This window comes from Mercenaria mercenaria, chromosome 9, assembly GCF_021730395.1.
Source record: "Mercenaria mercenaria strain notata chromosome 9, MADL_Memer_1, whole genome shotgun sequence".
Classification (NCBI taxonomy): Eukaryota; Metazoa; Mollusca; class Bivalvia; order Venerida; family Veneridae; genus Mercenaria; species Mercenaria mercenaria.
Window position 1 is genome coordinate 78,031,420 of NC_069369.1, and position 52,532 is coordinate 78,083,951.

The 52,532-nt window shown below is 34.1% G+C and overlaps 1 protein-coding gene across 1 annotated transcript; it reads right to left on the reverse strand.

Annotated features, from left to right (window-relative positions):
• Nucleotides 1-1,228: 1,228 nt before the first annotated feature.
• On the reverse strand, nucleotides 1,229-49,741 carry LOC123547528 (sodium- and chloride-dependent transporter XTRP3B-like). Its single transcript, XM_053550665.1, has 8 exons — nucleotides 49,255-49,741; nucleotides 15,452-15,586; nucleotides 11,209-11,353; nucleotides 10,765-10,806; nucleotides 7,464-7,596; nucleotides 6,778-6,969; nucleotides 5,742-5,848; nucleotides 1,229-1,328 (listed from the first exon to the last, which is right to left on the reverse strand). The coding sequence occupies exons 1-8, from the start codon at nucleotides 49,394-49,396 to the stop codon at nucleotides 1,229-1,231; spliced, it is 996 nt and encodes a 331-aa protein (XP_053406640.1). The 5' UTR covers nucleotides 49,397-49,741.
• Nucleotides 49,742-52,532: the final 2,791 nt, after the last annotated feature.

Genomic DNA, 52,532 nt, shown 5'->3' on the forward strand with positions numbered 1-52,532 from the left:
AAGTATCATTTTTAGATGTAGATGTTAGTATAGATGATGAACATAACATCAGCACCAATGTACATGTCAAACCTACCAATATTCACCAGTATGTTGATTATAGTTCGTGCCATCCTAAAGCATGTAAGGATGGTATACCTTACAGTCAAGCTAAACGGTATCGCCGAATATGTTCTGATGAGAATCAATTTTTTGGTAATATCGAACAGCTTCGGCAACACTTCCTTGTTAGAAACTACCCAGAGTCTGTTATTAATACAGCATTTGAGAAAGTTATGTGTATGTCACAAGATGATGCACTTAGAGCCTCTGTAAAACAAGATCAACATATTGTGCCTTTTGTAGTTGAGTACAACACATCTCTTCCTAATATTGGCAACATTATTAACAAATACTGGGATTTACTTCAGCTGTCAGATAATCCTGCTGTTAAAATGGTACATTTGTGTAAACCTACCATGGCTTTTAAACGTCCTAAGAATTTGAAGGACATTCTAGTTAAAACTGACTTTCATATGTTGTCTAATGTTAATTTTACATCGTTTTGATATTACAAGTTTCATCGATCCTGCATTTTCTAGTCATGTAGCAATTCATTTTAATCAAAATGGTCATAGCTTAAATGACTTTAGCTTTATGCCTATTGATGTTATCCATGATGATATGAGGAGGCTTCTAAAGGAAACTTACTGGATTCACAAACTAGATACTATTTTTCCAAAAGGAATGAATTCAAAAGTAATGTATAATTTTTCCTAAATTTCTTTACTTCATAGTGTTTTCTGTTATGTAACACAAACTGTGGTTTTCTTAATGTCAGTTAGTACTGTTTTTGCTGGTATTTTCTTTTTTTGTCTATAACACAATTTACCCAGTGATTTCTTATCTTTGTGATCCTGTACTTACTGTTATTATGATTATTAACATTATTATTTTAAATAATGTCTATAATCTTACTATGTATTAAGTATAACCACTTTTAATTTTACTTTTGTCATAATATACTTTAAACAGTACTTTAGATATACATTTGTGTAAACATTATGTAGCCTATTGTACATTGTAATTTTTACGCCAAAACGTTTGTAACGTAACGTCATCTTTTATGACGTCATATATTCATGACGTTGTTTATTTCATATCATATTTGTTAACTTCCTGAAGAAGACTAATAAAAATAGTCGAAACGTTGAATGAAAATGGAGTTAGCTTTGTAATTCTCCTGTTATCACATGTTACGGAATTTATTCTTAATGAACTGTACACGCTTACGCGAGAAGTACGGATCATCGTTGTGTATAGGTGTATAAAATACCTTAAACGTAGATCTCGGGGAATAAACAAAAGATTTATTTATCAGTAAGTGTACTGGTGGAAAAATACATTGATATAAACTGCATGAACTTTTAAGATAATCAGTACATTGATATAAACCGCTTGAATGTTTAAGAAAAGCAATACACTGATAAAAACCACTTAAATTTTCAAGAAAAGCAATACATTGATATAAACCGCTTGAACTTTTAAGAAAAGCAATACATTGACATAAACCGCTTAAACTTTTAAGAAAGCAATACATTGACATAAACCGCTTGAACTTTTAAGAAAATCAATACATTGACATAAACCGCTTGAACTTTTAAGAAATGCAATACATTGACATAAACCGCTTAAACTTTTAAGAAAAGCAATACATTGATATAAACCACTTGAACTTTTAAGAAAATCAATACAGTGATATAAACCGCTTGAACTTTTAAACAAGAGGACCATGATGGTCCTGAATCGCTCACCTGTCCCAACATGACCCAGTTTTGAACTGAGTATGATGTCGATTTTTCTATTATTTGACATAGTGACCTAGTTTTTGAGCTCATGTGACCCAGTTTTGAACCTGACCTAGATATCATCAAGATAAAAATTCTGACCAACTTTCATGAATATCCATTGAAAAATATGGCCTCTAGAGAGGTCACAAGGTTTTTTATTATATGACCTACTGACCTATTTATTGACGGTACGTGACCCAGTTTCGAATTTGACTAGATATCATCAAGGTAAACATTCTGACCAACTTTCATGAATTTCCATTGAAAAGTATGGCCTCTAGAGAGGTCACAAGGTTTTTCTATTTTTAGACCTACTGACCTAGTTTTTGACTGCAGTTGACCCAGTTTCAAAATTAACTAGATATCATCAAGATGAACATTCAGACCAACTTTCATACAGATCCCATGAAAAATATGGCCTCTAGAGAGGTCACAAGGTTTTTATATTATTTAATCTACTGACCTAGTTATTAATGGCACGTAACCCAGTTTCAAAACTGTCCTAGATATCATGAAGAAGAACATTCTGACCAATTTTCATGAAGATCCATTGAAAAATATGGCCTCTAGAGAGGTCACAAGGTTTTTCTATTTTCAGACCTACTGACCTAGCTTTTAAACACAGTTGACCAAGTTTCAAATTTTATCTTGATATCATCAAGATGAACATTCAGACCAACTTTCATACAGATCCCTTGAAAAATATGGCCTCTAGAGAGGTCACAAGGTTTTTTTATTATTAGACCTACTGACTTAGTTATTGACGGCACGTGACCCAGTTTCAAATCTGACCTAGATATCATCAAGGTAAACATTCTGACCAATTATTATGAAGATCCATTCACAAGTATGGCCTCTAGAGAGGTCACAAGGTTTTTCTATTTTTAGACCTACTGACCTAGTTTTAACTACACGTGACCCAGTTTCAAACTTGATCTAGATATCATCAAGATGAACATTCAGACCAACTTTCATACAGATCCCATGAAAAATATGGCCTCTAGAGAGGTCACAAGGTTTTTTCTATTATTTGACCTACTGACCTAGTTTTTGATGGCACGTGACCCAGTTTCAAAATTAATCTGGAAATCATCAAGATAAACATTCTGACCAATTTTCATGAAGATTTTTTGAAAAATATGGCCTCTAGAGAGGTCACAATGTTTTTCTATTTTTAGACCTACTGACCTAGTTTTTGACCGCACGTGATCTAGTTTCGAATCTGACCTAGATATCATCAAGGTGAACATTCTAACCAATTTTTATAAAGACCCCATGAAAAATGTGACCTCTAGAGTGGTCACAAGCAAAAGTTTACGCACGGACGCACGGACGACGGACGCTGCGCGATCACAAAACCTCACCTTGTCACTTTGTGACAGGTGAGCTAAAAAAGCAATACATTGATATAAACCGCTTGATAAACCGCTTGAACTTTCAAGAAAAGCAATACATTGATATAAACACAAACTGCTTGAACTTTTAAGAAATTCTTTTTTACTTTACCCATTTTATAAGAAAAAGTGTATAAATGCACATCTATCAATCATTTGTTCCCCAATAAAGACTCCGTATTACTAACCATCTTGAATTATTCTCTAGTAAATCTAGATAATCCTTTAGAAAATACGGGTGTTAAACGTTTTTCAGTCTCGTTAGTCTTATTGATATGCTGTACATGACTGTGTAGGGTAAAACGATTTAATTTAAATTTCTACAAAGCTGTGTTGGTTGGAATTCAATTCTCATCTAGTATCACCTTCAAATAAAATTCTTACTTAAGGTAGTTCTGCACGTTTGAAAAACCGGAAGTGATGGCGTAACGTCATTTATCCGGAAAACGTAGAATAAAGCCTGGATTCGGCGTACGGAAATGAAAATCAATTTATGAATTAATCGAAACATGTGAGTAAATTTGTTATAATGGCACTGTTGCTATATTTCTAAAGTCAAAATATGATATTAAAACATATGACACGTTAAAAAAATTAAAATAATTTCTTAAAATTAACGTGAAATGCCCGGTTCCCTTTAATCATGGTAAAATATCTCAAAAGTAAGCACACGGACCTATACATTTTATTTCACCAAATTATAGGCCATGTGTTTATTTACAATTGTGAGAAGTTTCATCAAATGTTACCATGGAAACGAAGCCCGTGACCTATGTATCTAAATGTAAAATTCAAAAGCGTTGACACTGGTCTATTTCAGAAACACAGCTTCGGCTTTAATTTTCATTTCAACAATATCCATGAGAATAATAGCAGCACGCTGAACGATTTTTCCATGAAAAATGGCAGACGAGGGGTACTGCTGTACGTATTCTAAGCTATGAAATTTGTTTGAATAAATGCAAATAGCACGAAAATGTAACCTACGTTAGAAATAATATGTTTTAAAGCTACATCAACCAGAAAGATAATCTTATTCAATATTTTTTTTAAAGAAATTACGATAAACAGCAAGATATAAGCTATTTTAAACATCTCTGTTACCATGGTTACTTTAAAATTTAAGAAAAATAGGGTACCATATAAAGTGCTTGGTATTGTGCTAATAATATTACCCAAATATTTCATGTTGGTCATTAACAGAATGGCACTGAAGCCGTCGAAAACCCCTATTTTTATACATAGTTGTTTAAAAATGAGAGAAAATGCGTTACCATGGAAACACGAGCCCCGCGACATATACATTTTAAGCTTATATTAGAAAGATAACGTGCATACCAGTAAAATTATCAATTATGCAGACTTCTACGGATATCAATGAAACTAAAATACACTGAAAAGTGTTTAATATCCGTATTTTCCTTCTTCTTTCAATATGAAATACCTTTGGAGGGTCATGTTCTTCAAACCTGGATAAAAATTGAACTTGAAGGGACAGAGACAAACAAAATTGAGATTGTAGCAGTTAAAACTTCATATTACACGAAATACAAAAACATGCTGCGGTTCAACTAATTTGAATTTACCCTTGTAACAAGGTATCCTACCTCCTTAACATATATAATTGAGAAATAGATAGCGTTTATAACACACAGTTAGTAGACATAAAACAAGTTCACACTAATTAAAATAGCGTTCTTATATTAAACCAACAGCACTTAATGACATCGGATAAATGATTGGCAGGAGACAGTGTCAAGTCTTGCCGAGACCGAAAAATTTATAGAGATAATTTTCAGATTGATTTAATGCTGAATGCCACTGAGACGAAGCCTTTCTCGTATCCAAATAATTTACAAGACATTGTGTCGCATCTTGCGAAGAACTAAAAACGTAAAAATTGCATAACTTGAACTCTAGACAGTATTCACGCGGCATCAAAAAGGTTTGACATCCGTCTTGATCAAGCATTCTGTCTGAATTTACATAATGGTAATTCAGAGAAAATGGTTTAAAAGAAACAAGTTTTTCTCGTGTCAGTATGAAAAATCTTGATATAGAACGCGTAACAAGTAATTCGCAGTCAATTCGAAAATAAAACAGTAGCTTTCAGTACCACAGTCGTTGACATAGCGTTTTGTTTGATTTTTTTTAGAAAAAAAGTTCAGATCTCTTTTACGACTTTCAGGAAACGAAAGTCTATTGAATTCAAAGTTAAAATGACTATCCTGATACAACATTTGACTACATCTGCTAAAAACAGACATGGATTCATATATTTCCAAAAGAAAGCACGGAAAAGACAGGGGTCTATACGTGTAGTTCACTTTGCTTACTAGAGTTTTACAAAAGTAACATAAACTTGAAGTAAAATTCTACCTCAGAAAAGAGCCATATTGCATTCGCCATACTGAAACATGTTCAGTACAGCAATGTGGCTGATTTCCTTGAGGCAAATGGTCTAAAATGATTGTTTTTTTTTTCACGGCGATCTCAGAATGTAGAAGTACAAACTTACGCATTGACGACATATTTTCTGTTGAAGACAAGCGTTCCTAGTGTGGGCAAAACGCCAGACCACAATCCAACACTGTTGATATGTAAATTCAGTGCGTCGATCCAAGGCTAAAAGAATTGCAAACATTCATAAATAAAATGAAACTATTATATTATCATAAAAATATTTGTTTCTCTTTTGTTAAAGTTCGAGTAATTTATCGCTAAAATAAGGTGAATTTCAATTTCTATACATACATACCTGACTGAGACAAAAGAAATTTGGAAAAAGACTAAACAAATATAAAACGTTAATAAATGCCTGTTTTAATTTTGCAAAACATCAATGCTGTGATTCTAACACAAGAAATAATGTAAAAGGTTATAACTACGTGGAAGAGTTAAAAACGTAACTTTGATGCACATAAATATAGATATGAAAGAATGATATTAGTAGAAGTACTATTGCAAGAAATAATAAAAAGGGCTATAATTATGTGAAAAGGTTGAAGACGGAACGTTGTTACACCTAGCTATGAGAAGAATGATAGCAGTGGAAATACAGACCTCCACATACATAGTGTTAAGTAACGTTTTCAAGAGAGATTCAGGTAAACCCTCTTCTTAAAGGAAACCGGGTAGTTGAGATAATCATAACCTTTAACTAAATACAGTTGGAACTCGATATTTCAAACTTGCCTATCTCAATATTCCGGCTTTTTCGAAGACATTTTTTAAGTCCCATTCCGAAAACACGTGCACGAAATATCATTTCAGTCTAATTTCGGTTATCTCGAAAGGTAAAACGCTCGATCCCTTGGAATTCGAGATATCGATCCCTTGGAATTCGAGATTCCGAGATTCAACTCTATCTGTATTGTAAAAAAATACATGAAGAACAACGATCCGTGCACACGGCTTCTTCATACACTACTAGCATTGTAGCACTTTTTCTACAAAGTAGAAAATACGTTACGTGTTTGGTTAAGTGTTGAGATAACTTAAATATTAATTTGGAGAAGTTAAAGCCAGTATCTATAGACATGATGGACTCTTACCCCGGGATGTCCCAGCTTGTAGTTAACTTCATTGTTGAGGAAGAAGTATTGTGTTGGTGTGTATTCGATCTTTTCTCCCCGGCTGGTCAGGAGCCTGTTTACGGCTGTTGAAGCATTGGGTATCGCAGCATAACCATAGATCATCACGACTAATAACGTGAAAATTGTGGTTGGTGTCAGGATATAGGCGATCTGGTAAAGAAGATAATAAACATGGTGAAATCGAGAGAAATCAGAAAGAAATAATAAAGTTCTCTAATCTAATTCGAAACAAATGTTTAATATTTATTCTCATTTAAAACAAAAACAGGAGTGAGGTAAATAAAAAATGCATATGTACAAAATTATTAATAAAATCTGTAAAAAGATCCTTTGCGCACTTGTATGTAAGAGCTTACTCTTCAGTAATGCATGACTACAATCCTCTTTATACATTTCTTTATCTCTTTTAATGATTTAAAACTCTAAAGCCGTCATTTTTATCAGGAGCATGCATAGTTATCTTATATATAGATGAATTTACACTCGGCCCGTTCCTTCGTAACGGAAGTAAAAATTCGGGCATGCACACTCTACGTAGTGCAAAAGACATGGCCAAAGAGTTTTAATTCTCCATCAAGTTACAATGAACCAGAAACGTCAATATTTTTACACAATTATGTTACAATAAAAAATTGAAAATGTACCTTTGCAATTAGAGACGTCCCTCTAAATGTAAGGAAATATATAGCGACCCATGTTGCCAACAGACACAACGCAATATACCATACAATGTAACCACCTTCTCCAATATGTTCCGACTTTTGTAGGAAATCCTCACTGTAAATTGCAATATAAAACATTTTGTGTAAGAACCATTGGTGAATTCAGCATTTAATTGTATATACTTGAAAAGTCGAAATCGAAAATACAGTAAAGTCAATCTGTTCAGCTTGTTTTACTACTATTAAACATTCGTATATTAAACAGTTATTAATTTAGTTTAATCTAAACTAATTCATTTTAGCTCGATGTGATGAAAGCTTTAAGCTTATTTCAACAACCTTTCCTGGGAAAAAACCAGTACTGGTGTCCTTTGAGAAGACGTGGTCGTGACCAAAGTAGGGCACGAACTAAGACCTCCGGGTTTAACGACCGACACTTTAACCAATAGACCACCATTCCCTTTCAAACAGTTATTGTATAAATGGGGAAAATCCAAATTTTTGGACCTGACCAGTCGAACTCTGTAAATTCCATAGATTTTGATATTCACCAATATTATCATACAGCAGTAAGTATTTTATTATATGACTCACCGAAAAATGAACAATATAATCAGACTAAAATGATTACAGGCAGTTAGCCCTGTTCTATTCAAACTAGAAATGCAGAGAAAACATTCATCGTCAAATATTATATCACCCCATTTGGTTTGTTAAAAAGAATATCATTTTTTGTTGTGAATGCCACTATGTAACCGACCAATGGGATAAGCGGGATTTACGGGTTGTAAAATAATCCTTTTAATAAAGCGATTCACAGTATTGTTTGGCCAAATTCCAAATTTCTGAATGAAAGTTTTTTCTTCCATATAGGAGAAAAGTGTTAGACGGCGCATTGCGTAAATCATTTCTTGGAGATATCTTTGAGGCAGCAAATGTACATAATTCATGGTGAAGCGAAAGTGTCTTGTCCCTGAAATTCAGAATTTATCTACAGCACCTTGCTTTGCTGCTTCGACAGTTTAATCTGTTTATCGATTTTAGCTGCCCTAGCAAAACGAAACAATGGGCGAAAACTTTGGGCTTCGAGAATACTTGTACAAATTATGGATGACCATCTCTAGGAATATTTGTATGTTAGAGGTCAGTACTGGTTTCTTCCTCTTGTGTATCGGTTATCGATGCCATACACCGGACACGTTAAAGAACCAGATTGTTTATTCGCAAAGAGCTAGGCTAAGTTAGCCGGACAGGACCCAGTTATTCGAAATATAAACAGTTGATAAAGGTAACGGTCGATTAACTTTAAAGGTTACAACTCTACATTTTAGCAGACTCAGTAAAACAAATCTGCGAGTCAAGGATTATGAACAATAAAATGTCTTTTCAGTTAAAGTAAAACATCAAACATGCTTTGACCATCAAGTCAAAATTTAACTGACGGTTAGTTTAACAGCCGGTTAAAGCTTAGGACAACTGGACCCAGGCCTGTATCTAAAGGATTTCTGTCTCTCTGTTCTGAGGGCATTCTCTCATTCTGTCCCTCGCTCTGTGTCTGTACTAGTATAGGATGAATTAGGCGCCCTGAGTGGCTGCCTTTGCTCTATGTAAAGCGCATTTGAACGTGTTTATCACGAAAAGGGCGCTATATTGATCCTGTATAAAAATGGTAATAATAATTATGTGTAGTTGAACTGACAATGGTTACCTACATGACAAAATTTTGAGAGACAAAAAAAACTAAGTAAAACTACTTAAGAGACTGCGGATGATAATGTATGCCGCTATCATTTTAGCAAGTTATTGAATGCTTTTTGTTAAAACGACTAAAGCAGCTGCTGTTAAATCGCACTAACTCTCTAGGGGGACATCAACCATAAAAAACTAGACCAGTATGTCTAAAAGCGGAATAATTGCAACAAATGTTTTTTATTTTACGGCACAGCTTCACATCTGAAACATTTACTTAAAATTTCTTTGACATATATTAGTCTTTAATGGTCGCGATTGACACGGGAAGTGAAAAACAAATGACTGAATTATTTTTTCTGTTTATTCTGTTATTTCACTGCGCCAGTCAAATATAAGACATTGGTGAAAACTATCACACAAATAGTTGAAAGTAAGACATTTCAAGGTGTTTTTTGTGCAGTTTTAGTATGAAATTATGTTTACAGTTGCCTGAAAATTGCAATTTAATTATATTGCGTAAAAGAATTGTTCAAAATGATTTACACTTGAGGGGTTTGAAAAAAAAGTACGAAAGTGTTTCGTCATCCCGTATATTCAATTTAACGAGGACATAAATCTTACGTTTTAACACCAACAGACGAAGGAATACGTAATGGAAGGGAAATTGATTGACTTTAGAGGCCCACATCCTTAAGACATTAGTTTCATGAAGAAAATGGAAACCTTTGTTGTTCACTCCCATTTCGACAACTAATAATCACTATGTTAATGCCTAAGCTCTTTTAAACTTTAACGATTTCTATTAATTAGTATTAAAGTACAAAACTCCAAATTTCAAATGTCAATAGAACCTCCTATTAATGCCATATTAAGATACTGGAAGGAAATCAGCAGCCTTTCCCTCCCATTAGAGAGCAATTTCGTTGCTGATATCACAGATGGAGGCGTAATGTCGAATATTTATAACTTTCCCCATTATTGTTAAAATAGATTTTACAATCTTTATAAAGATATGGAAGCTAATAATGTGATATAAATGACAATAGAAGTTAAAATGTCTTAAACACAAGCTGTATGAAACTATAATTAAAACCTTTTCTAGAAACCTGTGTTCGTCAATTGAGTTAGAATGTGCAAAGACGATGAGATAGTATCAATTTGTATCATTACTCGTTAGCAATTAAATGTTCCATAACAACTTAATAATATTAATTTATCCCGGCCTTCCAGGAATAATTCGCTTAGGCTGTTTCTCTTTTTTTTCCCAGAGAAAACGCTAGAAGTTTACGTACTTACATAAACATAATACAACTTCAGTGGCAAACATAACGGAATATGCTATGTTGTTCAAAAGTATGTCTTATTTGAAAAATACTCTGAAACGAATTATGTCTTGTGAAAAAATTTCAAACTCGGCTTCAATAGGAACATTATCAGTCTTTCAAAAATCTACAAAAAATGACAGCTATTTCGTACCATGGCAATGTAAATTAAAATAGCGGATTCAACTTTATTTCAAATATACACATACACATACTTCAAGTCTCAATGGATGAAAAAAGAGGATTAAAATTGTTATTGAGATACTCACTGGAAGTACTTGTCGGCAGGTCGGTGGTGAAATTTCAGTTCACTGAAAAACAGAAAAAAGAAGTTATATGTTTATTTGAAAAAAAAATAGTTTAGTCATATCACAAACGATGTACAGTAAATCAAACAACGTCATGTAAAAATCCTCAAACTGGAAGTCAAAATTTCTGTGTCGACATCTCAAGATAATTCTCTATAGATTTTCTTTTATAAAATGAAAATATCGATTTTTCATGCATATTTCCTTTTTACACTATTTTTTAACGGAAATACACAATATAACTGCAATTGTTCACTGTAACATAGTTATATTCATTGATTACTTTTAGTTTTAGTAAATACGCCGTTTCAATCATTATAAAGAAACTTTTCGTTTGTTCAAAACTTCAGCTTTTATATTTTAACACGAGTTTACTAATGTATTTTGCATACATAATGCTATTACCTTATTGTATTGTTCACACCAGTTTGCGCTGCCCACGGATACGGCCACTGCAATGATGCAAATGCAAAGTATAGGGCGTAACTTAGTTCCACCCCGTGTAACAAACACCGGATATATGTGAGTACAAGAATAGACACTGCAGCTCCTGAAAAATAATTATGACAGAAATGAAATTTAGTTCCACCCAGTACATCGGATACACTTGAGAGAGAGCATTGGCTACGAAGGTACCTAATGGTCATATAATGGGGCGTTTTGGTGTGGGATGGGGATGGTGGAGAGGTGGTGGTTGGTGGGGATGGGGCAAGAGACTGAATGCTCTGGTGAATATCTAGAATTTGCCCTGTTTGTTCAGGAACATTACGATGTATACTACTAAGTATGTAACACGTGATAGCACTTAGAATTTGCAGTTTTGCTTATTTTTATCTGAATTTCAAAGTGATAACTTTAAGAACAAACTCTCCGATGTTTTCCACGGAAGGCGCGCGTTGTGATGCAAGGTCAAAACATTTGTTATTTCAACGGTGGATAGTAGTGGACGATGGTGTTGTTTCAGAGATTCATGACTTTAAATGGATTCAGTGCTGAATCAAATAAATCAAGATTATCATTAAGAAAGCAGAAACATGTAGGTACTAGTTTTTCAACTACCATCTGTATATAAGATACATTGGACTGATTAAAGTAAGCATGAAGGCCACATAGACTACAAACGGTGTAGAATATTTTACATCCAGATGGTTATTACATACCTTAAATAAATGTGACGGAAGCATTTACAAAACGCTTCCAGATTAATGTCATTCGTTTAAGGTACTTGTTCTGTAATGCCATTCGGAAATTTAGTTATATAACGTTTCCGCCAGACGGGACAGACTTTGCGGAAAACATAATAGCATCTGCGTAACTAATAATTGAAAAATGGGGACAATACACCTGAGAGTACGAAGTCGATCCAGGATAACCGGTTGGCAGTGTGGACCAACTGCCGTATATTTCAAACTCACTTGTGCAGCATGTAAAGTGTATAGACCTGATCGGTGGGGAAGGATCGTAAAATATATGCACACCAACAATATTAACAGTATTTAGTTCCTATTAGTTCCAAGTTTTAAACAATTTCAAGCATTTTCATCTGATATAAAAATGTTTGATTTTCTGACATAATTCTAGAGGGATCTGCTTTAAAAGCATGAGCAATAACCCAATGCCAAGGATAACCCTCATTCATTATATAAAATTAATTTCCGTAGATTAAGTGACCCTTGGGAGAGACATAGTTCTGTTGTTCGCTGGAAGATTAATCGACGTAATGTCTGTAGCGTCATTTTCCATTTATATCCATTGACTAATGCAGGCTCGGTACAGATTCTGAGCACTATCACTGCAGGCGGTTATTATGTTTAGAGAAGCGCCTACATTTTGAAACATAACCGAAATATGTAATGTTGCCATATTTGATAAGGCGATAGGAATTGCAATTATAAAACGCATTCAGATAAAAATGCATGAGTGAAGATTTCTTGATAAATAAGGAAGAATGAGCATGCATGAAAAAATTGAGAACGCTTCGACAGTTTTCCAGTTATGTGAAACAAAAGTTGTTTTTTATCAAAAGTTATTGAGAAGTAATTTACCTGCTTCAGAAAGAAACAAACCGCGACAGGGGAAGTCGTATGATGGCCTAACTCTTAAAAACAATAATTATCCTTGTGAAGAGAATTAAAAGACTGAGTCTAGCCAAATATCTAAAATCTAGCATTTGGCACAGTTTGAAAAACCGACTATTTTGTGTTCTCGGCACCAGGTTTTTTCCTGTAATTTGTTACTCAAAAAGACCTGGTCGGGAGACTCCGTTTAAATGTAATTCTGAAACCCGTTAAATGCAATTTCTAAATCAAGGAAGCCAACTAAAATAAACGCAATTTTCGGCACCAACGTCAATGTTCCCTACCGATGACGCCTATGTGACGGAAGATAAAGCACTTAACCTACCGGAAATCCCGTTTCTAAAAGACTTTTATTAATGATAAAAAAAACAACACCAAGCTATATGACCTGCCAACACAATACTCTTTTTAAACAGACTTTCATTTTTAATGTAAAAAAAAAAAAAAAAAAAAAAAAAAAAAACTAGCGAAACTTCCGATAATGGAAAAAGATGCCGTAGTTAACAGGTGTTCCATGTTTCATTGAATGTAAAATTACGCGGCTAAACAGGGAGATTTAGTGATTTGTTGGGTTACTCATTAAGAGGCGCTCTTGGAAGGTTGCCTTGTTCAACCATTTTTGACGGATAAAGCATTTTTAAAACTTAAGTGTCATATTTTTGTTAATTCGCAGGCGCCCTGGACAATTTGGTTTTATTTGTTTAGAGATTTAAAAAGCCATTCCAAAATATTAAGGTTTACATAAAAAACGATGCATTTATTTGTAACCTTTAGCGAATAAGATTAATTTTCATCACGCATATGAAGCCAACTGGAAGAGCTTTTAGTGTAGGTTGTTGCCGTCAATATAATTCTTGTTTTTATATTTTGTTTTATACACAGCGCAAAGTCAATAAACGAGAATTGACAAAAACACTACTGATATCTAGAATACAAGACCTTTCGTCCTAAGTAATATTTAAACTGAAACTTCCTGCATCAAAACATGAGAAAACCGTAGAGAAAATGCTGTTGTACTTTCTTTATCGAATACCCTGTACGCATCCTCGTTTAAATGTTTTAATTAATACCTTGAAATATTAATATTGGTTTTCTATTATAGAAGATGTATATTGCCAAGTTTCCGTAGTACTTTGAAGGTTGCCCACGGGGACTATATTCAGAAGAAAATGAATAGGAGAAAATCAATATTAATTTACGTACATCTATAACTTGCTTTAAACAGTGAGATAGATCGCGTGCTTCGGGGACGGCATCAATAATGCAGTTTGCATATTTTGTAAACAAGTTTCAATGCAGGCAAGCATAATGGAAGTGCACTTTTAAGGGTAGCACGCTTTCAAATTCTTTGTTATTAAACTAGAGATTATTTTACACGAAAAACATATGACTCCCTCCACATGCCACGCAGAAATTGTAAAATGACACAAATTAAGGGCCATAACTCCAATAAAATTCACTGAACTTTAACATTCCAACGAAGTACACAAAAAGGTTTGGCAGTCATAACTCCTGTGAAGTTTGGTGGAGTTCCAACTAGTAGTTAAGGAGCAGTAGCACAAATAAAAATATTTGACAAATCAATGGTGATTCATCAGAAAATGACGACTATATGCACAACTACGCTTCACACTAATCACTCGTCAGGTTTGGTGAAATTTAACATAGATATACTTGTTTACAGCAAGTAGTGTAAAAAAAGTGTCAAATATGAAAAATCAAGAGCCATAACTTTGCTGCTGAAAATCAATGAACCCGAACATGTCGATAACATTATCACTAGCTCTGGCACTGATTATTCGTGTAAGGTTCGGTGGAACTCTGTCCAACGGTGTAAGAAAATATGCCAAATATAAAAAGATCAGCAAATAAAGGGCCATAACTCTCCTGAAAATCACTGACGATGATATGCATAAAAACGCCAGGGAACAAATCCGCCCTATTATAGAAGGGAATTGGCTAAAACATCATAAGATTTGACGAATCAAAGGCCATGAAACAGCAAACTGGAACATATCCAAGATTATGCATAACTGGGCTTTGCAATGATACCTTTTATGAAATTTGCTGTAATTCCTCTTGGTAGTATCGCAACAGTTGCCCGTTCAAGGTAAAATACGACGAATCAAGGTCTATAACTCTAAAATCACTACTAAAACACTAAAAATAAATGAAATCGAACATGCAAATATCAAGCACAATAAGGCTTGGCACTGATCATTCCTGTAAGGTTTGATGGAAATCTGCCAAATAATACAAAAGAAATGAGTAAAACATCATAAAATTTGATGAACCAAGGACCATATCTCCGCTGAAAATCATCGAACCAGATAATGTCGACGATATGGATAACTAGACTTGGAACTGATCACTTTGTGATTTTTGTGTAAAAGTTTGTGAGATACATAGTCCCCCACATTATAATTAGCAATTTACAGTGATTTTGTACTTTAATTTGAAATCGTTACAAAACACATTTAAAGTAAGAATCAGATAAATGTACGTTTTCATACATTTAACACGTAAGCAAGAAGGCTTATCAGCTTATAAATTACTGCGCAATAACTTACCTTTCAAAATGGGTACAAGAATGCTGAATATACCGACGATTCCTCTCTTGAACAAAGCGCCAAGTTTAATCTGCACATAACAAACTGGTATGCAAATTAGGACCATTAACACGTAGAATGCTACCAGAAAAAGACCTGCAAACAGAAAAAAGTAAATGTTCTACTTCATTACAAAATGTGTTTAATATTAAATCGCCGCTATTCAGCAATTACTGCCTGCATTAAAAGTAAACACTTAAATACTTCAACTTTCTGAAATATTATCCTATAGACTGACTTTTGCCTCTTTGATAGCACTTTTAGACAAATTTTTAGTTAATTTACCTCTTTTAGATATAACACTAAATTCATTGTTATATATGTGTTAATGCCGACAAGCATTGAAATGGCGGGTGTCATTATTTGGAATAAGATAAACTTATGTCATTGATGAAACCAAACCTAAGAAGTGATAAGTTTTTCACATTATGACATGTTTCATATGTGTGCAGTATTTGACAATATTTGTTTCATTTGATATGTAGTGTTATTTAACGCCTTTCTCTCCAATCACGTAACAGATGTAAACCGAGTAACATCATTAATGCAAAAATTCTCAGATATGTTGTACATGTTTTATTATTATTTTTTATTTTTGCAAAAGTATGCTTTCCGATACAAAAGTAGATCCAGTATAATTAAATATACATGTATGTTTCGATTTTGGATGTTTGTTTACGTCAGAGACTATTGAAAAAGCTACACCCTGCCTAATCCATTTAGAGGCAAAAGTAGCGACAATGTTCAAAGAAAATGTATAAAGAACATTTCGGTCAATATTTCTGTGCTATTCACCTTAAATTGGTTTAATTAAGTAGTTCCGTCATTTCATAAGGTGTTTTGTTTAGATTGACAAAATTTCATACTTTTTTTGTGAGTAGCCTTGCAGTTTCTTTAAGGTATTTCGTGCTACAGGACAAGTTATTATATCATATCACTGGATGCAGCTAAAAGTATAATATTTGAGCCGTGCCATGAGAAAACCAACATAGTGGGTTTGCGACCAGCAAGGATCCAGACCAGCCTGCGCATCCGCGCAGTCTGGTCAGGATCCATGCTGTTCGCTAACAGTTTCTCCAATTCTAGTAGGCTTTAAAAGCGAACAGCATGGAGCCTGACCAGACTGCGCGGATGCGCAGGCTGGTCTGGATCCATGCTGGTCGCAAACCTACTATGTTGGTTTTCTCATGGCACGGCTCATTTAACATGTTATAATATTATATATACACATTAAATACACATGTATACAGATTGCAGCTATACAGGTGTAAGAATTGATGCATTTAAAACATACTCTATTAATCGTTTAGAAATTTTAATGAAATAAGATCAGAAACTGAACATTATGCTAACGACAATTATGTCGACCATGTTTTAGAAACAGCCACCATCTTCATAAAATAATCTTCCTTAACTTTTTTCAATATCAAAATCAAGTTACTTCACATATTTGAAACCCTGTACAGCTAAATTTAAGCCATTTAATTACCCAGACGGCCAACTTGAAAATGGCGTCCACATTAGAATTATCTGCTAAATAAAGTTATTTCATCCGTTATTCATGTAACGTCTATCGACATACGGTTGGTATTTCCGACAAAAGCAGTTAATACTACTGTAGGGACAACTTTAATACATTCATTTTTTTTTTCGGCTTAAATAACTCTTTTTTAGAAAATGATACTTTAGATATTTTTCAGACTGAGCTCTTTGTAGCAGTTACCTACACACATATCTAAAATAAGTAGGCCTACTTGAAATTTGTAGTTTCAGTTCCACTGCCTAACTCGTATTAATTTCAGCTTTATTTCCACAATTTCTGTCCCATTTAGAGCTCCATACTACTGACGTTATTATTGTTTCGCTCGAGATTGAATACTTTACCTGTTTATAGAAACCATTATTGTTTATACATTGTTACATAATTGCCTGTATCGATATTCGCGGCTAGCAGTTGCAGAAGTATGCTGCGCAAATTTTAATTGCATTACACTCGGTAAACACAAGCTGTTTCTTTTTATCTATTTTACAAGAAAGAAAATATGGCTGCTCTGTACAGATCGGATGTATATCAGTCTGGGAACATTCTTTTTGTATTCATTTTCTTCAGACAAAACTGAGGAAAACGATATTACAAGCCAAAACTTGTGTCCCGTTGATTTAGCTATGATCTAGCTATGATCTTTATTCTTTATATGAGCCGTGCCATGAGAAAACCAACATAGTGGCTTTGCGGCCAGGATCCATGCTGTTCGCTAACAGTTTCTCTAATTCCAATAGGCTTTGAAAGCGAACAGCATGGATCCTGGCCAGACTGCGCGGATGCGCAGGCTGGTCTAGATCCATGCTGGTCGCAAAGCCACTATGTTGGTTTTCTCATGGCGAGGCTCAATTATTTATAATTAAATCTAGTTCATTCTAAAAAACGTTTTCATCAATATTCATGTCTATATTTATTTGATCAAAAAGAAAAACAATCGCATGTACATGAACTGTTAAACAAGTCATAACTGAATTTAAAAAATATTTGTTGATGTGACAGCATTCGAAATTTTAATTCGAGGAGCAGTTTAGAAGGGTGACGTTGAATTAAGTTATCGCACCTTTAAGTCGACACGGAATTCATTCATTCATTTTTACTGGCAAATCGGTAAAATACATTACTTTTGCCCATTTACAAAATTATTTGACAAATATGGCCAAGGCAATCAACACAAACGTGAAAATTACATACATTGTAAGTTTCAAGAGATATAAAATTCAATTCTTAAGGATAATATCACAAATAATACAAGAAAATCAAATCAGGAAGCAGTTACATGGTCACGAGAAAGCCGCCTCGTTCTAAATGCCTCTTTAACATAGTGAGCACAATTAAGCATAAGTTTTTTGCTATTTGTTGACAATATATTTGCAAACTTTTTTGCCAAGTGGGCCATGGATTATATCCTAAATATTTATTTCTTATATCTACATATTTTGGACAACAGAGAAGAAAATGATATTCTGATTCAACAGCGTTACATGTACATAATTTGCATTTGCGATCATTTCGTTCAATATTTAAATATCTGCCAGAATCTATTTCTAAGTTATGAGTACCTAGTCTTAGACATGTGAGTTCTTTTCTCAACGAGCAGTTGGATACAATATCTAAATATTTTTCATAACAGAATTGTGTTTTGAATTTTCTGAAATAATCAAGCTTGGGCATATTCTGAATACAGGTATTCCAGTTTTGAATATATTGATCTCGTAGACGCTGCTTTAACAAAGGCAAATAGTTAACATTCGTATCATAGTTTAACCACACGTCACTAAAACCTAGACTGTCTAGTAAACGTTTTACATTGTTTGCCCAAGTAACATCAATATTACTACTACATTGATCTACAAACATTTTATACACGGGTGTACTCTGGTTTTTCATTACCAGTATTTCAGAACCCTTTCTTTACAAATAACAGAAAGGGGAAATCTACCTAACTCTCCAAAAACAGCTACATTTGGTGTTTGTTGGCGTACGCTAAGAATATTTTTACAAAACTTTACATGGATTTTGTCAATTTCTTTATAATCAAAAATGCCTCATACCTCTGCGTTGTACAACAAAATTGGTAACACCATAGAGTCAAAAAGTGATAATTTAGTTCTTATATCTAAATTAACCCTACTAAATAATGCTTGCAAAAAATTATATGCTTACAAGTATTGATCGGACAATGACTTAAATTTTTCATACTTCCAGTAAAAGTAAAATTAACACCTAGATAACAAAAGTGATCCGCCACTTCAATTGATTCGCCGTTTACGAACCATTGTTGGTCGTGTCTCTGTCTACGTTTTTCAAATATACATATTTTAGTTTTATTAACATTAATGTTCAATCCCCACTTTAAAGAATAACTATACACTGAATCTAGCTGGGCTTGTAAAGTACGTGGATCAGTTGTGAATAACGCTATATCATCTACAAAAAGTAAAAAATACATAGATAACTGGTTGAGATCATTCTCTGTTAAAGCTTTGAAGTCGATGGTGTCACATATATCATTAACAAAAAGGATAAATAAAATCGGCGAGAGTGGTTTCCCTTGTTTTAAGCCGAGGGTTACATCGAAAAAATCAGATAAAGACATTGATGAAGAAAGTTTCACACAAGAGGTAACAGAAGCATATATCGATTTCAACATTATTATCATCTTAGAGCTAACGCCTGATTTCGACAGCTTTAACCACAGTGCATCTCTAACAATAGTATCAAAAGCTTTTTCATAATCATTAAAAGCACAGTATAATTTAGATTTACAATTAAAAACATTTTGAATAATTGGGTGGAGTAAAAATACACAATCAGCTGTGGACCAATTATCTCTAAAACCGAATTGTGATTCGTTTAAAATATTCTGTTCTTCACACCATCTATTTAATCTATTTCTAAGAGCTAGTGAATTTTTTAGCAAATATGCTGACAAGGGCGGACCCCCGATAATTGGCTGGGTTTGAAGTATCACCCTTTTTATGTATCGGTACAATAATACCTTTGCACCAAGCCTGTGGGTAGATTCCAGAATCAAAAATTTTGTTGAAAAGTGTTACAAGATATGGTGAAATAAATGCATTCGAATCAATGAAAAATTCCGCTACTATTCTGCTATTATCAGCACTTTTATGTCTCTGCATTGACCGTATAGTTTTTGAAATTTCCTCAGCTGTAAAAGCGCAGTCTTATGTCTCAATCAAAAGTGGTTCAGATTGTATATTAGGTTCTACTTCCTCGAAATATTTTTAAAATGATCTACAAAATCAGCCATACTGACATCAGATATATTTCCCGTACCATTATTCCTAAATTCATCAATGTATTTCCAAAATTTTCTTGGGTTATTTTTGCTCATAGCAGACAGCTTAACCTTTTCACTGTAATTAAAACTACGCTTTGCTCTCCTTTTTACTGCGCAAAAGTTACTTCTGCTGTCCAAAAAGTTGGTTCTATTCTCTTCAGAAGAATTACAATGAAAAATTCTTTTATTTGTTAAAAACAATGCTTTCGCCTGTTTGCAGTTATCATCAAACCATGGCGCCCTTTTTATAATTCGTTTTGTATTCTTCGTGGAACAAGTTCTGCCGTGTATTTTAAAAGAAATATCATATACAATATCAGAAAAAGCTATACACATATCAATATCAATTTCATCAGATATCAATTTATGAGTTATCATCAAATAACATCCTATTATCATTCAACAATGCCTGAAATATATCCGGATCAGTATCTTTCCAGAAAATTTTATCATATGTTAATATATCGGTATGATGAAATATCATATGCTCATATTCTAAAGAAATTACAAGTGGGCAGTGATCAGAAAATTCTGTCATTTCTAAAACATTCATATTTGATATACTTGAGAAATTTCTATAAGTAGTTAATAAATAGTCAACTACACTGGCTGCTCTCCTGTTTCGGATAGTATTATAGCACGTAAAGTCTCCACGCTCAAGGCGACCGTTTATAATTAAAATGCCGTTTAAGGTCGAGATCACAGAAAACCAACTTAAGTACACCACACTCAAACATATTCTAACTTACAGGACAATACAGATGAAAGCGTGTGACAACACGTTAGAATATGCAAAACTTCAAAATATATAATGGCAAGAGTACCATAGGGCCTACCGTTTTTACAGCAAGTTCAAATATGAGAAATGAACATGTCATGAAAATGAAATAAAAAAATATACTTGTTTATGCTATTGGAAAGGCTAAACTGTTCAAGTGAAAACACCATTTTTACAAGACAAGGTAGACTATATTTATGGTAATTGTTTGGGATGATGTTACGTGACTATCCATTTAGTCTCTAAAAGCAGAGATGATTTAGAGAGGAAATTACGTCTGATAGCGTCCAGTAATCTGATTTCTGTTCATTACGAATTTGCCACCAACCAACAAAATCTCTTTAGAGCGGGTTTATTGTAATTGGAATGACATGTTGTTCTCAGACAAATGAAAAGCTAAGAAGCACGATTTTTTATGTCAGTTTCTGTTCAGCCAAGATCTTTTATGCTGAACGATAGGTAGTATTCATGTCTCCAAGGCTCCAAGCCTCCTAGTGTATACCAAAATATTAGATACATTTCACTCTTTTTCAAAAATGCACTGAAAACATGTTTTTGAAGTCTTATCATCATTACCATCAGTCTCATCATTAGTTTCACTGTCATTTATTATAGTCATCATCTGCGCATCCGTCATTTTATTTTAATATTTTCATCATTATTAGTTTAATTACAATAATAATAACAATAATAATCATCATCATCGTCGTCATCATCATCATCATCATCTTCGTCGTCGTCGTCATCATCATCATCATCATCATCAACAACAACACCAACGTCATCGTCATCAGCATCATCATCACATGGGGGTTGGGATGCGCTGGTTATGGAGGATAGGGGGAGGGGTTGGGACTGAAGAGTGCTGAACTGTTCATTACTTCTGCAGTCTGTAAGTGCCTTGTGGCGCGGTCATAAAAAAAGTCGCCCCTGACTGGAACTTTGTGTTGTGATTAGTTCAGGTTCTTTTGAAGAATTGAGTTCTTTCTATGGTCAGCTCAAATAAATGCTTTGGGCATGGTGGGCGCTGCACATTTCAGAACTTCTCACGAAAAGACAAATCAATCAAATCGAATCCACTATTACTTTGCTTGACTGCGCTGTATGCTCCCAAAATCTGTTTGTTCAACAAAATTGTTATGAATGTCTACTGCATTTCAGACTCGACTAATGATCTAGTCTTGTCCCTGCTAGGATTTATCCATTGTACCAAAAACTCGAGACCTAGATTCATAGTTCTTTTCCTCTGACTTCAGAAATGTACGCCGTTGCAGTTAGACTGTACATGTATTCCATCTTGTAAAGTATAAACTTTTTGTCAGGATTGCGCACTTAGAAACTGCATTACCCTCTGGAAACACGAGTGGTTAGTTTTCATTTATTCCACTTGAAAGAAAATCTGGCTCCATCGCACAAATTTGATTTGAAGCTGTCTGTTAGCCTCCAGATGTTTTGATCGAGCTTTATTTTTCTTTGGAAAAAAGAAGACAAGATATATATACTATATAAAGTAGTGTCGGTGAATTGATTCACATCGCTACAAAGACACTACAAGAACACAATATGGCTGTTTAACGCCAATAGCTGCTTAAGACAAATAGATATTATAGCAGAAAGTCCATTTGGAAAGTAAGCTGTCTGGCTCCTTCAGGCAAGTGGCTGCGAAACTGCTAAATAAATAAAGATGGCCGTAAAGACAGGTTCAACCGCTAAATCGATAACACTTATCTGCTCAATAAATAGTTATACCCTACCAAAAGTGTTTTTATACAGGTAACGTATGCACAGATAGTTCAAAGATATCAGTATTGGCGAAAAATGCCGTCTTCAGAGTGGACGCGTGATGAAATAAAGTAAAAAAAACCTTATGTGTACTTTATTTACGGTAATGGATTGTGATAATGTTATGTGTCTATCCACTGAGTCTTTTAAAGTAGAGATTTAGGGCGTAAATTATGTCTGATAGCGACCAGTACTCTTGTTTTAGTTCATTACAAAGTTGCCGCAAACAAGCAAAATATGTTTATGGCGGATAGACAGAATAACCAGAAGAAACAGTGGAATAACTAATGTATTTGAATGATATATAGCTCTCAGACAAAAACGAAGAGCGGAAAAAATGTTGTCTCTCATATATTTGGCCGAAATCCCATATGCTGAACACTTTAATATAAAAGTTACATGTCACAGTTTCGTGTTCTCATCGAAATGTCAAAATAATTTAAACATATGAACTCGGTTTCTCTGTTTCATATAAATTAGAATATAAACATAATTGGATAAATTTGTTTGACATACTGGTACTACTATAATTCTTTCTATCTATATAACTATTGTATCCAGTGGTCGTAACTTTATTATATACCTTTCATATATGCTACTCGAGGTTTTATTTGTCTCGTTTAAAATTCTGCCTGCAATTCAATCTCAGTAATTGTGATATCTGGTTTATAATTAGTTGTTCATGTATTCATTGGAAGTGCTTACAAGAAGTTTTACTGCGGCAAAGGGAAATCACGTTGGCCGTTGCTGAATGCAATACTCAGTCACATTCTTTCAATTGCATTTGTATATTCTTGGAGTTTTATACTGTCATGTATCTGACATGGTTAGCTATACGTGGTTGATCAATGAAAATGACACAATCTTTGAACATTCTTAAGAAAATAAAAATATTAAATTAAGTATACTACATCATGAGATTCTAACAATAACGTTCATTGTACTGGATTCTTGGCGTTTTATCATATATAATTAAGTGCCATGTAATATTTTCCGGCACGGTGTAGATACGTACAGTTAATCAATAAAAACAACAACCCATTCCTAGAACAGTCTTAAGAGTGAACATATCAAATATAAACATTCAAGTATGTTGAATGCCACATCGTGAGTTTTTTTAATCATTTCTTTAATTACTTATTCGATTAGATTACAGTTTTGATATACGTTGTATTTTATGCAGTTCTGAAAGGCCGACTGCTGAACAATTTGATAAACGAAACTGTATATTATATGGCTGCTATACCCTGTACACAGGAGAGTTGGTCATCTTATTACAAAAGATTTGTAGAAAATGAGTTTCCTTAAATAGGAGCTGACAAATGTATGTATAATTCGTTTTAACAAATTCTGTCTGGATACTGACAAAAATCCATCTAATGTCTCGCGTAGGAATAATTTAGCCGTACAATGAAAAAACTAACATAGTGCATTTGCGTCCAGCATGGATCCAGACCAGCCTGCACATCCGTGCAGTCTGGTCAGGAGCCATGTTGTTCGCTTTCAAAGCGTACTGCAATTAGAGACACCGTTAGCGAACAGCATGGATCCTGTCCCGACTGCGCTGATGCGCAGGCTGGTCTGGGTCCATGCTGATCGCAAATGCACTATGTTGGTTTTTTTCATTGTACGGCTAAATTATTCCTACGCGAGACATTAGATGGATTTTTGGTTTTCTCATGGTGCGGCTCAATTACTTTCGCAGACATCTAGATTCTCAACAAAAAAAGTACATTATCAATAAACAGAAATGACAGCTATAAAAAGTCATTTTTTTTGGATGAAATAAAAGGGACTTTAATACAATCATGGCTGTGATTTTAGTTCTTTGCAACGAGTGTAAAATTAATATGATTCTATTTTGTATAATACGTACATTTTGTGAATATTCATTGTTGAGAGTTGCTCTAGTATGCTTCTGAAGTTACTGACAATGCACGCATTTTTGCTGTATACCATCTGCCTCCACTGCACAAATGGGTTTCATATTGATTTAATTAGTTAGCCTGAAAATGTTTTGACTTTTTTTTCATGTATTTATTTTCATTTTAAAGAAAAAAAGACGAAAACAATAACACTGGTAAAGTTTCGTGTTCATATGACATCTCTTCTTTCGGATATGAAGAACTATAAACGTGTACTCGGCCTAGCCCCATTTCCTTAATGAACAGTTTGAAGCATGCAACTTTAATAACATGGCTTCCTGCAAACTGATTTTCGGTTAAGCGAAATCCGAGATAAGAGAAATGAAATCTGTTTCTCTCTTCATTTGTCTGAAAGCGATATGTCATTCAAAGGCATATTTTTCCCCTCTATATCTTTTTGCTATTTTATAGTCCCGCCCAAAGGAGACTTTGCTTGATAATTGTAATAAAATCAGATTACTACACGCTATCAGTCGTAATTTTCTCCCTAAATCATTTCCTCTTTTAAAGACTTAAAGGATAGTCACCTAACAGCAGTAATTGTCCCAAGTTCTAATCATCTTTATCTGTCATAAATGGTGTTTTCACGTGCCAAATGTAAGGTCCAGTGTCTAAGCTTAGACAGTTGAAACTCCAAGGAATCGAGCGTTTTATTTCCAGATAACCGAAATTCGACTTAAAATTATATTTTGTGTGCGTGGTTTCGGGACGGGACTTTAAAATATCTTCGAGATAACCGGAATTTCGGGTTTGAGGTAAGCGAGCTCGAGATGTTGAGTTCCCACTGTATTTACAGTGTCCTTGTCAATTTCTTATGTATGTCCTGTATCTTTTAGTAAAACAATCTCAAACAACGAAGATTGACTTCTAACATTGTCTCGCACGCTTTTCATACTATTCACGTTGGTTTAACGAACTCATCAACACCTTTTCTCAAGATTCAAACAAAAATTTCGAATACTGTCAACAAAGTATCACTGCTTGCCTCCGGAAACAATTCGAGAGGCTGTTGCCCTGAACCTCAGTCTAAGTAGTTTTCTATTTTGTTTAAAATTGCCAGTACCTGCACTTTACATATTCAAAGTGATTTCCCAAAGTCAAAGAAGACATAGAGTCTAGTGACATTCTACCGTGGTGGTAGACCAGCTCAGTCTTAATCCAGTTTCTCACGTGATGTTTAATGTAATAATTTGAAGTTATATATATATATACAAGGATAACATAAAAGTCATTTTGGTAATTTTTCAATCTAAATCCAGCATGTTTTTCACGCTCAGTGCACTAGTTTGAAATCATTCTTAAATATAACATAAAAGCCAGTTTGAGCATTGTTCTTGGCCATGTTTTCTCATATCATCTTAGTACGGAGCTATTTTCGGCACAGTTACGCTTAAAACATGTAAAGTCAATTAAAGGTAATAGAAATAACAAACCATTAGAAAACATTGGCATTTAAAAAAATATCAATATATGTTTAAGTTCAAAATAGGTGGAATTCAGCAAATGAGATTCTAATGAGTACTATAATAGTTTATTATTCCATTATTTTGTTTTAATTTCTCCGAGTGCTAACTGGTTCAGTAAATCAAATGTGCTTTATATAGCTTGAATATGCTGCAGACGGGAGATTTTGTAATCTTATTACGACTGAGTTGACAAAGGGGGGGGGGGGGGGGGTCCCAGTTAGGTGTCTGCGCAAAATGTTTTTTGATTTTATTTATACTTTGTGGTAATATACATACATGTATTAAGTTTCATTAACAAGTGTTACTGTTACCAGTTTTGACTTACTTTTATAGATATTCACATTTAAAGTGTGTGGGGTAATCTGACATGTGACCAGCCAGGAACACAATTTCTGTTATTTTTTAAAAAATGGTTTTTACCTGAACCTTTTATGATAAAAAAAAAAACAATGCAATGGAAATTCACACAACATGTTGCATTTTAAATTGTACTGAATACTTTTTTCAGCACAGAGCCACAAAGTGGTCTAATCAAATTTACTGATTTTCAATGGACGAACTTTACCAAAAAGCTAAAACATTTTTTATTAGTTGAGATATTAAGGTATTATTTTCAGCAGATATTGTAAACTAAATAAACATAAAAATGACAGTATATCAGTACACTCTGTTTAATATTGGAAGAGTGGTACACTCTCAAACTGGGAAAAAGTGGGTGGGGTAAATAAATATTCGAAGCAACACTACAAAAATTGTGCAGTTGTTAAGAAATGGCCTCAGATTGTCTATTACTATCTTAATTTTATTAAATACAGCATTGATTGATAAATTAACAAAAAAATTCCCACTTTATACATGTGTGTCATGGAAAAAGCATGGACCTTGAACATGACATGTAGACAAACCAAATTAACCCTGAAAGCTCAAAGTATTTAACAAAAGGTTTTGCCTGAGGCAGTATATTTTGGGGAAAGCTATTGTTCAAATTAACATTAAATTTTCTGCATTGATTTTTCCATGGCACACATGTATAAAATCTTATTAAAGAGAAATATTTTTGTTAAAATTTATCAACAAAGTCTGTATTTAATAAAACTAGAATGTGTCTGTAGGACACATGGTGTGCCCCCCCCCCCCCACCCCCGACTGGTACATTTGTCACAAATAAGGGGAAATAATTCAAATGTTTGCAGTCTTAATGGGGTGTAGCCTCAAAAAAAAATATGAAAAGGATTCATTATTCTATACCATATACTTTTTGAGCTATGAGCATCACAAACAAAAAATCCACTATTTTGGCTATTTCAAGGGCCATAACTCTGTAATGAATGCTAAAATTCTCAAGAAGAATGCCATGTGCAAAGGTCACATTATGATAAAGACTCAAGCAAGGTTTCACGAATTTACATTTAAATACTTCTGAGTAAGGCACCGAGAATACTTCTGAGTTAGGCACATAATTAGGTAAAAATGTGCATTTTTTTACTATTTCAGGGGCCATAACTCTGGAAATAGGGGACAGACCCAGATAAAAAATAGTAGGTGCGCAAGTTCATATCAAAATAAACACTCATCAATTTATATCAAATACTTTTTGAGCTAGGCGTGTCACAAGGTGAAAATGTGCATTTTTGAATATTTCAGGGGCCATAACTCTAGAAATAGGGCGCGGACCCAGATTAAAAATAGGAGATGCGCAAGTTCATATCATGATTAAGACTAATGCAAGGTTTCATGAATCTATATCAAGTACTTTTTGAGCTAGGCGTGTCACAAGGTGAAAATGTGCATTTTTTACTATTTCAGGGGCCATAACTCTAGAAATAGGGGGCGGAGCCAGACGAAAAATAGGAGGTGTGCAAGTTCATATCATTATAAAGACTCATGCAAGATTTCATCAATTTATATCAAATAATTTTTGAGCCAGGCGTGTCACAAGGTGAAAATGTGCATTTTTTACTATTTCAGGGGCAGTAAAATAGAAGATGTGCAAGTCCATATCATGATAAAGTATCTTGCAAGGTTTCATCAATTTATATCAAATACTTTTTGAGCTAGGCGCGTCACGAACTTCGGACGGATGGACGAACGGACGCACGGACAAGAGCGAATCTATATGCCCCCACCACTCATTGGGGCACAATTAAGATAGTAATAGACAATCTGAGGCCATTTCGTAACAACTGCACAATTTTTGTAGTGTTGCTTCGAATATTTATTTACCCCACCCACTTTACCCAGTTTGAGAGTGTACCACTCTTCGAATATTAATCAGAATATACTGATATACTGTCATTTTTATGTTTATTTAGTTTACAATATCTGCTGAAAATAATACCTTAATATCTCAACTAATAAAAAATGTTTTAGCTTTTGGGTGAAGTTCGTTCATTGAAAATCAGTAAATTTGATTAGACCACTTTGTGGCTCTATGCTGAAAAAAGTATTCAGTACAATTTAAAATGCAACATGTTGTGTGAATGTCCATTGCATAGTTATTTTATCATGAAAGTTTCAGGTAAAAAGTTAGAACCATTTTTAAAGAAATAACAGAAATTGTGTTCCTGGCTGGTCACATGTCAGATTACCCCACACACTTTAAATGTGAATATCTATAAAAGTAAGTCAAAACTGGTAACAGTAACACTTGTTAATTAATGAAACTTAATACATGTATGTATATTACCACAAAGTATAAATAAAATCAAAAAACATTTTGCGCAGACACCTAACTGGGACCCCCCCCCCCCCCCTTTCTGTATAATTTGTTATGCCGGACAAACTGCGTTTCTATAATGACCAAAAAATCCGTCTCATTTCTCGCTTAATAATTACTTTCCCAGACTTCTAGCACCCTCTAATACTAAAACAAAAAAGGAGGGATCATTTTGCTTAAAGATGTCCTCACTAAAATATTTTGTCTTTAGGTATTTAATTCAAATGTAGAAAATCCTCATCAAATGTATTTAACTTTTCTAAGTATTTAAATAAATTTAGTGAAATCCAACTAGTAGTACGGACATCATATGATTTGACAAATCAAGGGACTTAACTCCGCTGAAAATGCACTACTACGTTCCATGAGGTTTTGTGAACTTCAGCTAAATGGTGTACGTATAATAGCGCTATTTTTAACGATTAGACGACGGATATATCCCTAAAACTGTCTTTTTCTAATCAAACATACATGTTGTCAATAAACTATATACATGTATAGCCATAAAATATTTAAATTGAAATAAACGGTATTTCCTAAATAAATATAAAGTTCGAAAAAATCGCCCTGTTTTAGAATATATATTGTATTTCTGCAAATCGAAAGTTCGCAATGACTGACAATTACTCATATCTATGGAGGAAAATAATCACAGAGGAAATATTCCCAAAAGAAGAGTGTATATTAAATATTTTATTGAACACCACTTAGAATAAGAAAACTCCAGTCTGTTTGATGAATTCATATCAATGACAGACGTACGCTTTTCATACCCATATCTGTGTACTGTATTGACTGGCAGGTACTGATAATAAATCGACCTATATGGAAATTTAACTTCTAGATTTCGGTAGTGATTGACATTTTCTGTTTCGATTACATTTCCTCCGTTTGCGATTTTGGGATTTGTTATGTTTAAGTCACATACACTATTTTAATCATAATATAAATAAAAACGAAGAAGTAGAAAGTAGCGATGTAATATTGTAGTCAATAGAGGTACATGTATAGTACAGACATACTAGCTTTAGTTTCTTTATTTGTTCTTTCTTTGCATTTTATCCATATCCTGAACAGCGGTCTATCCACAACTTCTCCGTATCGACGTTGTGCTACTCTTACGGTGATTTATCCTACCCTCATATAAGATATAGCGCAATATCGGCCTGCCTAATAAACTTTGCTTTATCTAGTCAGTGTCAAGATATCACTTTTGCAGGAACTTTTGAAATCACTTATTTTATCAAAATTTTGCATTTAAATCATCACCATTGTATTGGAAATGTCTGAACTTGGAAAATGAGTGGTCAATTCAAAGGTTTTTATCCTGAAACAAAAAAGTTATTGCTATTTTTCACTTTTACATCACTTCAGCCGGAAATTTTGAAACCAATTTTTTTCTGAATTTTTCACTGAAACTGTTATCATTTTATTGGAAATGTTCTAACTAAGAAAATAAGTGGTAAAATCAAAAGTTTTTATCCAGAAACAAAAACGTTATTGCATTTTTTCAATTTTCCACAAACTGAATTACACTAGCAAACGTCATATTATATGACGTCAAGTCTGCACGCTGTTGCTCTTTCCAACGACTTTTTCCTAATTTTCTGAACAGGTAGGATAAATAGAATATTAGATTACTGTCTGAATAAATTTAAATTTATTAGGCTCGTCTACGAAAAAATATAAGGCTCGGCAGAGCCTCGCCTAATATATTTTCTTCAACTCGCCTAATAAATTTAAATTTATCAGACAGTAACCTAATATTCTCTATATATAGATTTAGAACTAATTTGCACTTTAATTAACTTATTTACTTCTGTTTAACTACTCGTTTCTTGTCATTTAAATAGAATGATTTCCGCATACAGTAATAGAAAGAACGGTCCACTCTACTGTCTAGATACATCTCATAAGCTCTTGTAATTTTTTTTTCAAATTTCGCGCAGTATTAAGTACACACATCAACACATACGGATTGTTGCAACACAATGCTACTCTTCCAGCTTTCTGGAAAATGTTTACGCCTCTACAGCAACAGTAACTGTAAGTATTTATCAAACTGGATCTGCTATTACTATTTGTTGCGTTCTAAGCTTCCAAAGGATTTTTGTTCAACGGACTTGAATACCTAATACATTTCAATCTAATGATCAAGATTTATCTGACCCTCCTGTGATCTGTCTGTACCGTCGAAGCTCGAATCTAACTTCGCAGTAATCAAGCACTGATGTCGTGTACTATTTTTCTTTCATGTTCTATTCTATGTTCTCATGAAGATTACAACGCTGTAGTTCAGATACACGTTAAGTAATTATATATATAATTTTCTCCTTTACATATCAATATTGTTTTACTGCATTTTAAATAATAGGAACGACCTATTTTTGACAGTTTAAGTCGTATATTATGCAGTTTGAAACCGTCTTACCCTAGGGAAATATCAGCGGTCGTCTTTCATCTATTTTACTGGAAAGACAATCTGGCTTCATTGCAAACATTTGATTTAAATTCGTCTGTTAGCCTGTAGAAGTTTTGTTCTAACTTCAGTTGTTTCTTCTTTTGCAGAAATAGACGAAAACGAGAATTCCAGCCAGCATTCGTGATTATATGATACATGTCGTTTTATATAGGGTCCTAGACCAGCAATTAAAGAAGTACAGGGAACTTACTGGGAAAAAGGTAACCGTAGTCTTGAGAATAAGGTAAAGTTCTGATTGGTCAGTAATGTAAACAAACCAAATACATTTTTGTATGTGATTTACTTTTCGAAATACATTGAACCTTTTTTTAAATACATATTTTGACAATATTTGTTACATCTGCGTATTGATTTTTTTTCTTGAAACTGCTTTCTCCCACCATGCCAACGATGCAAACAGGGAGTCATATCATTCACACAGAAAATACTCTAATAAAGCATCACTATTCACATAGTTTTCATCCGTTACTTTGGAGGAACTAAGATAGTTCTTAAAGAAATTAAATCTAATTAGATAAACATGTTTCGATTTATGGAAAGTCGTACACGCCATAATGTTATAATCGAAGTCTATGGGAAACAATTAGTGGTATCTAACCATAGTTTTCATCAAAGTATGAATTGATTTGATCTACATATTCTCTTTCACCAAAGTGTTTCACTATTATGCATGTATATTTCATTGATGAATAAACAAACACGAGAATAATACTGTGGAATGCCATGCATGAACTGAAATCTAAGCTTTTTACTTCACATTAAATCTTGATCATTTTCCTGTAGCGTTTTAATAATTCATGTCGATTTACATTGATTAACTTGGATAACTGACATCCACCGTTCATTAAAATAATAATAACTGAAAACAATAAAGCAAATTGACAAATCATTGCAAAAGGAAGAGAAAAAAAAAAACACGTGAAAACCTGTCCTCTTTATACATTACTTTTGTTGTCTTGCTGCTGTTGTTGACAAAGCAGATATTACGCGGCACAGTTTTCAAAAGTGAAAATCCGACTATATTCATGAAAAAAATCTGCATTCAAAATACCTCGGTTACAAAGTCAGCTAACTTGAAGATGAACAACTTTAAACGTGGAACAACTCTGAAACATTAATTTTATAGGCGAAAATGCTTGCAATATATCTGAAATTACGAGTGAAAAAAGCATGCGACACTTCAGAAGATTTGAGCTTTCTAAACACTTCCTTTAGAGTACAATTCCGTTGTCTTAGAAATTTCTTATATAATAATTATTATGGAAAATAGGACTTTACAGAAAATGTAAATAGAAAACAAAACTGTATGTATAAGCTAAGTTGTTCCGTTATGTTAGGTAGGCTCTACAATTTGTAGATCTTGTTCACATGGAAACAGCAATTATGCAACTTCAATATGAAAGCAAAGAAACAAGAATTGTCGAGCGCAACTGATTGTAGTGACGTCACTATACTTGAATGATACTGGAATGGAATTGCATCTGATGTAGTCAACAAACATTTTACTGCACAGTTAAGAACTTTGAACATACAGGATATTTTATCGATTTATCAGTAAGTAAACGACAACACATTTAATACTGTTTGAACAAAAATTTTGTGGAAAGATATCACGGGAGTCTAACCTCAATTATATATTTTTCATGTTTTATGTAGTCACGCGTGGCCGACTTATTAGTGACCTGTTAATGTAGGACCACATTCGTAACAGATCTCATTTGTAACAGGTGTTACAAATGAGATCGCATATGTAACAGAAATCAAGCACATTTGTAACAATTTTTGAGACAAATGTGATCGATGCCGATTTTTGATGTGACATCTGATCACATTTGTCTCAAAAATTTCAATCGGAAAAATGAACAAAAAAGTGCATTTTTACATCTGAAACACATTTGTAACAAGTTTTAACTCAATTGTACGAAGTGACAAAGTGAGCCATTGTGATCATCCTTTGCACGTCGTCCGTCGTTCGACCGTCCGCCCGTTCACATTTTTCTTGTGAATACGATAGAGACAACATTTATTATTTGATTTTGACAAAACTTGCACAGAACGTGTATATATCTATGATATCTCGGTTCCTTTCAAAAACCAGCCATATCACCTTATTCGTCTTGGAGTTATTGCCCCAGAGATGGCAATAATTACTGATTTTAGCCTTGTGAACGCGATAGAGACCTCATTTTTTGTTTATTTTTACTAAACTTGCACACAACTTATATATCTATAAGATCTCGGTTCCTTTCAAAGCAACCGTATTGCACCATTTTACTTGGAGTTACGGCCCCTGAATTGTCAACACAATGGAGACTACATTTATTATTTGATTTTTATTAAACTTATATATAAAGGATCTCACTTCCTTTAAAAACAGCTATATCGCGCCATTTGTCTTGGAGTAATGGCTGAAATGGCAAAATTTGCTTATTTTAGTCTTGTGAACACAATAGAGACCATATTTATTATTTCATTTTGACCAAACTTGTATAGAAGTTATATATCTATAACATCTCGGTTCCTTGCGAAAACCAGCTATATAGCACCATTTGTCCTGGAGTTATGGCCCCTAAAATGACAAAATTTGCTGACTTTAGCATTGTAAACATGACATAGATTACATTTATTGTTTTATTTTGACCAAACTTGCATTGAAATTATATATTATTAAGATCTTGCTTTTTCCCCCGAAGAGTAACCACATCACGCTATTTGTCTTAGAGTTATGGCCCCTGAAATGGCAAAAATCGTAGATTTAATAATATGTATAGTGTAGTATTACTCATGTTAGCGATAGTGGGCCATGACGACACTCTTGTTGATTAGAGGGATATTTCCGGTCAGGTTAATATCTTGGTACTGGTTTGTTATCTGGCAATTAAACTTGGAAAGAATACCGCTATCATGACTGGTCTGTTCATAGTAGCATGGTACTACATGTACATATCACTTATAAATTTCCCATATCGGTTTTGGTTTGTGAGATTTCATTTTTACTTAATGCATGAATATATGTATAATCAAAGGGGAAGATGCACACCACATGCAATCCCTGTTCAACTTTTATAATCGGCAAATCGCTGGTTGTATCGCTTCAACAACAAATAAAATGCACTAAAAACAAGATCAAGGCAGTCTCAATTAACATAGAAAGTCTTGTAAAAGCTTGTTTTCGTAAAACACCGGGTATATATACATTTATGTATACTTTTAAATAGTGACTAGCTTGACTATTCGAAGACTGCTCATGGCTATTGTTCTGATCCTGATGTCATCGGCGTGCGCGGGTTCTCTGCAAGATAGGTTTTTCGTTTTCGTTTTGTTTATCTTTGTCAATTCACATTGCTTTGAACATCAAAAATAAAGATATACTGACGACAATGGATACATCAAATGAAATAAAATGTATGTCCTATTCAAAACCCCGACGTGAACTTTCTTGGATTATATTTACTAAGAGAGTTTTCTTGCCTGGCCTGGTGTCTGCATTCGTATGGAAACACTCTTATTTTGTATCTCTATAGGAGCGGCACAAGTAAATCCATCGGTGAGGGTGGTGCAGTGGATAGTTTTGCAGATTACGAAACCGGCGGAGCCTGTTGAATTCCCAGTCAGGGCCGGAATTTCCAGAGATATTGTGTCTCTCATCCACCCAGTTAAGACTTTAAGTGTATCGGTGCGTTACCCGTAAACGTTTGTATGAGTGTAAACTTGTATATGAGCCATGGTATAATTTCAGTTAATATTAATGGGAGGAACTAACCATCGACTAGTGTGTCGAGGGATACACGTTCGAGACCGGGTGATAACTACTCGTATCTGTTGCGATTTTCGCCTATCGTCGCTGTTTCAAGCTGGGAAGTTGTCTGTTACTAACATAAAGATACTGTTGTACTGATTTTAATATTTTTGACATTTTTATCATCATTATCATCATCATCATCATCATCATCATATTAACTGGTCCGTTGTAGGATCAATGGTAAGATTAACTGCCCTAAACTGTATTACCTAAATACTGTTGAAAACTGAATCCAACAAACAAACATAATATTCATCAAAACCATTCTACAGGGTGCCATATTTTGAGTCGTTTGCAGTAATAGGTGTAATATGATCACTACAGATTGGCAATAAATGGTGGTTATTTGTACCAAGGTATTTGGAAATCTTACTAAAGCAAGTTATGATCCGGGCACAAACGTATATATACAGCAAAATAACAAAACAAATCTAAGTTCAAAGCTGTGAACTTGATCTTGGATATAGCAACATGGATCATGATCGCAACAAACCTTCTATCCGTGCTGATCATTTGTACCAAATAATTTGAAAATCTGACAAAGCATGGGCAAGTTATACCAAGGACAAGAACCTATATATAACTGCACGAACGCACAAACTCCGCTATTTCACGGCGGGCTTATAATAAACGAAGGCCTATTTCCTTACAAGCGAGCTCAGTGGGGTGAGGGTAATTAAAAACTAAGGTGTATTTTCTTAAAATCTCATAGACATTAGTTCGCAGCATGCACAAGGTCGGGCGGCTAATGACTCCGTCCATGACAAGTTGTATATAATTTGTCCCAGGACATAGCAACTACCTGTTTGTCACCCAACTTGAGACAGCTCTGGATAACGAAAGATAACTACAGATGTATGTCGCCACCGGGTTTGAACCAGTGACCTGAGCAAGTGGGTCTACATTTCAGCTAGACGAGGTAACAGTAGAAGTAGCTGAAGTTGTAATCATATTATAGTGGTATTGGCAGTGGATGAAGAAATGATAATAAAAATTGAGTCAAGTCACGGGAAAATTGGCATTCGGAAATTTTCGTGACTTTCCGGAAACTCTATATTAAGGCTGACCTGTGCATTTATGCATCTGAATAAGGGTCAGAAAACTTCATATTCAGGTGAAATAAGCCTTCTTTGAAATAACAGCGAACGGTGTGGGCTATGATCTGACTGCGCGGATGCACAGGCTGATCTGGGCCCACACTGGTTGCAAAGCCTCGAAGATTCCAGAAGGCCCATTTTCTCATGATGCGGCTCAAATAATTTTATGACGTTATTGACGTCGTCGACGACGACGCTAACTTGTGATGGTGCTTATGGCAGTCATTTAATGATGTTGCGATGACAACCAACTGATTGAACATTTGCAGTATAAAACTCAACATGATACATATGTGCTTTTCATATCAACCCCCATGTCGGACAAACACATTCCTAACACATTTTACCTGTTACGAATGCGATCGCATACGTACGAAATCTGTTACAAATGCGATCTGTTACGAAAGTGGTCCTACAAAGCCAAAAGTGCATTATTTGCCTGAATTAAGTTCGTGAATATCGTGCAGACAAAAGATTTTGTCATCTTGTTGCGAAAAAGTTTCCTTAAATAGAAGTTGAAAATTTCTGCATAATTCTTTGGAAAAAACTGTCAAGATAATGACAAAGAAAAATCAGTCTCACATCTCTCTTATGGATAATTACTTTCTCAGACATATAAAATTATTCAATTGTTTGTTAGGCGCGTCTTTATAATTGTAAGTAAGGAAAGTAGGATTACACTGCTTACAGACCACGACAGGCTTAAAATGTTTCGGAAACGTAATAAATGTATGCTTGTGTTGGGAATCAACGTCGATAAATCAGTACAAATATAGCATGGTCGACAATTATTCATGCTGATGATGATGATTATGATGATTGATGTATACATATACAAATTAAGCCTGGTTATTAATAATTTATTATGATACATCATTATGAATTATCGACGACATCATGAATAATCGACGACAAGGCTATATTTGTACTGAATTTGTACTGAATTTTAACATTGAGCCCATGAAGGTTGATTGTATCCTTTCACATTTCTAACCATTCTTTTTTTTTATATCTCTTCCTTCTTTTCACAGAAGGGATGAACATCCTCTAAAATATTAAAAAATATCTTAAACTGAAAGGTATCCAGACTGGCAACCTGTTTTTCTTTTACATCTAAATTATCAATACACTGAAACGACAGCTTTCAAAGGTAAATTTATTTAAACCGAAGTCTAAGACTTCATTAATCTAAAAGGTATTTGAGTACATTGAACTGTCCACAACGATAATTACCCATATGTACGAAATAAAATAAATGCCAAAGAAATATCCCCAAGGGTCCAGTATTTCAACAATTTGCGAAGAAAACTTCTAACAAAGAGATTAAGCTCCGGGCGATGACCTCGTCTTCGTTACACTTAAGCTTATTATTTCGATTAACTTTTGTACCGTAGCTAGTTATGAAAAATGTACGACAGAACCGATAGAACTTCAACATATCGACACATCTGTCAGCAGTTGTTTTGTTTGTTGTGTAAATTGTGTCATACATTTCAGATGTTTTGTTTGTAGTGTAAATTGCGTCATACATTTTAGATGTTTTGTTTGTAGTATAAATTTTGTCATACATTTTAGATGTTTTGTTTGTAGTGTAAATTTTGTCATACCTTTTAGATGTTTTGTTTGTAGTGTAAATTGTGTCATACATTTTAGATGTAAAATTTTACTTGTAGTGCAAATTTTGTACTACATTTTATAAGTGCTACATGCAATTTTCAGTTGAAGTGTTGATTTTGTCATTCATTTTACAAGGAAATCACTTTTAGAATTACGCGACATATGGTAAGTCTTAATAGTTACTGTTGTCATAAAATTATGAAATAAGTATCTTATGCCATTAGGTGGTACAGGATAGGGCGGTGATATGAATGAAATATGTCAGAATAATTTGTATATTTGATATATTGATAACGTTACACATAAGCACAGATAGTGTTTGGCTCCCTTTTCATGCTACCATTGCTATAATTATATTGAATTGCTGTAAATAATAGGATCTGGGTCATTTATGGGCGATTTGGGTTAATTACAGTGTTAGCTGGATCACAGCATCACACAAAGCAAGTATCACCCGTTGTAAAATACTATGTACTAATTTAGACCAACTTGAAAAAAGTTCTATAAATAGCACCAATCAAAGCTCACTTCTGCTAAGGTATAAATAGGTAGATGGATCACAGAGAATTCATACTGTAACCAGCGATTGATGTAGACACATCGAGGATTCAACAAATAATTTATCACAGAAGGTATTGCAACTACACTGTCAGGGCGGATAAAATACATTTAAAGTTCATAGACTTAAGAAGAGTTGCAGAATTTCAACAAGGTTTCGTGCTATAGGGCCAGCACATAGGGGTTTTACCTTTACGGTAGTTGAATGCTATAGTCGATAGCAAATATAGGCTGAGCATCGAAAACCTGAGGCAGAGACACAGAGTTTGGTAATCTACTGAGATAGTAGGAGGTTACAGCTTATAGACGAGGTTCAGCGTTACAGGGCGAGTGCTCTAACGACTGAGCTAACCAAGTCCGTACCGTTATATTTGATATACCTTTGTCAACACACAACAGTATTAAACACGGCTGCAGTTCAAATGTATGTAACGTGTAATCATGTAGTTTCATTATGTTATATCTCATATATTAGATATTATCATTAGTGTTTTAAAGTATTCTTTATAACATGCATTAAGCAAATATGTTTGTCAAGATTTACAGGTAAGAGTTGCCTGGGTATAATGCACAGTATGTTATTCCATAACACTCTGGGAACTTTCTCTATTTTACTGGAAAGAAAATCTTGCTTCATTGCACAACTCGATTGATATCGGTCTGTAAGCCTGCAGATATTTTAATCATACTTCAGTTATGCATTTTTCTGACAAAAAAAACTATAACGACAAAACCAGCCAGTATTCGTGTCTATATGATACCGCTCCTTTTGAATACGAATAAAGTATGATTTGTTTTCTTTACTTTCATGTGATTCATCTAGTCTTTATTTCGGAAGCGATTCGTTATTGTGCATGTCAGTTCATATTGATTACCAAGCAACGACACACGCACATGAATTGTTAAAGCAAAAGAATGCCACAAAATAATTGGAAAATCCGTAGGAAAACCGCGATGCTTTGTTTACACTATTAAACCTTTTAAACAGTAAGCAAAACAAAACAAAACAAAACAACAACAAAAAACAACGAAAAACAACAACAACAAAAAACAACAACAGCAACATCTTTTTTGCACAATATTCTTGTTTTCGTAACATCGTTGTTATAAACATATATAACAGTTTCGCGACAAACTCAGATGATCTGATTATATGTATCAAATAATCAAGGCTTTCAAGTTATTTGTCGTCTAATTCATCACGGTTCAGAGTTCAGATGCGTAGAATTCAGGGTTCAGATGCGCAGGAATTGAAACACTAGGGCGTCAGTCCGAGTGGTTAAATACTGGCGCATCTGAACGATAAACCATGGTAAATAAAATGATAAACCATGGCCTTGATTATTCATTCTTACATGCTCAATGAAATATTTTAATAAATGTTATGCTGGACTTTATTTACCCGAGGAGTAATGAACCGGGCGTCATGCGGAAATTCGACATCAAAATTGACGTCATAATGTTCTATTTCCGGTCCGCGCGTCAACCGTTGTTTATCACAGATTCTAACATGGCTCGATTTGATTTCCAGTTAAACAAAGAAGGAAATCAAGCTCTGTATATTCTGCGATAAACAACGGTTGGTGCGCGGACGGGTAGGACAGCATTATGACGTCAATTATGGCGTGAAATTGACGCATGACGTCCGATACATTACTCCTCGGGTAAATGGAGTCCAGCATAATATTTATTAAGATATGTCAATGAGCAACTAGCAATCAAATCGAGCCATGTTAGAACCATGAATGAAATCTATATGAAATTCGATAGACCTTCAACTGCCAGGATAGTAAACATTAAAAGTGAGGGTGAAGCTAAACGTCACGCGTGAAAGTCGTGTGTCTTTAGAATATCCCCCCAGGGGCGTAGCGTGATCAATTTAGATGTTACTCAGGGAGAGAGTGTGGGGGAGAGGAATCACCTTTTCCGGCGGGGTCCGGGGAGCCTCCCCCGTGGACATTTTAGAGGAAACAAATAGAAAGGGTGGCTTCTGGTGACTTTTCTAAACAAAACTATGCTTCTTTAGTTTTGAACAAAATATTTACAAATGGCTCGGAATCGGGGTCGGGGAGAGGGTTGGGCTGGCATTTTGGAAGGACTTGGACTAGGCTGTCTACTTATTCAGGAAGAAATTTGTTATTCACAAATTAAGCAACATAAGCTCTTTTTCCAAATGTATACAAACTTTGCATTCACTAAACATATTATATGGAAAGACAAAAGCGTTAATTTTCAATGACGGCCCTTTCCGCCAAATTTCACCTGTAATTCGACGTCCTTCACCAAAACCATGAATATAATGTCCTCGTTACAAACATTCTTTCAAAATTGGACGCCAAAACTTTCAAAAAGAACATTTGATTGTAGCTTTAATTAATTTTTCTGACGTCAAAGATCACAATTGAATCGACACGACTGTTTAAATTTTCACTGGAGTTAAAAATATTTTGAATAAAAGCCAGGATCTGTATTCTTATCGGAAGGCGAATTATAGTTTAGCGTGTGCGGGTCTTTTTGATTGTTTTGTTATAAGATGACAAAAAGATCGATATCTTGACATTTATTTTGATTTTCTGATACTCCCGGAAAGCGAATAAGTTATTTTTGTAGCAAACTGTCGTAAAATGTAAATTTAAGAATTAAATACTATTTTTATGCAATTATATGTACATATGAGTATAAACCAAACTGGAAGGCTTCTTGCTAACCATCCAAGAATCGCTAGTGCGATTCATGAATATGCAAGAAGTCCCAATGTGGTTTATACCTGAATAAACGCACGGAAAATATCATTCAATTTTTAAATAAAGTACACATGTGTGCATACGTGTTACAACAGAATATATGCAAATCACCTTGCAGTAAATACTCTAAACTGCCTAGGAACTGATCAGACTGCGGAGGACAAACTTTGACTTGTGCACAGTTTCAAAACAAACAAAATGATGAAGCTATTTGAACAGATTCTTATATCATTATTCAAGTACCTTTATGGTAAATTCTCTTTTAAATATTGCAGGTATATGAAAATGTTGTAAGCATTATATTGATTTCTAGACCAAGGTAATAACTAAAAGCTGTAGCATGTTGCATGTTGCATTTTAATATCGCAATCGTCCTTGCCATGAAACTTACAATTTCCGTGAAATGTATCTCTACATTCTTGGAAATCAAATAACTAATGATATAGAGACGAAAGTATTGTGACAGATGTCACGTAACGATAATAAAGGAAATGTGTAGACGACATAAGTAATTAAATATTTGCTGGTTATGAGCATTTTTTACATATACATGTGTATCCTAGATTTAAAAAAAATCGAGGTATTGCGGTATTTCAAAGGTAATGAGGTGTAGAATGTATAATTATTTCGTGCGTTAAATAATTTTGATTGATGTATTTTTTTCAGCAATAAATTTTGAGAAATGGGAAGAAGGTGACTGGTGTTGAAACTTGGTTTCTTTATACTACCCACCACGTTGAAGTAGGGTTGAGTACGTGCCTCGCAGCATAATGACCCGGAAAGTATATTCGTAACCGTATGTTTTCCACATAGAAATTAATGAATTGATCGTTTATGTTACTGAATTGGAGTGTTATACTATGGCAATACGGATAACAAGGCCTAAATGTTAATTTATGAATCTGTTCATTTTGCTCCCGTTGATTCTCTTTGATTATGGGACAGATAATTTATTTTTGTTAGAAGGTAGCGAATTAGGAAATAATACTTTGGAATTCATAGTTGTTACAGACACAGTTGTTTATCCTTCTAAATTTTACTAGTGATGGACAATTGCCATTAAGAAGATTGTTCTTATGGTCAATAGCAGCTATAGTATATATGCATCTGAAATCATATATGTATTTAGAATTTTAAATGTATTTAGATTTAAATAAGTATTTACAATAACAAGTGCAAGTGCAGCAAGAAAAAAAAAAAGAAATTGTGATCGGAATTTTGATAACAGCAGCTAGTCTGCCGTCACAAAAGTTATAACAAGGCCAAGGACCAAGACAACAGCATACTCATATGCTATGACATTGTCCCTACCTCTATACCCACTCCTGATCAGTTTTTTTATTGCTTCTATGGAGTTTTTAGCCTTTTTTTTATTTTTGGATTTTAAATGTTACTCAGCCGAGTAACCGAGTATGCCACGCTACGCGCTTGCCTCCAAAAAATTCGTTAAAAACACCTATGTCATTCCCTTGGATGAAAAGTAAATACGACGGTAAAATTATATTGCAAACACTACAAATACGAACTTAGGAACATTTTTGCACATCTGTGTTTGCATGGAACCATCAAGTTTTATGATAAAACAAAACACATTTACCATAATTGTTGGGATGATGTTACTTCGATCTCTGCACTTAGAGTAAAAATTATTAAAAAGAAAGGCGGACATGTTGAGAATTTATTTTTTGTTCATGTTGAATTGCCATATAAAATCGAGCTCCTGCATGATTTAGCTACATACAGTTAAAACAACAACGTCCTTCAGAACACTTTTAAAAATATCAAAATATCTAACAGTTACTCCGGTTTTCATTTTTTTTGTGGTTGCTAAGTGATTCAGTAAACAAAATGTGCTTCATATGATTGGTTTAAGCTCTTGAATATTCTGCTGTCATCACTTAAAGAATTCATTGCGAATTAGTTTCCTTAAGCAGGAGTTGAAAAAAAAATCTCGATATTCAGTAGAACAAATTCTGTCTATATAATGGCAAAATGTTCATGTAACATTTTGCTTTTGGATTACTGCTTTCACAGACACCGAACACCTCCTTATATAAGTAACGACCGGATACCGGATAACTGTCTTTAGGCGTTGCCAGCAACACGACATCATCTCCATTTGCAGCTGCCCTTAAAGCTACAATTACAGAGAAAATGTCTCATTGATCAAAGTAGTCGTAAACTTGGCAAAGAAAGAGATTTATTATTCCCCGCAAAAAGCATAGAGAGACATGGTGATGACATGGCCTTCGCATTTTCACCACAATATCTATTAGACATAAACTTGGCGTGAGTGATGATATTTACTCATAGCTGCTGATAATCAGCTTAGTTCGGCGAGAGTTATTTTCCCTGATTTCGTTGAAAATGACCAGTTTTGTTGATATCTCTTTCTTACATTTTAGTAAATATTGCTATTTATGTATCATAATTTGCCCATCTGGTACCTTCACACTGCGTTGATATTTAGTGCGAGAGCTTACATTCGCCTAAAATTGCTTTCTTTCAAATGATGTTGATATCAACCTTGCATAATAAGAGTGACTGCCCCTGATCTGCTTAAAAATTGACATGCATTTTTACAAAATATCATTTTAAGTCGTATTTCCGTTATCTCGAAGTAAAATGTTCGATCCCTTGGTATTCCAGATACCGAGTTTGAAAAACAGTACCTAGTTGCACGTCAGCGTCACGACCCTGGAGAACTTGGATGATACATATTAGAAGCGCATGATTTTATCTCGCCAATATTTTCAGATTGTGTTCTAATAGTTCAAATGACATGTGGATACAAAACTTGATATCTTTGTCAAAGTATATAAACCCAAGTTGATATTATATGTCAATGTTTGTATAATTTGGGGTTCTGTTCCATCCATTGTAGTCAGAATCTACATACTAACATCAGAGTTATTGCTCTGTAATTTATTAAAACTGCATTTTCATCATATTCAGCAAATTTCTGATACGTTATCTTCATTGGGGATTCTGTTTTGACTTCTTTTAATACTTATATTCAACATAAATCTACTTAAACGACAGCTTTGACAAATCTTTTTATGCAAGTTAAAATAAAAATTCTTCTGAAAATTGGCTTTTCTCCAGGAATAATTTGTGTAAAATGAAAATTGATGATAAATAATTAGTGAACTACCCAATCTACGAACGAAAATGATACCCACGACCTAGTATATTAATATTTGATGAGCACTTAGAACAAAGAGAAAAAACTCCATATGACGTGTGGACTAATTTTGGCTACAGGAAAAACTGTTTGTTTTATTCCCATTTTCATTTTAAAAGCGTATTTTTACCGACATCTGATATACAGTCAAAGATGGCTTTGTCTCATAGACTTAACTTTGATCTGATATGTGATTGAATTGAAATTATTCCGTACCTAATTACCAGACGACAAAATGACAGAATCATACAACAAATTCTAACGACGTTGCGTAGGGTTATGAATATAAAATATGAATAAAATGACAAAGTCATTGTCGTCAACTCAAATTATCTAAGCCAATCTCGCAGTTATAAAGCAAACGCTAATGAACGCCATACAAATGTCGATTTCTTCAACCGAATCGATAAGGAAGGAGACAACTGGTCGCTGACTCATCCGGTATAAAATGCAACATAGCGAGAGAGAACATGTAACGGAATCTGCTGAGTCTCTGTGATCGATACAGAGTGCGAACAACCATACAAAATGTTTGTTCAGGCAATAAATATTCTATGAACTTTATTTTCCTTTTTTTCAAGAAGTATTTTTCTATGACTGAGAGAAACAAACTGATTCTGGGAAAGATATATAATAAAAATGGTTATTCTATCCTTTCTAATATAATATTTTAACAACAAAAAACGATTAAAAATGACAATAAAATAATACAAGAAGTAATTACCATTATTATCCTCATCTTCATAATTATCGCCACCATCACCATTGATAGTAACAAAAACAACAGCGACAACATCATCATAATATTGAAAACCATACCATTAACATTATCATAATGGTGAAATTTCTTGTTGTTTCACAACTTTATACGCTCAAATCCTTACATACAAAAGTATTGTTTTGAAAACTCAGAACTGAACGAAAAATGAACATTAAATTATTTCTAATAAAAAAGACATTTGGTCAAAATAGTGTTAATTTTTATTTATATAATAAAAGGCAACTTGCGAATACCTATGTGTAAGTTCAGTGATATTATTTTAGATATGGTTATAAACTACATTAAGTTAACTGAAATTGTCTCCATGTTTGCAAATACTTTCCTGAAAAGATATCATAGTTCAGATCACCGAAGCATTTGAATGGTGTGTTTCTGTTAGAAAATAGAAAATAGAGTTATACAACATTATATTCGAAAACAAGTGCCCGCTATGGATTCAATGTTGGTTCTCTTATTGTTTTTTTTGTCGGCGCGGAAAAATTTTCCCACATAGGTATAAATCGAACAGCATTTTTTACTTAATTTCGCGTGATTAAAAATATCTTTCTACAAACCATTTTACGTGCATTGGAATTATAGATAGTAACCAATATTCTTATCATGGATGCCACTTTTCACGTCTTGCCTTTCCATTATTCTACGTAAAGTACATATTTTATCAGGAATACCGACTTTAATATTAGGAGATTATATTCAATTTTTTTTTCTCAAGATAGTCAGCTCATAGTTAATGACAGAAAATGTTTCCTATGAGTCATAAGAATTGAAATACAACTACAGATACATTTGAGAAAATGCTAACAAGTGCGCAACAGTCAAAAGTTCGATCCGCATGTATCGCAAATTAAATATCAGGCGCCTTGCTTAGCTAAGTTTGTTTCAGAACTTAGAAAAAAAAAACAACTATTTTTAGTAGTAGTTCTTTTAAGTAAGCTGTTTTTAATTTTTATTCAAGTCATAGCATACTCCTGTTACACACTACTTCTATAAATATATATATATATATATAACAAATAAAAAAGAATACATGCATCATAATGCTCGTTTAGGTAAAGCATATGGGGATTTTTAAATTATCAATGTTCAAAGGCTGCCGTTATACTCTTTTTGTTATGCAGAACTTAAGACCGCTACTGCAAAAGTCCATATACAAAGAGACTGACACTTGCCATTTTAGGGAAAACATGAGTTAAATGTTCATAGATAATTGTTTTCCCAGACAACTAATAAAAGAATAGACAGAAAATATTTACTGATGTATATCACAGCAACACAAGAAACTCCTAAAAGGATAATGTGACTTTTTCATCTATAATTTAGCAGCTCTTGATGTATCGTCTCGCCAGTGTCATACATTATCTGGAAATATACGACGGTAGCATTCCCCTGTCACTAAGCTTAAATACTAACATTTAAATAAAAGTTGTTTTATCGTCTACAAACTGCCTTTTTTGATCTTTGCTCCCCGCCACCCCACCCCACCCCAACCCTCCGGAGTATGACTGTAGTTTTGACCTAAAAGGAGTATGTGGTATACACTATATATATTGTGTCACTGTAATCAAGCATTTAGTAAAATGACGTGATGGTATGAAAATTTGATCTTAGACGGCAACATTTACCTTAAACTGATATGGGTGAAAGTTTTTATATGCAGAAAAAGTGTGATTATTGTGGGCATTTGAGTCAAGAAAAGAAAGACAGTTCACGCACAATAATCAAGTTTATCCACACGTAAAGAGCGTGTGTGTAAGAAAATCAAAACATCCGGTTAAACAACAGGGCAACCAATAGAGTGGTAAATTCTTGAATATAACGTATGACATTGGGATTGAACATGTATCATTGGAATATTACATCATCTAAACATGTAAAATATTAATGCAAAGACACATAAATCATTGAAGTGAGCGAAAAGTATGGATTGGGCGCAAAAAAATATTGTCTAGTTGACCTGTAATTAATATCAACTTACAACTTTGACATTGCCTTAGGCGTATTATTGTCTTATACGGTACTGTTGATGAAATATTATTCATGGATGTAAAAGAATTATGCGTCGGCCCGTTTGGCTCTCAACGTACAACGCCGAGGCTAAAATTGCATACTTCTTGTTGTCTCATGCTACATTGTGTGAAAATCGTGCAACAACCGCAAATCTTTTATTGCTTTTCTGAGCAGAATTGGAATTGCGAGCGTGTGTGAGGTCTGGGGCGTTGGGTGGAGAAAGACATAACAAATATATTATAAAACACAATTTTTCAAAATAAAGAACTGAGTGAAACTATGAATTTCAAATCAGTAAAAGCATTGTAACAATGATCCACATATGAAGAAAGCGATTTCCATTGTAGTATATTTTCCGTCAAGACTTAATAAAAAAAATATGTAATCATACCTAGATATGATGTTATTGATGTTATTTTATAATAGCCTTTCTTTCTGTTACCACTAGACTATTGTTGTTAATACAGCTCATATGCAATTGATATGATTACTGCGCAATAGTTAAAGTGCATGCAATTTCTAACATCAAAGGGAATACACAATTTGCAGAACCGCAGAAACAACTGTGCACGTCGATGATAAAACCACGATAAATAAACATTTATTTTATACGAGGAATGCTGGATTATATAATAGCAGTTGATTTATTAGTGAACTTAATCAGAGATTAAAGGCACGCATTAAGAATAATGTAAATCTTGTTATAACTTTGAAAGTAAAATCACAAATAAATGAAAAGTAAAAGTTCAACTGAGTTCTATACATTATTTATTTATAAGAAAAGCAGTCAAGTTCTTGAAAATATATCTCTGTACGTGTCTCTCAAAAAAGGATTTTGCTACATACGTAAGGTTTTTTCGCACATATATTAAGATTTCAGGCACTGAAAATCATTTTTTCTGAAACTGGGGATTATGTTGTTTTTTTTTCGAAAATCAAACTCAAACTCAGATGAATATCATTTTTGAGATTAAATGATTTTTGATATCAATCTGAGATTTACTCTTTTCGTGGAATCGATTTAAGATTCATGATAAAACTCAGATCGATCTCAAGTAGTTTTGTGACTAAGGCGTCAGAATAGTACTTGTAGTTAAAAACTGAATGAAAACTCCTCACAACAATGGCGTCTGTTGTTTAAGAGGAATGTAATGTAAATGTCAATATGAAAAACGTTATTTTAAATGTTATCAGAAGACACAGATAACACAGAAGCATTTCAAAGGTGATAATGATATAAGGCGGAATTAAATGTTTTTTTTATAATTTCCACAATCAGCTTCTTATAACACCTGGAATAATACCATCTGATACAGATATCAAATGCGTTAAAGAAAATGACTAAATTGCTCAATAACACAAAGGTTATATAAATCGCACTGGCTACTGCTGCTCATATAGTAATATAAACGTTGTAAAAATATATAGATAACATAAATAAACATTGCTAATACGAAAATGATAATGCCGGAATTAAAAATGTCTTTATCATTACTGCACACAACCTCTTATTACATCACTAAGTATGATGAATCCTGTTATGTACAGATAAAAAATTGAATAAATTAAATGCTGGTAAGGAAAAGATGACACCACGGTCACACAGAGAGTAGATGATCTCATCTATTGATAGTCTCACTGCGAACAGAATGTACGTATCATTAGAAACAATGGCTATTTCGATCATGTCGTCATTTTGTCGTTATATTATTCTCGTAGAAAATAAAGTTTGATACTCCGATTTTCTATTTAACTTAAATGTTTATATTGAAAAGTATTAAAAGGTTAAATATGGAATTGGGCAACAACTTCCGATTACAGTTTTATAGACTTCTAGGAGTGAAAGAAGTTACTGTGTTTTTTTTCAGATGAGAACTAAATAAAGCCGAAGTTGCTAGTACAAAGGGATTTGCCGCCTTCGTAGAATTTTAATTTTCAAAATTTAGAAGTATACTTTCAGTCGGAAAGAGAATTTACGTACCTGAATGTTTATGTATGTAATAAGGAAAGCTCGTGACTCCATGGAAACCTGCTGTATAGCAAGCTAGTAGTGAGAACTGAACCAAACTCCATCGAGCATTGACCAAGGTAGGCTCAATCCCTGGTCCACCACACTCCGACATCTCGCCCGCGATTATTGTATACACTTATAGTCCCTTAAAATTCCTGTGCACACTAATTTAATATTTTTTTTCACGTGCAGAACTATTCAACTATATTCCGTGACTTCGTTAAACACCGACTTAGAGTCCCTGTGGCAACAAGCACTGCTGCCTTCATAAAATCATTATCTCAGCAACAATATTTCTTCTCTATTGGAAACACTTTTTTTCTAATCAATATCAATGTTGCAATCACTTTATTTTCAATTCACTTCAGTCATCCCAAGTATTCAAGTTCACATTGGCTTTTCGCATTGGAAATATTTCCGATGGTTGAAAACTCTTGGCGAATTCCCCACGCAGTGCAAGATTATTGAGTTATCCAAGCCAATACCATTTAAAGCGAGGTTATAGAGCTATGGTTAATCGATCAATACGGAGAAGAGAAAGGAAACTTTATCGTCCGTAATAATGGTGGATGTCATCCATCGAAATCACGGACTAATTGATAGACATATCTTGTTATTGTTTTTTAGACCGCTTCTCAAACTCATTAGGAAGCCAACAAGATTATCAATCGAGGGCTCCCACGTAAAACCTCCCCGTAAGGGGATTGCTCTCTGTTACACTTTATAGCAGGCAATTTCGTCCGTGTACTTTGATTCATGCGAGGAAGTTGAAAGTTATTTGCGAAAACTAGCGAGAAATCAAAAAGGAAAAATTGGTAGGTCAGCTGACCGCCGTAATATCACAAAAACACGGTTGGAATTTAATCTGTAAAAATGAGAGAAAAATATATCAGATCAATGAAATGATAGAAGTACAGAACTCATCAAAACCGGTGTGTTATATTTTGATACATGTACCTTACAGGAAGAACATACCGATTGTTTAAATACAAGTGAAAATTCGAAGAAAATTCTGCTTAAAATATTTAGCATTCATAACATAAAAATACAACATGTACAGAAGACCATTTAAATATAGAAATCGACCAAGCAGAATAATAGTTGACTCGACTTTGACTGGACATGTTCAAGACCACTGGCGCCAGACCAGAAAGAAAATGCCTCTGTACTTGTTATACCCTGCCCTTAGGTATTCTATAAGAACCATGGTCATGAAGGGAAAAATATACTAACCCGTTTCAATCGCGCATTTCATACCTAAAACACGCAGTTCGGTGAATGTGTACTATGGATATCAAACAAGTAGTAATTTATCTTCCATTGTGTACCGGTCACATTTCTTCAATACATTTTATCTTAGAAAAACAACGCGTAGTTTATAGTCATTTCAAGGTTACACAAAAAACTTGCTTGAACTTCCCTGGTGAAGTTCCGTTCTAGATTACAAAACCATTCTGACTGGTTAATGTGAAAATGTATGTCAATCGTCATTTTACTACACGTGTTCGCTAAAATGTGAAAATGCAGCATAAATGTGCAAAATGAATAAAATAAACAGAACAGATGCAGACCAGTGTACAATTTCAAATTAAAGATCATATACAAGATCAATTTCATTCATCATTTCGAGTTTTATTGTAAAAATGTGATTTTTTTTTTTTAAATTCTGTTTTTGTTTGTTTACATTTCGCCAAACATGTGCACACTGCCGTGACCCCTAGACCGGATGTTAATTAGGGAAGGTCTAGCATGTTTTTTCTTGACGTTGACGAAAGCATAAAATATGTTGATAACCTCAGCAATATGGAATGTTGAGACAATGTGACTGGTGCACGATGGAAGATAAATTATCGCTTGTTCAATATATTAGGTACCCATTCACCGAACTGTGCGTTTAAGTTGAGAAATTTACGATTGAAACGGGTTAGTATGTTTTCCCGTTCATGACCATGGTTCTTATAGAATACCGAGGGGTAAGGTATAACATGTACGGAGGCATTTTCTTTCTGTTCTGTGCCAGTGTTCAAGACAAGCAATAACATGTGCAACATCCACCAGACCTAAGCCATTATTATAAGCATACATTGGGCGGTATCAATCATTCAAAAAGACTACAAAATATATAACAACACTGAGTGTTATTTCTACAGTCATGAACTCGTTGTCACCGTTTGGATACAGAATAATATTGCTCTTGCGGTATTCTGTAGGCGAATTTACAACACTACTGGTTGCCCTTTTGTTTAACCGGATGTTCTAACATTAATATTTTTGTTGGATTTAACGTCGCACCGACACATGATAGGTCATATGGCGACTTTCCAGCTTTAATGGTGGAGGAAGACCCCAGGTGTCTGACATTAATGCGATTGCACTTTTCTGCACGTGTCAAAAAAGACCGCTCAAAAAATATAAATGGAGCAAATAGTTAATAAATACGCTTTACGTTTTTTTTTTTTTGGTTTCTTGGGTTTTACGTCACAGCGACACAATATTGTGCCATATAGCGATTTTCTAGCTTTTCAGTGGTGGAGGAAACCTCCAGGTACCTTCTTAGCATTATTTCTGATACAGATTGGAACCTGTGTAGAACCATCGACTTTCTGTTTGCCAGCTGGTTGGCTTCCTCTCAGTAATCCTCTTCATCTTTCTTTCGGACAGGAAGGGTAAACAGAGACTAAACCTCATCCAGCTCAGGCATTAGCATTTCATATATTTTTTGTTCTCATTTTCAATCTCGTGGTCCCCTGAGTTCTTCTTGTTCTTATTTTGCTTTCTTTTATTTCAACTTCTAGATTGTTTTCAACGAAAAATTTTAGCCTGTTTAATTTCTAATTTCTAAAATGAACAGGTCCATCATTGAATTTTGGTGGTACCATTTATTATTCAAAGAGGTGTTCAATGCAAATTTGTTGATTGCAGACCATGATCAGCCTGTACAGATGTCTTGGTCTACACTGGTTGCAAAGACAGAATCACTTGTCGCCAGCAGGCTAAAAGTTAAAACCTTATTTTATTTCAGACTAGTATCCCTTTCTGGTGTAATTTGAATATGTAAGAATGGAAATAGATTTTAGTTTTGCGTGCTGTGTTTGCAAATAAAACACGCTTTCTACGTTCAGATGCGTCGTAATTATTCACTCAGACCTTCGCCCTTCGTGATCATCTGAACTCAAGACCGTGTTTTATTTGCAAACACAACAGGCCAACCTAAAATATGTTTCCCATATTAACCACTAAAGTTAATC

Excerpts from the sequence above, each read along its gene's own strand:
- LOC123547528 (XM_053550665.1), bottom strand. The coding sequence starts at position 49,396 with ATGTCGGAGTGTGGTGGACCAGGGATTGAGCCTACCTTGGTCAATGCT. Across the intron at positions 6,970-7,463 it reads GGACGTCTCTAATTGCAAAG|ATCGCCTATATCCTGACACC; the intron begins GTACATTTTCAA and ends CTTCTTTACCAG. Across the intron at positions 5,849-6,777 it reads ACAAGCTGGGACATCCCGGG|CCTTGGATCGACGCACTGAA; the intron begins GTAAGAGTCCAT and ends CAATTCTTTTAG.